Raw genomic sequence first — 72,089 nt, 5'->3', positions numbered from 1 at the left:
ATATTTGAATCCTCGACATCGTTCCATCTGGATATAATCCATCTGGAGGACTTCAAAAGGGTAATCGGGAGGATTGAATCCACCTTGCTCTACGGGGATGCTTTTACCTGGAATGCACTGACAACAGATCATGCAAGTACGCACTTTCTGTTTTGCTGCTGCTCGTAAATGTTTATTGTACCAGAGATTCTGTAAACTGTCTAACATGGCTTTTTCTCCAAGGTGTGCTGGACTGTGTGCAGTGTTGATCATAACTTGAACCATAGAGTCGGGGAGAAACCATGTGGCTTTTCCCTTCGTCATCCATCCCTGATCTGTCTGGATCCCTCCTAGTTCAGTCCATTTCTTTATTTCGTCTGGAGTAGCATGTGTCTGTATGCCAAGTACATCTAGTGCGGGATCCTTAACTGTCATGCTATGTGTCGGTGTCGGAACTATTGTCTTTGTCATGTCAGCTGCATGTGTATGAGTCAGAGCTGTGTGTTTTGCTGTTCGATCTGCCAGGTCCTTACCCTGGGAAATGGTATCTGTAACTTTAGTATGTGCCTTGCACTTCATGATAGCTATGGCTGATGGCAAATGTATTGCTTCCAATAATTCCTGAATGAGGGGACCATGTTGGATTTTGGTTCCGTGAGAGGTCAAGAAACCTCTTTCCTGCCAGAGTACACCGAAGTCGTGTACGACTCCAAATGCATAACGTGAATCTGTGTATATGTTAACATTCCTGTTTTTGGCTATTATACAGCTCCGCAGCTTGTGCAGACAGTGTATCAATACGGTGTGTTTCTTTGACTTCAGTTTCAGTGGTCACTGCATATGCGGCCACTAATTCGCCTGTGCTTGTTCTCATACATGAACCATCCACATAAAGTGTCAGGTCTGGGTTAGTCAGTGCAACATCTGTCAAGTCTCGTCGGGGCTTTGTTACTGCATTAATGATCTCTATACAGTCATGTGGAGCTGGGTCTGTAATGTTCGAGGGTAACAATGTGGCAGGATTGAGTATGTTACAGCGTCTGATTTCTATGTGTGGCTGGAACAATGTCAATTCATAACCTGTCAGTCGTGCTATAGTCAAGTGTTGGGTCTGTGTTCTATTTAAAAGAACTTCCACAGAGTGTGGAACTTGTACTGTCAGAGGATGTCCTAACACTATGGAATCACTTTGTCGGATTGCTAAGGCTGTTGCTGCAACTGATTTTAAGCACGCAGGCAGAGCCTGGGCTACTGGGTCTAATGTACTCGAAAAATAAGCACACGGCTTATGTGAACCTGCTTGGTCTTGTGTGAGGACAGATAATGCTGTGCCATCACGTTCGGTAACAAAGAGTGTAAAAGGTTTGCTGTAACATGGTGTTGCTAAAACTGGCGCTTGACATAATGCTTTCTTTAATTCATCAAAAGCCTGTGTGTGTTCCTGAGTCCAAGGGAGGACAGTCGAAGTCGCTGCCTCCTGTGTTGTCAACTGTATAAGTGGCTTGGCTAGAAATGCATACTGGGGAATCCATTGCCTGCAGTAAGAGGTGAGGCCAATGAAGGCCCGCACTTCCTTTTGTGTCGTGGGTTGCGGTAAGTGTGCAATTAACTCGATGCGGTCAGGTGTTAACTGTCTCCCCCCTCTTGGACAGCAAGTACCCAAGGTACACCACTTGCTGAACACAGAATTGTAACTTTGAAGGGGACACCTTGTGTCCCTTGTCAGCTAAGAAATGCAAAACCGTCAGTGATGCATGTTCACATTCAGGTTCGCTACGAGCGGTGATCAACAGATCATCGACGTACTGCAGCAGGGCAGTATTAACTGGCATTTGAATACTGTCAAGTTGTCTTTTTAATGCTTGGCTGTAGATGCTGGGGCTTTCTGTGAATCCTTGAGGTGCGCGTGCAAATTTGAAGCTTCGGCCATTTAAACAGAATCCGAAAAGGTATTGGCTCTCTGGATCAATGGGGACACTGAAGAAGGCGTTCCTGAGGTCAATTACAGTAAATAACGTCGCCTCTGAATCAATAGCAGTCAATAAGGATGAGATGTCGGGGACCACAGGGTACTGTGGCACAATACATTTATTTAATTCTCGCAGATCAATCACAAACCGATAAACAGGTGGTGCATTTGGGTCAGTACGTTTAAGAATCGGAATGATAGGGGAATTACATAGATTGGAGTCGGTTTCTACAACCACTCCCTGTACAATGAGCTCTTCAATGATTTCCAGTAAAGCCACTACAGCATTGGGTGGTAACTTGTATTGTCGGATTCGGGGCAGTACAACTCCTGGCTTGAGTGTCACTCGGTATGGTGTAATGTGCATACAACCTACATCAGTTGGGCCTTTCGCCCACAAATGTTCTGGTACATTTTTCAATCTGTCATCAAAATCTCGTAACACATAGTGACCTTTGAAGTCACGTAAAAACAGTCTAACTCCTTCCGGAGAACAACATATTACAGCTCCTAGAGCTTTCAGTGTCTTGATATCTAACAAGTTTTCTGGACATGACTTCGTGAGTAGTAAGTCTGTAGTGAATGACAATGGACCAACTGCTAGGGGAACAGGTTTCGATACTTCATTAACAATAGGCTGTCCTGAAAAACCAAGGGAAACATTCTGTGAGCCTGAGAGGGGTGCCCCTGGAACCTCATCGTGACTTATTGTTGTTCGACTTGCCCCTGTGTCAATCAGAATCTTTCTATCCTTTCCTAATACTTGACTATGTACATAAGGACCCTCTTGATCTACAGGGATTTCAATAAGAGGCAAGCCAACCTCCCTCTCTAGGCTGTTTCATGTGTATCGCTGATAATCGGGATAATCAGATTGTGCATACTGGTACATCTGTTGTGAAACTTGCTGTGTCGCGGCAATGGGCTGTGGACGTGGTACCGCTACTGTCTGTCCTGTCTGTTGTGGAGCAGGCATTGGCTGGGTGTTCTGTGTCTGCTAAACTTGGTGTTGGACCTGGTCCTGTCTAGGCTGACGGGGTCTCTCTTTAGTTTTACCTGTGGCTATGTTGTGTTTCAGGACTGTACATTCATTTACATAGTGACCTGGCTGTTTACAATAGTTGCATGTCCCTCTTACGGGAGCTGCCGAATTATTAGACTGTGTCATACCCCTTTTCTGACCGTCAGCTGGGACTGACTGAGCGACTAACATTTTCATTTTCGTATCTTTCATACGCCTTTGTTCGTGATCTTGTTCTTCTCTAATTCTATTCTGATGGTACTGTAACATTTGTAACATTTGGGATGGCGTATTTGCTTGCCATGTGCTTTCGACTTTGTATACACGGTTCTTAACCTGTGGCAGGGAATTCTCGACTAATTTGGTTACAAAAAGGTGCGGGTATGACTCGCTACTTGGTTTCAGGCCACTATTAATAATAAAACATTTCTCGAATCTAGAGTAAAAATCACTAGTGTCTTCATCGTGTTTCTGTTTACAGGCTGAGATTGCGTCCCAGTCTTCCTTTTTCGTTGTCAATAATCTTGGCAAAACCTGTACAATTAATCCTGGTAATGCTTTAGCTTTTTCCCCAAGGCCTAACCCTGGAGTACGCCCATTTTCCTCGTCTTCTATTTCGGTCCAATTAATCTTTTTATCTCCCACCTCCCATTCTTTCTCTTTGAGTTTCTCGTAAATGCCAGCAGGCAACAGTACTTTTAACATTTTCATAATATCTGAGTACGTGTAGTCACCCATGAGTAACATATCTTTAATTTCTCTGTGAAAACCTGCAGGGTCTTTATCGTGACAGGGTACTAGTTTCTTCATTTCTAGCAATTCTATTTTAGTGAGGGGTGTATATACATATACACGTTCTAGTGTGTCATCATCTTTTCTTACTGGATGTACTTCTCGTAAGGGATTCTGTCTGTCGAAGTAAAACATTTTTCTTTCTGGGGGTGGTGGAGCTGACATAAACTGTGGTTTCAGAAAAGTACTATACTTGTGTCTATGTTCTAGAATTTCTTTAATTAAATTGGTACCTAGGCCTCTCCATCTATTAGAGAGCAGTTCTACCAATATGTCCGGTAAGGGACCTGGATCAGAATGTTGGCTTTTAAACAACGTAATGAGATGCTGAATCATGTATACACTAGCTAATTTTTGTTCATCAGGGGAAAGGCTCAAAAACGTCTGAGCTACTACATCATCATTATACGTACTAGAATTGTCAGCCCATTGTACGGCGGACCGGGCTAGTTCTTGTTCATCCATGGAATCGAGTACATGGTACCCCATTCGTTCTTGAAGTATTTTATCGGTAGCCTGAAACAAATGTTCAGGAGTCCTCGGATTTGACATGGCAGCGTGAAAAAGTCTCTTACTTTCTTGACATATCGGACACATTGTATTATTAAAGGGTCTTCCCTTACCTACATATGCTATCATTTCTCTAGCTGGTAATTGCAATGTTTCTGCTGTGGTTTCTGGTTGTTCGTCCTCCTCCGAGGATTCATTCTTGTCTGTATCTATTTCTATTTCAGGCTTTCTTCTTTCATGTATTTGTACTACTGCTTTTCGGATCCTTCGGTACATGTTGTCTATACAACTCTGTTTATCATGCTTTCCGTCTGCTATATTCTGACCCCATTTGTTAAGTGCATTCATTTCTTCCTTGTCTACACCAGGCCTATCTTGATCTCTTATCAAGCAGTTTATGAAGAAGCGTAATATCATACCTTGAGTGTCAACTTTCTGGTATGCCATGGCCTCGCCAATACTTTCAGGACCTTCCCCCGTTTGGACAAAATGATATATTCTGTCTAGATGATCAATCATTCCTGGTAGTAACATTAAATAGTTTGCAACTCGTCGTAGACGTACTGATGCTAGCATCATTCTGTCGTCTTTACCGGGTACTGGATCATATCTACAGTCTGTGAGAGGCTCTTTAAGTATGTCGTAACTCGCTGTTTGAGGTGTACGTTGCTTTGCTAAATCCCTATAAGTCAGTCGGTGTGTTGGTGGCGGTGTTCGAAAACCTCCTGTCGCACCTCCTGAGGTGCCAGGTCCAAAAGGATTTAGTGGATGAATGCCAGGAATACCGAGAGGGGAGCTGATAATAGGTGCGGGAAGTGCTGGGGGAACAGGCGCAGGAGCGGGAGGAGGTGGAGTTTGTTGTTGCGGAAGTGGGTGTAGATTATCTTGGGGTGGGATGCCGTCAGCCGGTGGTGCATGGACACGTGCATTTGTATATGCGGGTGCTACGTCGTCTAAATAGGAAGAAAGGAATATGTCCTTTGCGGTCTTGTGGCGTAATTTAGTCGGAACTAATGGAGGGGGCAGATCTTTTGGTACTTCCGGGGTGGCCTTAGGTAAACCCTCGGCCAAAAGAGGATACATACCATTCGCAAGAGTATTTTGCTGTCGGTCTACTTGTTCTGCTTTGACTCGTATACCTTCCTCAACTAATTCATTTTCTCGGGCTTTTTCTGAATCTTCCCTATGTTTTTCTGCTTTTCTGAATTCTTTTTCTGTTCGTTTATGCGATTCTTTACGCCACAATTCTATGGCATCTTTCTGAGATTGTCTGGCTTTCTTTTTCCATAGTGCTTCTTCTACTCTCATGATGCAATCTGCATCCCATGTCCCTGTAACGGGCCATCTGTATTTCTCTTCTAGGTTCTTAGTATAATCGGCCCATAAATCTAGGTACAGTATGGCCTCAAAGCCATGCTTATGGTACATAAAATTTCCGGGAGTGTCCCTGGGTGGGACAGGAATTGCTTCCTCTAGTATCCCTTTCCTAGTTCCTATCTGTTTTAATTTGCTGAATAATGGCATCTTGGTACTTGACAATTGATACTTTCTCGAACTCGAACACAGCTGATATACAAAAACACAGTAAAACAGTCACTCATACCACGACATTAATCACATAAAAACATTTTGAACACCTTTTGACTAAGCTTGAATTCTATAACGAAAACAAAAATCGAACTGTTGCAAACACTAATTACTAAGCCTGGGCGTAGTTCGCGTAGCCGCACTCCGCGAGCTACGCGAAGATGCACTTGCACTCCGCGAACTACGCATAGCTCCGCGAGCATGCGTAGTAGCTTGCTTGACCTGTTCGCGATCCATTTTTCATCTTCGAGAGCGCCGTGGAACTCTGGAACCTGCTCAACACCACATCTCCAGACGTCGCCTTCCTCACGGAAACATGGATGAACGCCTCCTCAGCGCCCGACATCGCCGTTGCCATCCCGGACGGATACAAGAAGATCACCCGGAGAGACCGCATCAACGAGACAGGAGGAGGCATCACCATCATCCACAAGAACACCATCCGCATCACGACCAACTCAGACGACACCCTCACAGCCGCTTAACATCTTCACTTCCAGATACACACCGACCCCAAGACCACACTCTGAGGCACCCTCATCTACAGACCCCCAGGACCTCGCACACAATTCAGCGAAGACATCGCAGACTTCATCAGCCCGCACGCTCTCGCCTCCGCTGACTACATCCTCCTAGGGGACCTCAACTTCCACCTGGAGAACAACAACGACAACACCACCACCACCCTGCTGGACAACCTCGCCAACCTCGGACTCATGCAACTGGTGAACACCCCAACACACTACGCCGGACACACGCTTGACCCAGTCTTCTCCTCCAGCAAGTACATCTCCTTCAGCCACTCCACCGGACTCCACTGGACAGACCACAGCTGTGTCCACTTCAGCTTCAGAAAGACCACGACTCACCACCACCCGCAACAGGTTCCCCGCAGGAACTGGAACAAGATCACCACCGACCAGCTCACCACTTCACTGAGCCAGAACCCTCCCGCCAGCTCAACGGACCCCAACCAAGCAGCCAACAACCTCACACAGTGGATCACCAATTGCGCTCGCCCAACCAGCCTCGACCACTCGCAGTCCGGCTTCCGCGCCAACCACAGCACCGAGACCGCCCTCATCGCAGCCACTGACGACATCCGAGCCCTGCTCAACAACTGGGAAACAGCGGCCCTCATCCTCCTGGACCTCTCCGCAGCATTTGATATGGTCTGCCACTGCACCCTAGTGCAGCGCCTCAGCAACATCGGAATCCAAGAGAAGGCACTGGAGTGGATCTTCTCGTTCCTCACCGGAAGAACCCAGAGAGTCCGCCTCCCCCCGTTCAGATCAAAGGCCACCGAAGTCATATGCGGCGTACCACAAGGATCATCACTCAGCCCCACCCTCTTCAACGTCTACATGAGCCCCCTCACTGCCATCGTACGCCAACACAACCTCAACATCATCTCCTACGCCGACAACACCCAGCTGATCCTCTGCCTCACCAACGACCCAGGAACCGCCAGAACCAACCTGATTGAAGGGATGAAAGACGTAGTCGAGTGGATGAGGAACAGCCGCCTGAAACTGAACTCAGACAAGACGGAAGTCCTCATCCTTGGATCATCACCCTCCGCCTGGGACGACTCCTGGTGGCCCCCTGCCCTGGGCAGCGCACCCAAACCACGGACCACGCACGCAACCTGGGCTTCATCCTGGACTCCTCCCTCTCGATGACCAGACAAGTCAACGCCATCTCATCATCATGCTTCAACATCCTACGCATGCTCCGAAAGATCTTCCGATGGCTCGCCACCGAAACCAGGAAGGCGGTCACACAGGCACTCGTCACCAGCCGACTGGACTACGGAAACACCCTCTATACCGGAACCACAGCCAAACTCCAGTAAAGACTCTAACACATCCAGAATGCCTCCGCATGACTCATCTTGGACATCCCCTGACACAGCCACATCTCCGGACACCTGAGAGACCTTCACTGGCTCCCCGTCAGGAAGAGAATCACGTTCCAACTCCTCACCCACGCACACAAGGCCCTCCACGAACTGGGCCCCAGGTACCTCAACAACCGCCTGACCTTCTACACTCCCACCCACCAGCTACGATCGACCAGCCACTCCCTCGCCGACGTGCCACGCATTCGAAGATCCACCATGAGAGGAAGATCCTTCTCCTACCTGGCAGCCAAGACTTGGAACTCCCTCCCCATCCACCTCCGCCTGACCCAAGACCACCTCTGCTTCAGGAAGCAACTCAAGACATGGCTGTTCGAGCAGTAGAGGACCCCCCTCCCCCAAGCGCCTTGAGACCCTCTGAGTGAGTAGCGTGCTATACAAATATCCTGATTGATTGATTGCCTGCATGCTCAGGATGTGTAGCGCGCGAAGTTACCCATGAGGTTTGTCCCGCCCGCTCGCGTCCCCTTATTTCCGGTCACTAGTAACATGTTCGCGAGTTATTCTGTGCCAGATTGCAGTTTCTGCGTGTTCGGCAACTCGATCTTACCGACAAGCATCCTCGCGGACGCGAAAATGCTATTGAGAGCGCGAGAACTACGCTACGCAGCAGTTTGCGGAGTATTTGACAACTTCGCGTTCTCCGCGGAGCGCGGAGTTGCCGAAACTCCGCAAACTCCGCGAACGGAGCGTAGTTCTTCGCCCAGGGTTACTAATTACTTGATTACTTGATATACTGCTAAACAGTACAGATACACCGCTAGAACAGTGCAGACCGGGTCTGTGTACCCAAACCCGTCTTTACCGGATACATAGTAATGCACCCGTCTAGATGCGTCCCCAGCAACGGTACTCACCGGGAAGCACGGAACGGAAGGCCTCGGAAACTCGACTGGACTGGACCGGACTGGACTGAACTCGACTCGTGCCGTAGATACTTCGGAACTGGTGGGCCTCTAGATACCTCGGACCTTGTTCTCTTTGGCTGGGCTCTGGTCGGGATCCTCCGCACTCCTCACCGCCTCGTCTGGGTGCTGATCGCAGTCTCCGTCACCTCCGTAGGCCTGAGGGAGATACAGGAAATCCTGCGGGTACGCGTAATTGTCCGTCTTGGCTGGGGCAGGGGGCAAAGCCTGCAACGCACCTACCGGCGCGTGGGGTGGGGGAGGGGTTCCTATTCGGGCGCCAAATTAATGTGGTAAATAAATATTTACCGTCTGAATTTCTATGCAGTAAAGTTCAATAAAATAACTCAATCGAAAATAAAGAGACAAAGTCCGTGGCAGCTGAGTTATAAGGGGTTTTATTCCATAAAATGGAATGGTTCGAACCAGGGTATCATGTTCCTTTCACCATAAAGGATCAGGAAGGGATAGAGCATACTTTATTGACAGAGTACAACTTTTATAGTTAATGCATATAATGGTGATTAATACAGAAGGCGTAACAGCTGAGAGAAACGAGATAAGAACACATGTGCGTAGCAATACGTAATCAGAAGGCGTGTACTGGGGCGTACACAGAGGTGTGTGCTAGAAACGTCACATGAAAGTGTCACAAGTGGGTGGATACATAGTGGAATCTTGCAGTGTCAGCAGAAATCTGTAGCAAGGATGCGCGCGCAGCAGCATGACGTGTGACTGACGTGAGGCTGGAGGGTGCAGGGGACTTGACATTTAGCACTAGAGGAAAGAGACAGAAGTCTGACATGTCAGATCAACTTGTTCCTAAATCATATCTAATATCTTGTGTTTGGGGAACTATATTATCTAGAAGGAAAAGGTCTCTTGGGCAGAGGCTACTCTATACTAACTATTAATGCGTGTATAGGTGACTACGTGTCTGCGTGTAATGCGAGGGGCCATGGGCCTACCATGGTAACAGGAGCAATGAATTACTTGCATGGAGACAGAGAGGCCGGGCCCTTTGCTCTGCAGCCGGGGAAATGTTTATCTATTCTGCTAGACTGGAATGTGTTTTCGAGGAGCTGAACTCGGCTATACTGATAACTTGAAGGCAAAATACTGTCTTTGGCAGGCAAGCAGGACGAGCCGGGCACCGCTCGCCACGCAGGGAGTAGGACAGAGGTCAGGGAGACATCGCACGTTGCAGCTGTTCAGGAGGCAGAGAACAGAAAGGGCTCGATGGCAGAAATCAGGGCCTAGCTCTGCAGGACTAGGAAAAACGTGAAAGTGCACCATGAAAAGACGTTGGCAAGGCATACTTAGGAACTGAATTATCGATCCATTCATGGTGGATCTGAAAGGGGACATGTTAACATTGGACGCAAATGTATTTGCGTCTTCATGGCAGGTCGAGGAGGGAAGTTACATGCACTTTAAGCTCGTACATGGAGACGGTGGGGTTCACGTTAGGGGACACAATTGACTATAAAAATTTATATTACCTCATTAATTTGGCGCCCGAACAGGGACCCCTCCCCCACCCCACGCGCCGGTAGGTGCGTTGCAGGCTTTGCCCCCTGCCCCAGCCAAGACGGACAATTACGCGTACCCGCAGGATTTCCTGTATCTCCCTCAGGCCTACGGAGGTGACGGAGACTGCGATCAGCACCCAGACGAGGCGGTGAGGAGTGCGGAGGATCCCGACCAGAGCCCAGCCAAAGAGAACAAGGTCCGAGGTATCTAGAGGCCCACCAGTTCCGAAGTATCTACGGCACGAGTCGAGTCCAGTCCAGTCCGGTCCAGTCCAGTCGAGTTTCCGAGGCCTTCCGTTCCGTGCTTCCCGGTGAGTACCGTTGCTGGGGACGCATCTAGACGGGTGCGATACTATGTATCCGGTAAAGACGGGTTTGGGTACACAGACCCGGTCTGCACTGTTCTAGCGGTGTATCTGTACTGTTTAGCAGTATATCAAGTAATCAAGTAATTAGTGTTTACAACAGTTCGATTTTTGTTTTCGTTATAGAATTCAAGCTTAGTCAAAAGGTGTTCAAAATGTTTTTATGTGATTAATGTCGTGGTATGAGTGACTGTTTTACTGTGTTTTTGTATATCAGCTGTGTTCGAGTTCGAGTTCGAGAAAGTATCAATTGTCAAGTACCAAGATGCCATTATTCAGCAAATTAAAACAGATAGGAACTAGGAAAGGGATACTAGAGGAAGCAATTCCTGTCCCACCCAGGGACACTCGCGGAAATTTTATGTACCATAAGCATGGCTTCGAGGCCATACTGTACCTAGATTTATGGGCCGATTATACTAAGAACCTAGAAGAGAAATACAGATGGCCCGTTACAGGGACATGGGATGCAGATTGCATCATGAGAGTAGAAGAAGCACTATGGAAAAAGAAAGCCAGACAATCTCAGAAAGATGCCATAGAATTGTGGCGTAAAGAATCGCATAAACGAACAGAAAAAGAATTCAGAAAAGCAGAAAAACATAGGGAAGATTCAGAAAAAGCCCGAGAAAATGAATTAGTTGAGGAAGGTATACGAGTCAAAGCAGACACGCTTTGACTCGCCGCGACACAGCAAGTTTCACAACAGATGTACCAGTATGCACAATCTGATTATCGCGATTATCAGCGATACACATGAAAGAGCCTAGAGAGGGAGGTTGGCTTGCCTCTTATTGAAATCCCTGTAGATCAAGAGGGTCCTTATGTACATAGTCAAGTATTAGGAAAGGATAGAAAGTTTCTGATTGACACAGGGGCAAGTTGAACAACAATAAGTCACGATGAGGTTCCAGGGGCACCCCTCTCAGGCTCACAGAATGTTTCCCTTGGTTTTTCAGGACAGCCTATTGTTAATGAAGTATCGAAACCTGTTCCCCTAGCAGTTGGTCCATTGTCACGCACTACAGACTTACTACTCACGAAGTCATGTCCAGAAAACTTGTTAGGTATCAAGACACTGAAAGCTCTAGGAGCTGTAATATGTTGTTCTCCGGAAGGAGTTAGACTGTTTTTACGTGACTTCAAAGGTCACTCTGTGTGTCGAGATTTTGATGACAGATTGAAAAATGTACCAGAACATTTGTGGGCGAAAGGCCCAACTGATGTAGGTTGTATGCACATTACACCATACCGAGTGACAGATTCTGAACTTACCGGCTCCAGGAGGGGTCGCTTGCTTCTACACCACCGCACAGCGCCGCTGGGTACCTGCTACACAGTCTTTAAGGGTTTCGACTATGTCACTCGAGATCTTGATGAGTGTGGATTCAATGGTGTCTGTTAATACCCTTTCTATCATGTCTTTAATTGAGCCTTCGAGCTTAGCTGAAGATTGTCGTGATTTAATATTGGCTCTGTATTGAAAGGGTAGAGTTTTATGAGATCTTACTCTTTTCCTGCTTTTACATGTTTTGGCATCCCCCACCAGTGTTTGGGCACTCACAGGGGAGTCAGGTGCCACTGTAGGGTGCTCGTGATGCACTGGGTGTTGATCGTTGGGTAGAATATCACAGGCACTAGTAATAACAATATTGGGTTCTAGAGGTACCCTTGGCTCATTGTGCTCAATCGTAACACCCTCTAAGCCGAGTTCACGTTCTTTCTCGGCGATTTCTTTATTGAGCTTCCCCACGGCAGATAAGTTAGTTAGTTAGTTAGGTAAGTCAGGATGCTCTCGGGAGCACTAGTTTTGCGTGCAATTTTTACTTTGCTAGTTCCCCCTGTAAGCGATGTCTGGAGTTTTCTCTTACCCATTTCTGGACTGTGGATGTTAGAGGACCAGCCTGTCCTGTCCTCTGTCGTCCCCTGACGGCCACAGACGGCCCGCCCTCTGCCCGGGCTCCGCCCGGCGCCGCCCGCGCGCGTCCGCGATGCGGAGGGGGCTGTCGCCTTTTGTAGCGCCTCCTGGCGCTTGTACAGGAAGTGGGCGGTGGGTTCAGCTAGGCACGCTGGGAGTTGTGGTCCGCTCCGCTCCACGGCCGTGCGATGGCGCTGCACAGCGGCGGGGGCGGCCACAACGTCAGGGACCCAGCGGCGCTGTGCGGTGGTGTAGAAGCAAGCGACCCCTCCTGGAGCCGGTAAGTTCAGAATCTGTCCCCCGCTCCTCTCCGGGAGCTGACACCTTTTGTAGCACCTCCTGGCGCTTGTACAGGAAGTGGGCGGTGGGTTCAGCTAGGCACGCTGGGAGTTGTGGTCCGCTCCGCGGCCGTGCGATGGCACTGCACAGCGGCGGGGGCGGCCACAACGTCAGGGACCCAGCGGCGCTGTGCGGTGGTGTAGAAGCAAGCGACCCCTCCTGGAGCCGGTAAGTTCAGAATCTGTCCCCCGCTCCTCTCCGGGAGCTGACGCCTTTTGTAGCGCCTCCTGGCGCTTGTACAGGAAGTGGGCGGTGGGTTCAGCTAGGCACGCTGGGAGTTGTGGTCCGCTCCGCTCCGCGGCCGTGCGATGGCGCTGCACAGCGGCGGGGGCGGCCAAAATGTCAGGGACCCAGCGGCGCTGTGCGTGGTGTAGAAGCAAGCGACCCCTCCTGGAGCCGGTAAGTTCAGAATCTGTCCCCCGCTCCTCTCCGGGAGCTGATGCCTTTTGTAGCGCCTCCTGGCGCTTGTACAGGAAGTGGGCAGTGGGTTCAGCTAGGCACGCTGGGAGTTGTGGTCCGCTCCGCTCCGCGGCCGTGCGATGGCGCTGCACAGCGGCGGGGGCGGCCACAACGTCAGGGACCCAGCACTAGCAGAAAAAGAACAGCACAAAAATATTTATGTGAAAGCGCTGGAGAGGAAAAATAAAGAAATGAAGGAAATAAAAGAGAAAGAGGATAGGGAGCGTCTTCTACAGGTAAATGGCCAATATCCTGTCCGGCGCCCCTTTATCCTCTCCTTAATCAACCCCAGGATGATTCAATTCTATTAGATTGATCTCCACCTCCATATACTTTACCCCCTGCCCCCGAGAATGATTCTGATGATGACAAACTTCCCTCAGGTCAGAAAGGGGCACAATTAGATGCTAAACAACAGACTCACTCCTTTTTGACTGCTGATCGTGGGGCCACTCTCAGATCTGCTGCTCGTAAAGCAGCTCGTGGTGACACTTCTGCTCTGGACATTATAGTAAATGTTCAGCAATGGCCAGAGTCAGAGCAGTTATATTTTGTATTCTCTGCCTCAACTGCTTCAATATAAAATTTCTCGAGAAGGCGAACAGGCACTAATACGTATCGTTCAAGATCTGAGTACAGTAGGAGTTGTGGAAGAAGTCCCTTATAGCATTTGTAATAGTCCTATCCTTCACATTTTGAAGAAAGATACTGATACTAAAATATGCAGGTTTATCTTTGATTTGCGAGAGGTTAATAAGATTGTAGTGCTCTGAAATCCAGTAGTCTCTGACATCACAACACGTCTTACTATGGTTCCTCCGACTACAATTACATTCAGTGTGATTGATTTGAAGAATGCTTTCTTCTCAATACCTATTCATCCTGACAGCCGTTATTTGTTCGGTTTCATTTATAGCCAGGCATTGAAAAGACAGCTTGATTCTTTCCCTGTGCCAAAGGGAGTGGCTCTCATCCAATATGTCGATGACATTTTGTTGGCAGCAGATAACCCTGAACACTGTGAAGAAGGAACACTGTCCTTGCTCTCCTTTCTTACATCTTACCATCACAAGGTTTCCCGGAAGAAATTGCAATATTGTAGGCAGCAGGTTACCTATTTAGGTCACCTCCTGTATAAGGAGGGACGTGCACTCACACCAGACTGTATTCAAGCCATTTTAGACACACCTGTGCCCCGTACTCAGAAGGATGTTCGTGCACTGATTGGCCTTACTTCTTTCAGTAGGCAGTGGATCCCTAGGTTTTCACATATTGTTAAACCCTTGTTGGCCCTTTTGACTAAAGACATTCCAATGCCCCTCCCATGGACTACTGAATGCAAGAATGCTTTTCAACAATTGCGTCAAGCTCTATGGGCCATATTATCAAGAAAGGGCAATACATTATTGCCGCTTTTATTGGCAGGAAACTGCCGCTAAAGCGGTGATAATGGGCATGATAATATGCCCTTGTTAATTCCCATAGAAGCCCAGGTTCTGGTGTTAACCTGGGCTTCTATGGAAATTCACAAGGGCATATTATCAAGCCCATTATCGCCACTTTAGCAGATGTTTCCTGCCGATAAAAGCGGTGAAAATGTAGCGCCTTTTCTTGATAATATGGCCCACTGTTCTGCACCAGTCTTTGGCACCCCAGACTACACTAAGGCCTTCACACTATGTACACAAGAGGGATGGTTGTGCTCTCTCGGTTTTTAGTAAAGATGCACGGTGATAAGCAGCAGCATTGTGCATATTTTTCAGCTGTCCTCGATCCAGTAGCTCGTGCGTTGCCTGGGTGTTTTCACTCTGTGGCAGCAGCAGCTGTATACATACGCCAGAGTGAGGGGATAGTCTTGTCACATAGATTGCTTGTGTTAGTACACCATGCAGTTGATGCCCTTTTTAACCAAAACGCAGCATTTAACTAGTGCTCTCTTGACAGGGTATTAATTGACACATTTGGCACCTCATATCACCTTGAAAAGATGTTCGACTCTTAAACCGGCTACTCTATTGCCATTTCCAGCTACTCAGTCCCAGTCACAAGAGTCCCATAACTGTATATTCCTTACTAAGGAACAGACAAACGGTCGCATTGACCTGAAAGATACGCCCCTTTCAAATGTTGATGGGGAATTATGGGTTGATGGGTCCTGTTTGAAACTACATGACATGACATCAGCTGCATATGCAATCATGCTTCAGACGGTAGTTGAGACAGCTCACATTCCACAGAAGTCAGCTCAGGCAGCTGAGTTGATAGCATTGACGAGGGAGTGTGAACTTAGTACTGACTTGTCTGTAAACATCGACACCAATAGCCATATGCCTTTGGAGTGGGTCACGATTTTGGGCTACTCTTGAAGGAAAGAGATTTTCTTACATCACATGGGACACAAATAGTGCATGGAGAATTAGTGCATAATCTCCTTACTGCTTTGACATATCCTAAGAAAATAGCGAATGCTAAATGCAGTGCACACAAGAAAGTGATTGATACAATAGGACAGGGCAATGCCTTTGCAGATCCCACAACCTGTGAAACTGCAATGCAACGAAGCACTACATCTATGTATGTGGTGAAGTCACAGGCTGAACGTTGGCATGATAGCAAGAAGTGCTGGCCATGCAGCGATCTGCCTCTGCAGATGAACTAGAGCAATGGGCTATGGAGGGAACATTGGTTGATGAGGGCTGTTGGAGAAATAAAGACATGACCAAATGTAGATTGCCCACAGCCTATTTACACCCTATGATTCACATGGCACATGGACCGGCACATGTTGGAGCACCCTCATTAGCGAAGTTGCTTATCCAAGTTAGGGATCATGCTGAAATTGCAGCAGAGCTATAAAGATAGTCCAGACTTGTCTGATTTGTCTCCAGTATAATCCTGGAAAGGGAACACAAACTCCAACAGGAGGGTTTGCCACACCAACTGCACCTTTTGAGGTTCTACAAATGGATTACATCCAGCTTGAACACTGTAATAACCTGAAGTATGTTCTAGTAGTGGTACATGACTTTAGTAAGCGGATCGAGGCGTACACTTTGAAATATAATACAGCTCTCACTACAGCAAAGGTGCTTCTAAAGGAGTTTTCCCCAAATTTGGCGATTGACGACTTTTGGGGAGTGACAACGGACCCCATTTCATTGGGCAAGTTCTTGAGTATTTCTTGAAAGGATTGGGAATCAAGCAGAAGTTTCATGCTGCCTTCCACTAGGCCTGTGTGGTAAATTCCGTTCCGCTCGCAGAATTTACGGAATTTGGGTAATTTGGCGTTCCGATCTTAACAGATTTTTTTGCTTGATTGTGCTTTCAAAATGTGTGTTCACAAGATATTTCTCCCCGAGCACGGAAACAGCGTTCGCAAAGAGGAAAAAAGCACCGCGAACAGCCGCAACAAGCAATTCCGCGTTGTCGCACAACTTTAGTATGCTCGCAGAGATTTTCTACAGTTTCGCTGAGCTTTGCGCAGCATGACTACGCAAATTCCACCCACCCCTAACTTTCACCCACAATCAGCGGGGCTAGTGGAATGATATAATTCCACCCTCAAACTTAAGTTGACAAAAATCCAGGCTTCTACATCTCTGAAATGGCCTGAAGCACTACCCTTGGCACTACTGTCCATTAGATCGATGCCACAAACACGATCTGGCTTCATACCGTATGAGGCGGTATTTGGAAGGCCCATGAATATCTGTGGGATTGCTAAGTCACGCTCTATACATAATGTAATGTGTCTTGATGAGTGACTACCTGTCACAGTTCACTGACAGCTTTCTTTCTGTTCATCAACAGGTTTGAGAAGCTCTTTCTGACAGGTCACAAGGTGATGGCCATTATCTCCGGCCCGGTGACCAGTGATGGTCAAAGTCTTCCAGAGGTCGAATAGCCTGGAACCGAGGTGGCGCAGCCCAGAGCAGGTACTCTTGGCGACCAGAACTGCAGTCCGAGTGACCAATAGAAAACATTAGGTTTACTCCACCCATTGTAAGAGAGATATCCGCCTGCCCTGGTGGGACCTGCTGCACTCATGGACACAGAGAGATGCCAAGCCATATCACCTGAAGAACCTGAGGAAGTCTTAATGGACCACACGATCCCTGGTGCATCTCGATATCAGCTGCAACCCCAGAGAGAAACTGCATTGCTGAAAGAGACTGGTTGAACATCCGTCCTGGGTTAGTAAAAGATTGAGCTGAAGAGGGGAGATCTTTTTCTTAGTGACACCTGTCTTAACTCTCAGTGAAGAAACCAATGGCTGCCCAGGACTTTAGAGCTCTATCTGATTTGTTATTTCAACGTCAAGATAAACACTCCTCTGTAAAAGACATTGAATGCTGTGAGAACCTGCGACAAGAAGACTATGTTCATTGCTGGGATTACTTTCATTGTGATTATTATGGCAGTAATAACTTGGGTTGTAGAGGAAGTGGCTCCTGCTCGACAAATGCTGACTACCACTACTCCTGTCCCCATTGAGCATCATTACTTCTCCTTTCCCTATCATGAGCAGCAGCACAGAATGTCCTACCTCAATAATACGTTCATTCAGACGTTGCACCACACCCATAATGCTACGAACATCACCAACTGTTGAGTATGTGGAATGATGCCAGCTCAGCAGAAAAAGGGAGGAACACCTTTCATTCCTCTGGCGTTTTCACACAATGGTTCTGTCAAGCCTGGTTTGCATTGCTGTGAGCTTCTGTAGTTTCTAATATTACTGATGCTGATGTAGGGAGACTAAATTTACATCTTAATAAAGTATGCTATCCTCATGAGGAAGGAGATCCACAGGCTAAATGAACTATATGGGAAATGGAGGAGACTGCAGAGAAAACTCCTCCATGTGCTACATTTTTCCAAACACTCGAAAAACCAAGGGAAATGTTATAGCTGTTACGAGAGCTCGATCAGACTTGTGTGTGAAAAGTGTTGGAAGAATTCCCGTGGGGAAAACCAACTGTACTTTGGTGTTGAATATTACTGGAGTAAATAACAGCTGTTTTATGTCATCACAGAATACCTACTTCATGTGTGGGAATAAAGGATACTGCCATCTACCCATTGGTTGGTCAGGATCTTGCTATGTGTCCTTTTAGTTACCACCTGTGTTTTTGGCTTCTGCATCCTACCATAAAGACTATAAACTATATTATGACATTTCCAAGAACCGATATAAGAGGACAATATATCATGATGAGGTGGATCAGACTGACACTGGACTGCAGCAATATGTTGACTTTAATTTGGGATTGTTCTTCTTTGTTGGTGCTGCCTTAAACATTAGGAAAATCAGACGCTTAACACATGTTATAGAGGCTGTGACCAACCAGACAGTTATGGCACTTGGAAACATCACAGAAGAACTGCAAATTAAGTGGATTTTGGAACTCCAAAGGTCCTCGACATTGTGTTGGCTGATCGAGGTGGTGCATGTCTCATCATCGGGAGCAGTTGTTGTGTTTACATCCCTGATCATGCCCCTTCAGTTTTTGATGCAATGTCTAAATTGCATATCATTGCTGCTAAGATTTACCCCGATACCGGGACATTGACTTTACCAGTTGGCTGTGGACACTATTTGTTACCTGGGGCTGGAAACTGTTGACAGTTCTATGTATATTCTTTGCAATTCTACAGTCATGCTGTTTAGGTCTACAATGTGGTCCAATGCTTTGTTCCCTTTGTGTCACTGCTTGCATACCTTCCAAACGCAACGTTAAGAATGTAAACGCCCAAAATGTATTAGACCAAGAAGTTAATCAGATGATGCAAATTGATATACAAGATGATTTCTTTGTTCTTTCTAAATCATAAATGTATTCAGCTAATACCAAAAGGGTCGTCTCTGGAACAAGCAGAGATCGCTGTTAGTATGAGCTGAAGCCATTTTGTTTGTGGCATCTATTTTAGTTAGCCATGTGTTTGCCATGTGCTTCCCCGTCTTCGCTGTTGCCTGCTTCTCTATTACTGCTGAGTCATCATCTATAGTTAATTCCTTCAGCACTGAGCCTGAGCACTGTGCATGCTGAGAAAGGCATGTAGCTGCTAGAATGCACCTGTTACAGACTTATCTGTCAGGCTATTTTAACTGTTGTCAGCAATTATTTAGCTCCTCCCACTCTGTTGACTAAGTGAATTTCATATATCCTTATATGTGAATAGCTATTTATGTGTACACTTGTACTGCCTCTTTTTGAAAATCCATGCTTACACTGCAACTATCACAGTATATAGGCACAATGGTTTATGTACGCCATGTGCTGCCTCATACATTGCCTGAGGGTGTTGTATCACTGCAGTTCCACTCATGAGGTTTAAAAAACTATTTCTTTAATATTACAGCTTCCGTGCCAATCTCTACTTTGTCAGTCTATAGGACTAGTACGCAAAGAAGGGCGAACCCCTGCACCGGGGAGCCTCTGAAAGGCTCACCCCACACCAGGGGGCCAAATGGCAATAATAAATAACAGGGGCAAAAGAGGGAAGCCCTGTCTGGTGCCCTGTGATAGCATGTATTGTTCGTTCAAGGCACTGCTCACTTTTAGTCGGGCCAATGGAGTGGTGATGTGCAGTCGGGCTAGGTCCCGGAAGCCTTTAGGTTTACTGAGCTTCTGCAGTGTGGCATGCAAAAAAGACCCTTTGTGTGAATCGAACGCCTTTTCGGCGTCCAGTAAGACAGCAGCAGCAGGAAGATCGATAGTTATCAGGTTATTGACATCGAATATTGTGCAGAGATTTACCAAAGTGGAGCAGTCTGGGACGAACCCAGACTGTAGCGGGGATATTATTCTGTGCATGAGAAGGGAGAGACGTGTAGCGTGGACATTATCTAATATTTTATTGAGAATGGGGATGGGAGCACACTGCTTCACCTCCCAGCACAGTTTGCCCCTTAGCATCTGGTTAATGCTGTTCAGTTTAAATGCTTACTTCAATTTTTGTAGAAGTGTTTTAACAAAGTTGGTGCAGGTTAGTGCTGTTAATCTCTAGACACATGTGTTTCTGGATACTATCCTTCCTCAGCATGCAAGCGAATAATGGGTTTATTGACTGGGGAGCTTTATACATTGCGATTTAGCCTTGAGGAAGCCTGCAAGGGGCGAAACGCGCATCAGCTGTGAAGCACTGTGTTTTAAAAAAAAAAAAAACAGCATTTTCTATACAAGGTGACTCTCTTGGATTGGATAAGAAGTGTTTCTACGAGCACATGAATTGGAGAATATGTTCTGACTGCACAAGGATAAAGGTGACTTTTTGTGATGTGCGCTGGTGCTCTATCTATGTCCAGGGAAGGGCATAGGGTTAAGTTGAAGTCACCACCCATTAATATACAGTCAGCATGCAAGCGAGTAATGGGTGTGGAAATATCCCCCAAAAAGTCAGGTGCGTCTACATTAGGGCATGGACATTTATCAGTAGCAGAGGTTTAAAGGCTAAAGTGCCAGAGACTAATAGGTAGCAGCCCTCTGGACATACCATTACTTTCATCATCAAGAAAGGGATGTTTGTATGGATCAGAATGCACACACCTCTGGAATACGTGCTATAATTAGCAAAGTAGCGGTTATCACCCCAGCTAGATGTATAGTGGTTGGGGGTGTTCGGTGCGCAGTGGGTCGCCTGTAGAAAGGCCAGTTGGATACCGCCTCTGGACAGGTAGGACAATACCTATTTCCCCTTTCGAGGGTTAGTCAATCCCCTACCATTCCAGGTCATGCTTCCTAAGGCCAACACTCCTGCTCCACTATCAGATGGACACATGTGAGTCTAGGTGCAGAAATGGCAATGCAAAGATGTGAATGATAAAACAGTGCATGGCATGCAGCTTAGTAGTTCTTTTGTGAGAGAGAAGAAAAAACAAAACAAAAGTAGAACCAGAAGAGCCCGTGCCCCACACCCACACCGGACAACAAACAAATAGCATCCGGTGAAACCATTAGCCATCTCAAGAACAAGGGAAAAGCAATCAAGTGAAGTACTCCTAAGGAGGTGGAAACACTCGAGAGAGAGTGCCAGTTGGCCATAACACTGGCATAATGAAGAACAGCCTAATTGGATACATCCGCAATAGAAACAAGTGGGGGCAGCTTCACTAAGTGAGGCGGTCAGCTCCATAATTGGCCCTTGATCGATTATGAGCGTGTCCCGATAGTGTTGCAGTGTTAGTGCGCCGGCAAGGAGAAGGTCAAGGATCTGCAGAAACCCGGGTAGGCAAAGAGGTGGACGTTCCACTACTGGGGACCCCAGTCCCAACCCCATGCTGTTTGCAAAAGATAGCAGGATCCACATTAGAGTCAAATATGTGTTGTTTGCCATTCACTTGGATGTGCAGATGAGTAGGGTACAACATAGTATAGCGCCAATCAGCTTTCTGGAGTGTATGTTTAACGTCGGTGAATTCGCAACGTGTCTCCTGCACTATTGGTGTGAAGTCAGGGAAAAGGGATACAGTCATATCCTGGTATTGCAGCTCCTCCCCCTCACGAGCAAGGCAGAGTGCAGTGTCTTGATCGCGGTTGTTGAGGAATCTAGCAATGATTTATTTATTTATTTATTTACGTAATTTTTATAGCGCAACAAATACCCTGGGGTGTCTCGGCGCTGTGGAGCTACTGGGGTCAGTCATCCTCTCACTGGTTAAATAACCACGTTTTTAAGAGCCTGCGGAAGCTCATCAGGTTCGGGGCAGTTTTGATGGAATGTGGCAGAAGATTGCAGAGTTTTGGGGTGGCCACCAAGAAACGTCTATCTCCCCAGGTGGCCGTTCTTGTGCGTGGCACAGTGAGGAGGTTGGTATTGGCCGATCTTAATTGCCGTCTAGGAGTGTATGGCTGAAAGGCTTCCGTCAGGAACCTGGGTCCTATGCCGTGTACTGCCTGATATGCAATGCAGAGGGCCTTGAATTTAATGCGGCTCTCTACTCTCAGCCAGTGGAGTTGACGAATGCCAAGAGTGGTGGAGTTGCGGCGAGGAATGCTCAGGAGAATCCTGGCTGCCGCATTCTGGATGGATTGCAGCTTTGTTATGACACGCTTCTGGGTATGGAGAAAGAGAGCGTTTCCATAATCCATTTTGGAGAAGACTAAGGTAGAGACCAGAGTCTTCCCAGCTGAGGGAGGGAGATAAGGCAGCAGCTTCTTAATCTTTTTCAGAATAAAGAAAGAAGACGACACAACCTTGTTTGTATGAAGGTCAAAAACCAACTTGCTGTCAAAAATGATTCCCAGGTTTCTGGCTTTTTCCACTGGGACAGGTGGATAACCAAGTTTTTCCGGCCACCAGTTAGAAGACCATTCTGGAGAGAGTTTTCCAAAGGTCATAACCTCGGTCTTGTCCGAGTTGAGCCTAAGACAATTAGAGGCCATCCAGGTACTGACCTCAAGCATAGCTCTCTGGAAGTTGGCTGCCACAGCGCAGCCGTCCTTATGGATGCCCAGGACCAGCTGGTTATCATCTGCATAAGATGTTAGCCGTACTCCATATGCCTTTATTACCCTCGCTAAGTCTGCTACATAAATGTTAAATAGCATGGGACTTAGCGAGGAACCTTGTGGGACTCCACAGGGGAGTACAGAGGTGGGTGAGTAGAAGTCTCCCAGCCTTACAGTCTGGGTACGGTCTGCCAGGAAAGATGAAATGAGATCCTTGGCCAGACCGCTTATGCCCAGAGCTGTGACACGGTCGACTAGGGTGACATGGTCGACAGTGTCAAAGGCCGCTGACAAATCCAAAAGGATGAGGACAGCCGCCCCCCCCCTGATCCATGATCGCCCTGATCTCGTCAGAGGCCTTAATCAGGGCGGTCTCTGTCCCATGCCCTTTCCTAAAGCCAAACTGCGATTCATCGAGAAGTTGGTGGGTCTCAACGAACTCTGAAAGCTGTCTATTCATCATGGATTCGCATACTTTGGCGGCAAAGGGTAGACACGCAATGGGTCTATAGCTGGCGACGGCTGTAGGGTCTAGGGAGGGTTTTTTCAGAAGGGGTTTTATAACAGCCTTCTTCCATATACTAGGAAATTGGCCTGTCTGAAATGCAGTGCTGCAGATCTCCATAAGGGGGCGTGCGATCACCTCTGTGAGTTTTTGCATCACAGAAGGAGGGCAAGGGTCCAAAGGGGAACCCAATTTAGTAGATGAAATGAGAGTGATAACGTCATCAAGTGAGGCAGGTGAAAAACATAAGAGAGGGTCATAATTATGATGAGAAGATACCTCTTTCCCACTACCGCCTCTGTGTTCAGTTTTAATATCCCCTTCAAATGAAGCATATATATCTGCCACCTTTGTGGTGAAGAAGGTGGATAGATCATTACAGAAGGTCTGTGAGGGCTCTACCCCAGGGCCAGAGGGGGGGGTGGACAGAGTCGTAACAACGGAGAACAGCTCTCTGGCAGAGTTGGCGGCGGTTTCAATTTGTGCCGAAAAAAAGACTGTTTTTCGGGCCACAATTGCCTTTTTGTAAGTCATAAGGGCATCTTTATAAATTTGTCTGGCTATGGGGCAGTAAGCTTTTCTCCATCGCCTTTCTAGGTTCCTACAGTGTTGGCGATGGAGTCTTAAATCTTCATTATACCAGGCAGCCGAAGGAGATGCTCTGTTAGGTCTCGTAAGTTTTTCTGGGGCCACTAGATCGGCGGCACTTCGGATCCAATCTTGGAAATCTGTAGCTGATAATGCTGAATAATTTTCTCCCTGAGGATGGGAGGAGGCAAGGGACTCTAGCATCTGAGGAATGTCAGCGTTTTTCCAAGCACGTGTCCCCACCCTAATTCGGGGTCTCGGAAGTGAAGGATGTAATGCCCGTATATTTTGCTGAAATATAATAGCCCTGTGGTCTGACCACGTGATGGGAATAATGTCCAGCACAGAGATGTCAGGATGATTAGTGAACAGGCCATCAAGGGTATGTCGAGGTTGAGTGTCAGGTACTCTCCCAGACCCCGGGTCCTATGGGCCCTCTCTACCGCGAATGTAAATGAAAATGCCTCCCTGAAGAATAGTTCCTGGAGCAGGTGGTCACCAAAAGTGTCTATGTGCCCAGCATTTAGGGATTCTACTATACCAGTAATTTGGCTATTATTTTGACGTGATTACACCTCTAAATCTTTCACCTCATCAGCCACCATCTTGAGGAGACTTTCCACCTTCTTGAGATGCTTATTTGTTGTGAACATTGTTTCTTCATTGTCAGAGATAGGTTGCTCCGCCATGTTCAGCTGTGTTTCATGCTGGTTAATACATTCATGCTTTTTAAAGGAACAGTGGTTCAAGGGTGACCTAATAAGGTCCTTAAAGGAGTCAAGCGAATAATTAATTAACGCTGGGGAGCTAAAGATGTAGGTTCTTGTAGAATCTTTTATTTATTTTCTTTTTTATTTACAATTATTATCGTATTTTTCAGGTGCTCAAGTGAGTGACAAGGGGCAGAACGTGACATAAGTGAACAAAGTGAAAAACGAAATGTCACACAACAACAAGGCTTAAAACCACAGAGATATATACAATGAAGTGGGTGTATTTCCTTGGGTAGGTCGACGACGTTTCGATCTATGTGAGTTTAGATCATCATCAGGACTGAAGAGCCTCCTGAAACTACAAGATTTAATTGGGATTAAAATGAGGATCTACAAATGCATTTTAAGCTTAATTGATACTAGTGCTCCCAATGTCATGATTAACTTCCATGCACATTACGAATGAGCTTCATGCATATTTCGATCAATTTGGACAGGGGGGCGCTTAGAAATCTCACCAGTTATGTGCTGCGCGTATTTCTTTATCTAGCAATGAGGGTAAGCATGTGGGTGCATGCAATGGCTTAATTGACATACAAATGAATTGGTTCAGTACCTAAGGGTAGTTGTATCCGACAGAAAATTATTGTGAAACAGGCTTACTGGTCTTTCGGTAATTTACCAGAGGGAGGTTTCTGTGGAGACAAAAAGCGGGGTCATTTCGAGCAGTGGGCATCTATAAAATTTAAAATTTGTAATCATGAATTAACATAGTGATTCTAAATTGTAATCATGATTTAACATGGTGGTTCAATCTAACCTTAAAGTATCAAACACTTGTTGTGGTATAATCACTATTGCATCTGGAGGGTCAATGACCTGGCTCAGTAATACTGATTTTCACAATGCTGCATTAATTATTGCATGAACTGGCCTCATTTGCTTGCCACTAGGCAGGCACAGTTAGTTATAGCCAGTTGAAGTACCAAGGGTGGGGCTCGAATTGCCAGTAAATCGAGGGTATTTCTAAAAACAAAGACTAGATATGACCTTAGGTATAGGCCGTGATTAATTCGGTATTTTGGATATCACCGATGCAACATTTGTTTGGTAAGCCTTGGCAGGTTTTAGAGCCAATGAAAAGGGAACTTACTCGTTGCATTAAATCATAATTTTTTCAAGGGGTCCAGGTTGTGCTCGATAAAAACGGCTTCGAAAAAAGGTCCTATTTGAGCCTATGGGAGAACAATGCAGTTACTTACAGTAGGATTCATCGTTTACACAGCCTTGGTTCTGTGTAATGTGGGCCGGATAAACTTACTGAGGGTATTTTTAACCGTAGTAGTCAAAGGGATCCGAGTAGCGCTCAATTACTTTCAATTAGATGAGGGTCCTACCGGAACCTGTAGGATGACATTTCAATTATTTACACGATGATGTGGTTTTCCGGGAACTCGGCAAAGTGAAAAGGCGGAAAAAGAAAGAAACATACTCAAATTTAGTTAAAGCCGGGGCGTTTCTAGGGGGTCCGAGTAGCGCTTTTGTCGCTATGGAGACGAATAAATTGTTGGTGTACGCCTGGAACTGTAGGGCAAGAATGGAGAGGGGTGATTTATTTTAACTATGCCACCAAGTTACCTCGTTAAACATAGTCCAGGCGAAGGAATGACTTACTTAATCGCGGCGTCACCGCGTCTGTAAGAGGGAGCCTGGGTGCCTCTCTGGGCAGCAGCTCTCACATTGAGTGACTGCTTAGGACTCTATTATCATCGCTTCCTGGTTGCGCACGCACCCGCAGTAGTATCTTAAAATTGCGCATGCGCATTAGGGGATTAGTGCGCCCGTGTTGTATCCGTTACGTTAGTGTATTTAGGGGGCATTTTTGGTTTCAGGGTTAGGATTAGAGTTCCCTTGTTCTAGCATATTCTTTCTACATTCCCTGGTCTTTTTCAGAGGCAGGGGGCTTCCAGGGATAGTCAAGGTGGGGGTCGAAGATAATCGGGTACCATCCCCATTAATACCTCCAGCATTATTGGCATCGGGGCCTGTCTCCTCAACTATCAATGAGTGATTCATGGATTTGTCAAATATATTCTCACTAGAAGGGCTGGTAGGGGCCCTAGCCTCGTTCCCTGTTCTCACCCAATATAGCTAGAAACCATGGACAGATGCCTCTCGGTATGGTCTATTTCTTCTGAGAGAACTTTAACAGCTTTAACCAAATATGTGTCAATCGTGGTACAAGATTTGTCAATGTACGGTTTGACAAGCTTCCTCCTTGCCGTGGTATTACAAACAAATGACGCTAACAAAAATAAAAATAAAAATAAGGAGTTAGATAATTGGCCCTATAATGGCACTGACAGGGGCATACATAACAGTTGTCCAGAGATAATATAACTGCTACTAATTGGGGAGGCTGATGCAGGACAACTAATGTGAATCCCGTAGTATCCTTGTACCTAGAGTCCTTGCTAGCCCAAAATTTCCCTCTCGACCGGGTCTCCTGCTGTGGAGCGTCACCGATGAAAATAAAGTGCAATGTGAGTTGGCCTTAATTAAAGTGACGTGTGCTGTACAATGCAGATTAGTCTGCCGTGGAAACAGACTTGCTAAGCTGAAGCTTAGTGTTTTAGGCAGCCCACTAGGGGTAAGGTGCAAGACAGATAGACCTTAAATAAAGTGGCATGTGCTGGACAGTGCAAATATGTCACCAAATAAGTCGCAATCCCACAGTAGCAAACACAATATGAAAAGGTAAGACAATTAAAACCAGTAAAGTTGGCATGTACAAAATATAATCAGTCCGAAAGTATTAGCAGCAAATATGCCGTTAACGTGCAAATTACAAATAAGGGTAATAGTCACCAGGGTCTGAAATATTCAGGATCTCGGATCACTCACGATTCAAGGTGAGGGCAAAACAGTCCCCAGTGCAATGTAGGTTGGCCTTAATTAAATTGACGTGTGCTGTACAATGCAGATTAGTTTGCCGCGGAAAGAGACTTGCTAAGCTGAAGCTTAGTGTTTTAGGCAGCCCAGGGTAATAGTCACCAGGGTCTGAGATGAGTCAAATAAATTATATTCAGGATCTCGGATCACTCACGATTCAAGGTGAGGGCAAAACAGTCCCAAGTTCCGATCGGGGTCCTAGTTGTTAGAGGGGGGCCCTGCCCTGCCTCTTCCTGGTGATGAAGGGCTAGGACAGGCCCGCCCTTAGCCAGGGCTTCGCCCGGGCGCCGACAGCGCACGTCCTGCGTTGGGGTGGGGCTCCTGGATTTTGAATGGCGCAGCCGGTACCGCGTCACAGCTGCGGCACTGGGGGCTGCTGGGTGATGTAGTTTGCCCAGCAATGTCAGGAATCCGATGGAGCCGTTCCCCTCACAGCGTTGCCATGGAGTGCCCAGCCGTTTCCCTCACGGCAATCGACGACTAGAGGGCGGGCAGCAAGAAGGGTAAGGATGAGCCATTCCGCTCACGGCGTTTCGTGGAACCCGCACTGTGGTGGGGCGCCTGGATTTTGAATGGCGCAGCTGGTACTGCGTCACAGCTGCGGCACTGGGGGCTGCTGGGTGATGTAGTTTGCCTGGCAATGTCAGGAATCCGATGGAGCTGTTCCCCCCACAGCGTTGCCCTGGAGCGCCCAGCCGTTTCCCTCCCAGCAACCGGTGACTAGAGGGCAGGCAGCAAGAAGAGTCAGGATGAGCCGTTCCCCTCACGGCGTTTCGTGGAACCCGCGCTGCGGTGGGGCACCTGGATTGTGAATGGTGCAGCCAGTAACGTGTCACAGCTGCAGCACTGGGGGCTGCTGGGTGATGTAGTTTGCCCGGCAATGTCAGGAATCTGATGGAGCCGTTCCCCTCATGGCGTTGCCCTGGAGCGCCCAGCCGTTTCCCTCACGGCAACCGGTGACTAGAGGGCGGGCAGCAAGAAGGGTAAGGATGAGCCGTTCCCCTCACAGCGTTTACATTCATTTTCACTATTCGGAGGCCTACTCCTCTCATAGGCTAGCATTAGGAATTTGTTAAAACACTATTAAGATGTAATTCCTGATTAGAAAGTAGTAGCTGCAGTGTGACTTGTAGTGTGAAGGATCTTAGTAAAAAGCAGTTTGTAGTGGGCTGATCCCACGTGTGCAGGAGGTACAAGTAGACACTGTAGACGTGGCCAGGTAAAAGTAGATAATGTTTATTGAGTTCTGAGGAACTAGTTACATCTAGCCCCACCAGGAGCAGCATTATAGGTGTGCCTGTCACTGCGATGATAGACAGGCGTGACGTGAAAATTTCTTGAAGAAAGGAAAAAAAACGTTCCAAGAACACAAACACTGCAGAGTCAATGTAGCTCTACAGATCTTGCAACCGAAATAAAGTTCTGTGCAGCAACAGAACTCGAAAAGAACAAAGTACTTGGTAGCTGAAGTAGTTCCCAGTTAGCGGATAAAGTGCTCACTGAAGACAGCACCTTGACTCTGAAGAACAGAGAGCTCACCGCAAAACTATAAGGCAGGTCCGGTGTCCTAAAGAAGAACTCACTGCTCAAACATCGAGATAGAAGAGGCAGACACTTTATGGGCAGTTTGTGAAGTTCATGTTGTGAGAGGAGATGCATACATGGCGAGGCTACTGAAGTCTATCAATAGCCATTGACTTTATTTAAATGATGACAAAGTGGATGGCAGAAACGAAGTAAACTCACATGGTGTTGTTAATAGTGGTCCCGCTGCAATACTCTTCTAGACGAAAGGCTTGTCTCCACACACACTGTGATGCTGAAGACGATGCGACTCAACCCAGAGATAAACTTTATTGAAAGTGTACAATGGTTGGCAGGTTGCATAAGAACATTGTTGTGGTTACTATCCCTTTAATAGAACTTCACCAACTCTACCTTCCTTACATCACTATCAGAATGTTATGTTTTCTCCTGTAGAGCAGTTGCTGTGATCTCCTGTTGATGGTTGTACCAATAAAGCTCCTTCTACAACTTTACCTACTTCAGAGCTTTTATCACTGGCGACGAGGGTCAAGGCTTGATTGGGGACAAGCACCTACAACCATCAACTCCCCTACCTTTGGAATTTCGTTTTGAACTTGGATTTTTTCAAATTTTCGTTTTTCTGCCTTTTGGATTACATTGGACACAATATACTTGTTTTGGACTTGGTTTCTATCGTCTGGATCATTAATCTACAGACTTTATTGCCTTTCTTGGATTGGATTTTTCATTTTCTGAGACCCTGTATTGGCTGACTATCTATCTCTTCGTTTTTTTTTGGACTACACTTGAAACCATACTGCTTTTATTCTACATTGGCAGGCTTTGCAGTGCCTTCTTGCTGATTTTGGTCTCAACGGAAAACTTACAGAATTTCTCAAAACAGGTACAGTCACTGGTAATGCCTTTTTCTTGAGGCTTACCGTTACCTGTTGTTGTTTGAATTGCCATCGCATGTGCCAGCTTCGCGTCTGTCATTGCGCGAGTGCCTCGTTCTCTTCCCCGCTCCAGCAGCCTCAGGTGAGCATGTGCCTCGTTCTCTTCCTCGCTCCGGCACCTTGAAGTGAGCGTGTGCCATTGCGCAAGTGCCGCCTCTCTTCTACGCTTCGGCAGCTTCATTTGGACTTTGACTTCCTGACGTCTGACGACTGACGTCCTACGCGTGACGTCATCACGCAGCGGCCATTTTGGATTTCCTTGGCAACCACGCCGATGCGCACGGCAGCGCATTTTATTTACCTTGATTACCTGTTAGCAACTACGCCGATGTGCACGGCAGCATATTTGTGATTTTCAGATTACCACGCTGATGCGCACAGCAACTCCAACGCAATATTTAAAAAAGAAGAACAAAACTCCGTTTTTCTTTTCTCTTCGTTGATGTGCACAACAACTTCTAATATTTGGTCATTTTTATGTGCACAACTATACCATCTTTTTCTTCAAGGTCTTGACTGTTTTTACCCAAGGTTTGGACTGTTATTACCCATTTTTATACATTAGTTTATTGATATATATATCAAACATCAGCATTTCATTTTTATACATTAGTTTATTGATATATATCAATCATCAGTATTTTACTGGAAACGTTGTAAACTTGTATATTTTCCTCACCTATTGTCATACTTTGTTTTACTTACATTTTTCCATTGTTTGGTTTGTTTTCATAATGGCTACTACATCTAGCATGTCACAGCCACCTCCATTTCTTTCAGATGAAGGTGAACCCATTCTCCCTTGGAAGAGATGGAGGAACTTGTTTGATTCTTATTTGGTTGCTATTGGGGGAGAGAAATTTTCAGCGGTCAGAAAACAAGCTATTTTGTTACACAATTTGGGAGTTGAGGGTAGACATACGTATGATAGTATGGACAGTATACCTGTGGGTGGAGCTGATGGTGAACCTGCAGATGTTTTTGAAATGTCTATGACTATGTTAGAACAGAATTTTGGTCCAAGGATAAATGTTGTTTTGGAACGACATGGATTTTTTACTCGTGTTCAAGGTTCTCGTGAACGTGTTGGAACATATGTTGCTGCTTTGAAGACTCTTTCACGCACTTGTGATTTTGGTGATCTATCTGAGTCTCTTGTTAGAGATCAACTTGTCCGATGCACGAACAGTTCTAGGGTGCAAGAGAAACTTTTGTCAAAAAATCCTTCATTGAAAGAAGCAGTAGCTATTGTAGAGGGTATGGAGAACACCTCTACATGGGTCAAAGAAATTAGAAAGAATAAAGAGGATGAGAGTCAAACGGTTAGTGATAATAAGAAGAAAACTCCTGACTCAGTACACATGTTAGGAGAAGATGAATACAGTGAATGTCAAGAAGAAGTGGCTAAAGTCAGTGTAGCTTCTAAAAGTAAACCTTCTCAAAGGAACTTGTTTTCCCAAAAAAATTCTTTTGAAAATCGCCCTTCTTCCTCCAAGGAATTCATTATTCCTAAGGAACATGATTCTCGTCAACAACGTTCTTTCACCAACCAAAAAATGCGTTGTTTTAGGTGTGGGAGTTTCTTCCACTCTTCAAATTTTCCTCAATGTTTTTCTAAAGACAGTATTTGTAATAAATGTGGTATTAAAGGGCACTATGCACATGTGTGCAGGTCTGGTAAAAATAGAGAAACCAATGAACCTGTTTCTGATATTATACGTACAGTTGTAGTTTCTAGTGTTACTGAAGGTATGGTTGACGCAGAGCACATTTTCATGCCATTTTGTGATATAGGGATTGACAAGTTTGTATTCAAACTTATGGCTGACTCTGGATCCCCTTTTACCTTGATTGGAAACAAAATTTGGGATGAAGTGGTTGGTTTAGAGAATGTTAAACTCTTACCTTCTGATATCTCTCCTTTGAGTTATACCAAGTCAAAGATAGAGATACTAGGTTATACTGTAGCTAACATTTCTTTCAGAGGTAGATGTATTTCTGGTAAGGTTTATGTTAAAGGAAGATTTTCTTGCTGCCTCCTTTCCTGTTTCTATTTTTTCTCAAGTAGATTTTGTGTCTGGGTCTCAGAAATATTTTGCTGATTACCCGAAAGTGTTCGCAGATACCTTGGGGTATCTGCCAAACCGTGTGTGCACAAGGTGAGAAAGGTACCTAACATGATGCTTGAGCCACTTAAGTGTGAAATTGAAAGATTGTTGAATATAGGGGTGATCAAAGAGATCGAATCATCTGAATGGTTGAGTCCAGTGGTTCTAGCACCCAAGGATGGTGGAAAGTCAATCAGGATGAGTGTGGACTTGCGCGGATTGAATGAATGGATCTGGGTAGATCGACAGCCATTGCCCAACATAGCTGAGAGCATTAGTACCTTGAAAGGTGCAAAGGTGTTTAGTGTACTCGATCTCTCTTCAGCTTACCATCAAATTGTATTACATAAAGATTGCAGACATTTAACATATTTTGTCACGCCATTGGGTGCTTATCAGTTTTTACGAATGCCATTTGGCTTAGCTTCGGCTGCTGCGTGTTTTCAAAGAGTAATGAAGATGGTCTTGGGTTGTCTTTCAAATGTCATGTTCTTTCAGGACGATATTTTGATATATGGAGTGGATGAGGGTGAACATGACAAGGTATTAAGATCTGTTTTGAGCAAGTTAGACGAGAGTGGACTTACTGTAAAGAAGGAAAAGTGTCGCATTGGTTTAAAATCTGTTACATATTTGGGACATGTTATTTCTGGGAATGGAATCCAGCCCAAATTGGAGTTAGCTGAGAGCATTGTAGGAGCACCAACTCCTGTGGATAAAGATCAGGTCAAGTCATTTTTAGGCATGGCGGAATTTTATTCCAAGTTTGTCAAAGGTTTTGCCAGTCTTGTCGAACCTATTAGGTCTCTCTTAAAGAAGGGTGTACATTTTTCTTGGTCTGCTGATTGTGAAAGGGCTTTTGAGTTGGTAACAAAGGAGATTGGTAAGATGCCAACTCTGGGCCATTTTGACTCGAAACTCAAAACTATTCTCACAACTGATGCCAGCCTTAAGGGTTTAGGTGCTGTACTTTCACAAGTTGTGAATGGTGAAGAGGTTGTTGTTGCCTTCGCTTCAAGGGCCTTAAGAGAAGCTGAAATTAATTATTCCTGTATTGAGAGAGAAGCGTTGGCAGTATTTTGGTCAGTGCTTCACTTTAAATTTTATTTGTGGGGGATTCCCTTTGTTGTAAAATCAGATCATCGTCCCCTGGTCCAAATCTTTTCATGTCATCAAAGTGATCATATGACGCCTAGGTTGAAAAGATGGAGTGAAGGGCTGCAAGAATTCAACTTTAAAGTACAGTACATTCCTGGGTCGAACAATAAACCTGCTGATTGTCTTTCTCGTCTTCCTATTGTAAGGGATTGTGTCACAGAAGGTGTTTGTGTAAATTGGGTTTTGGAGTCTAGCATTTCCAAGGAGGAATGGTCACGGAGTGTTGCTGATGATGCAATTTTTCTATTGCTTAAAAATGTTATCAAAGATGGTTGGCCAAATTATGATTCCCTTGAGAGTATTTTGAAGCCGTTTTGGACCGTAAGGGATGATTTAACCTTTATTCAAGACAATTTGATGAGAGGTGACAGAGTTGTACCTCCAGGTGATTTGAGGGAGAGAGTCATTAACCTAGCTCATGAAGGGCATTTTGGTAGAAATCTCACAAAGGCTCGTATTAGAGAGAGGTATTGGTGGCCCGGTATGGATCGCATAGTGGAGACTGTTGTCAAAAATTGTCATTTGTGTGCTGTCAATGACAAATCTCGCATCACTACTCAATCTCCTCTGTCACCTGTTGAGGTTCCTGTTGCTGTGTGGACTAAATTGGGCCTGGACATTGCAGGTCCGTTTGAGCTTATGCCCTCACATGAAAGATTTGTTGTACTATTAGTTGATTACACTTCTAAATGGGTTGTTTCCAAATGCATGGGTGTGGTTAATTCTAGGACTGTAATTGAATTTTTGAAGGAGGTATTTGTGTCAGAAGGTGTTCCGAAATTTCTCCTCACTGACAATGGTGTGCAATTCACCTCCAGAGAGATGGATGATTTTCTAAGAAGCCTGGGCATTATTCATCAGAAAACAGCTCTTTACTCTCCACAAGCTAATGGTCTCACGGAGAGGATGAATAGAGTTGTGAAAAGTTGTGCGCAGAGAGCTTTGGAATCCAAAGTTTCTTTTAGCAGTGTCTTGAGGGAAACGTGGTGGGCACACCGCACGACTCCAAATGCTGTCATGCAAAGATCTCCTTTTGAGGCTTTGAGGGGTAGGTTAGCTTGTTCTAAACTCAATCCTATTTGGCTTCCTGAGAAGAGTTGTGATGACAGTGTTGAGAGTGAAGTGAGAAGGAGGGAAATGTTGACAAACTATCAGCAGAAGTATAAACAACATTATGATGCTAAGATGGTTGTCAAACTTAGGAAATGGAATGTTGGTGACTATGTTATGGTGAAAAAACCCAAGTGTGGTCAAAAAGGTGTTTCGAATTTCACCGGTCTTTTCACCATTGTTTCCATCAGGAAAAATGTTGTCACATTGGACAATGGTTGCACTTGGAATATGTCAAAATTAGCCAGGTGCGATGGTGTTAGGAATTATCCCAATAGCAGTTCCAGTTCCTCTTGTAATCCTCGTGTTACTCCTTCTTTTTGTCATCAGAGAATTGTTCCTAGGAGGTCTATTCACCTCCCTCGGAAGTTCAATGATTATGTAATGTCTTAAACTCTGGCGTATTCCTTGTCCTTGATTTTATAGAGTGTCCTTGATTTTACGATGTGTTTTTCATTTACTTTTCTGTTCTTTCTTTTATATTGGTAAGGGGATGTGTTGTGGTTACTATCCCTTTAATAGAACTTCACCAACTCTACCTTCCTTACATCACTATCAGAATGTCATGTTTTCTCCTGTAGAGCAGTTGCTGTGATCTCCTGTAGATGGTTGTACCAATAAAGCTCCTTCTACAACTTTACCTGCTTCAGAGCTTTTATCAAACACCTACACACTGACGGTAGTAGGCAACATAAACTGAAAGCATACGGCAACTTCAAGAATGCGTGATGCACAAGAGACGTACGCCGTGTGGCTTGCGGCGGGCTGCGGTTGCAAAACTTCCATAAGCAGTATTGTGAACTTAGAGATAAAGAAGACATCATGAGGGTTCTGAAGAGTCTCTGCGCCTCAGCACAACCAGGTAATGTGCACAAGCTTTATTTTAAATTTGAACTATGGCGTAACTGTTTTCTCTTGAGGCCGGACAGCCAGAAAACAGGATAAACATGTTATGTAATGTAAATTAAAAAATCTCTCACCCAGTAATTTTGCAAGTGTGCCAGGAAGTAATCACAAATTTTCTCTGAACACACTTCACTGATATTTTTTTTAAAACGGTCAGTCACAAATTGTGAAAACCGGAAAATGTTTAATTCCTCAAGTCCTGGGCTTACTCTTTGGAAAAGCTACAAAAATAAATCTTGGAACTCCGCAATTGAGACAGAAACTCACTTTCTCAGGTGGTCCATCCACTGCTCGAGGCACATACGACAATTGTTGCCACTGTAGACATTGGCAGCAACTTAGACAGGTTACCTCGTTTCTTATTACACTAAATAGGTATCCTGTGGCACAGTCTACGTTAGTTTCCACTGTAGAAGTTGGTTCTGTACCAGGGTTTTCTGAAAGATGTAGGCAACCTTTCTTAACGTATTAAAAGAAGTGTAAGATGCTAAGATGAAGACACAGCACGCCTTGGCTGGGCTGTCCGATGTAGTGGACAATGGTGGGGCTGCGAGGCATGCTTGACTGGTTGCTTTTCCTTTAGTTACTTTAATCTTGTTTCTCTTCATCTGTAAACGCAGTAGGTTCTTAGCTCCAGATTGTCACCATAAATGTGGTAGTTTGGTCCCATGTGTGTAGGAGGTACAAGTAGATACTGTAGACATGGCCAGGTAAAAGTAGATGATGTTTATTGAGTTCTTAGGAAGTAGTTACATTCAGCCTCACCAGGAGCAGCCTCCTAGCTGCTCAGCCCATCTCTCAACTGACAACACTCACACACAGGCACCCAAGCATTCCACTCACACTAACATTCTGACCAGAACACTAACATTGGCTGAGCAGCTAGGTACAGAATAAAAGGGAACATATTAACAAGAAACTGAGGATATTACACAGTTGTCATTCTTCCATGGCAGAGGACTAAATGATGAAGGAGGAACTTGGTTCACATGCCTCAATATTACACAAATGTCTGACACTCAAACGATCTACATGACAATAAATCCTGGTGCAAGATCATTCTTAAGAATATTTATTCAAGCACTAGCAGTTTGCTCTGTTTTTAGATTTCAACTGGTGCCAGTATTGAACACACCACAATTGAAAATATGTCTCTGCAAAAACTTTAAATAACAACTCACTATTTATGCACAGAAAGTCGAATATTATCACAAACAACATAGAAATACTCAAACTAGTTTAGTACTCACAGTGGAGGACTTTTTTAAGCCTATACTCAATTAACTCTCCTCTTGGAATGAGGATTTAAATTATATTGCTAACTAGCAGCCCGTCCCGACGTTGTCCGGGTATGAATTGCTGCCGGCCAGTAGTATATTGTTTTGTAGGATTTCGTTTTGATAGCATTTCTTATCTGTGACAGGCCTGTGAAATGCTCCGATTCACAGTGCACTGCTGATGCACTTAAGAGTGCCCGTTCAGTAGTGTGTGAACTCGAGTTTCCCTGCTTTATTAGCGCGAACTCGACAACATGGCATGAGCACAATTTACATTACAGAAGAACACATTCATTTGTGGTAGGCACGGGGAGACAACGCGATTTGCCTGGAATCACAGGATGTTGAGCTGATGCCGAGATTCAAACGTAGCTCCCCAGCTCTAAAGTTCGCAATTCTAGAACTTGTTTCGGGAGGTGTGTCTAAAAGTGTATGTCGGTGCTGGCCATCAATGAGAGAGACCTGTGCATTTTTCAAATGGGTGGTGAAAAAATATGAGTATGTTGCTGGAGATGTGGGCCGCCGTGCCACCAATGTACTTACCATGGGAGGGTAAACACCCATTATTCCGCCACTTTCTTTCCGCATACCATTACTCCGCATACTTTCATTACGAAAGTACCATGACTCCGCAATGCCATTATAATGCATGGCATTACATTTTATATGCTTTTACCACGCATACATTTACAACGAAATTTGTTGTAAATGCATGAATGGTAAAAGCTTTTTTTTTTAATGTTTGGATAAGGTAAGTATGGGTATAGGGGTATATGTTTTGGGGTATTGAGGTATATGTTCTGGGGTGTTTGGGTATTTTAAGGGTTCAGATATAGTTTTGGGTTATGGGGTACAGGGGTAGTTTTAGGGTTTAGGGATAGGTATGGGTTTTGGGGTACAGGGGTATTTTTAGGGTTCAGGGCTAGGTTTGGGGTATATGGGTATTTTTAGGTTTATGGGGTAGGTTTGGGTTTTGGGGTACAGGGGTATTTTAAGGGTTCAGGGCTAGGTTTGGGTTTTGGGGTACAGGGGTATTTTTAGGGTTCAGGGCTAGGTTTGGGTTTTGGGGTACAGAAGTATTTTTAGGGTTATGGGGTAGGTTTGAGTTTTGGGGTATTTTAAGGGTTCAGGGCTAGGTTTGGGTTTTAGGGTACAGGGGTAATTTAGCGTTCAGGGGTTTAGGTTTGGGTTTGGTGGTACAGTGGTATTTCTAGGGTTCATGGCTAGGTTTGGGTTTTGGGGTACAGGGGTATTTATAGGGTTCAGGGATAGCTTTGGGTTTTGGGGTACAGGGGTATTTTTAGGGTTTAGGGATAGGTTTGGGTTTTGGGGTACAGGGTATATTTATAGGGTTAAGATGGGTTAGTGTTTAAGGGTGTTGGGGTATTTTAAGGAGTAAGGGTGGGTTATGATTATGGGGTGCAGGGGGATTTAAAGGGAGCAGGGTTGGGATTAGCACACAATATGAGACATGGCATGAAGGGCGGAACGTACCACACGCCCCCAGCATTTGTCACGCCCCCAGCACACGCCCACAGCACAACGTAGACACGCCCACAAGGGACTACTTTGCTGGCACAGTTCTTTAACCTTTTAAATGTATATGGTGGGCGTCTGCATAGCCTATGTCCTTCTTCTGTAACTGCCCTTTCCAACGCTGTATTGGGTGTTGTGATTGGTGCTGTGGTTCCTGAGATTACCCGCCTCAAAGGTTTGGGCTCTCTCTTTATTATATTAGTGTAGATTAGGAAACTTTTTGGGAAAGTATGCTGGAACAATGTTTATATACTTACAAAGATTGAATTGATCAGACAGTCAGGCTCAGATAATGCTGAACTGGCCAAGCTCAATTGAAGATAACATTCATTAAACTTTAGTTGAAGTACATCATTTGAATTGCATTTAAAAATCTCTACCAGTGCACTTAGAGACTCAGTTTGCCAGGAGTTGAAGAATAGTTCAATGCTCTTGGTTGGGTGCTCCTAATTTTGCGGTAGGCATTTAAATAATACACCTGCATCCTTTCTCATGGGTATAGTTCTAGTTATGCTCTTATCCAATTCTCCTTTTTATTTTGCATTTCTGAAATTGCGCATCTAAGGAAAAAAATCATGTAACACTACTTGGCATTATGCTAGCAAACCTGATGCGAATTTGTAAAAAAAATCATGCAAGCGGGATTCTAGGACACATTGTAGATTATTCGGGAAGATGTTTTACTACATAACTTTTATTAACATTCAAAGCTATGGGTCCACCTATCATTCATACCTGTTTCAACATTTTGGAGATTAGTTCAATCTATTCAATAAACACAAAATGAAATGGATACATCCACAATTCACACTGCTTTCATGTATTTACTTCAATCAGTGTTTGCTTGCATTGTTAATGCCGGGATACATATTAAGCTACAGTTTTAATGTTTAAAGCTTTCATAGGTCCAGGTTTTGAAATCTAGATCAGGACAAATCATAGATCCTTTTTACCTTAATTCCTCCCATTATATAGGGGGTGGTCAGCACACTTCCACTACATTTACAAACAAACCACTTACAATATTGTGAACCCCATAGGTTCTTGTGTGCACGTCTGCAGAGTAAGCCTTGCTTCCTTCTGTCTCAATGTCAACTCTAAATTTGTGCTACTGACAGGGACTGGGACAAGAATAGCACTTATGTAAAGTAAACACTTTCTGTCCCCCATTATGAATGTTCTAAAGGTTTTGCAGTAGCCTGCTCTTACTTCCAGAACGAATGCTGCTAAATACTCTTGTATCTTCCTCTGCCAGCATCCAAAACCACATCCTTGGGCTATCTACCATTACATTAGGTACCAGGCAGATAGTGTATGAAGATGTGTCCCCTGCCGCTGTTACTGATTCATTTTGACATCACTCAGTTTAGAGGGTCGCTCTCAGATTGGTACTAACACGTTATTCTATGTGCTATATACCAGTCCAAAAGACACATTCATGCCTCTTGCATCTATAGCTGGCAATTGCTCCTCTGTTTCTTTCTCCTTCATTGTTATCCGATTCTTGATCATGTTTCGTAGGAAAATATTAAAGTTTAATTGATCTATTGTATGACAGGGGGTATGGAAACTGTGCATTATTTGTGAGTTCTAGTTATTGTTTTTCATAAAGGACTTTAGTTCACCTCTTTTTTACTTGCCAAATAGTCTGTTCTGCTATGTAGTTTTTGCCTCACAGAAATTTGATACTATAAATGACAACCCTATTGAAACAAGTGAAGTCAATTCTGATCACTTTCCATGAATAGGTGTAATGTATAGAGTCTCCTTTGATTATCTTGTGAAAATATTTTCATGGTAAACAACGAAATGTGTCATTGTTCTTGGGGATTTTAGTACTCTTTCTATGGGTACTTTATTAGGCCAAACATTAATAAATATATCTTTGAGTTTACATTCCCATTTGAATCCTGTTATTTGGAGTCCACAAAAGTCAAGAGAACAGCATAAGCATAGAGTCATTATATTTTTTACTGATTTGAATAATTTACCAATGATTAGAAAACAATATTTTCAAGCACATAGAATCCCTTGTGTAAGCATTAAGGGATCTTTTTCATCTGTCGCAAAGATTTTTGTTTGGTTTTCAACAATTCTGATAGGTTTGCTTTATCTAGCAGTGTCTGCCTCATGCCTTGTTCTTCCATTTTATACTGTTCTTACTTAAAAAAATGTTTGCTTATAACTATTTAGCTCAATGGAAGACTTGATAATACCATGTGTAAGAAATTGGGCTACTGGTTGAGAAGGTTGAAATCCTTCTAAAGCAGCAACTGCAATACTTCTCAGGGTGAAATCACAAGCAAACCCTAAACTTACGCATGCTCAACCCTCAGGTAGTTTGGCACAAAGCAGTCAGGCTTAACTCAGGGGCAATCTCTAAAGTTCAGGATGACCGTGATGGAGTGTGGCGGCTACAGGGACCCAGTTAGGCCCACTGAACAAAGCATATTCAATTCTGGTTCACAGAGTGTTGCGAGGATCCTTGCCGAAGATATGTCACACAGGAGAACTGATGCGTCAGTTCCTAGATGTGGCAAGGCTGCAGTGTGAGGTTTTGTTGTGTCATTGTCAAAGATACTGTTGACAAGAGTTTGGATGCAAAGCCCACAGTTGGCGAAGCGTCACACAGTCAGGGCAATGTGTCAGTTCTGAGGAGCAGTGATGCGGAGTCTGTTATCGAGGCTGCAGTCGTTAAGGGATGTGAGGGCCTGCACCAAGGAGAGATCGCACAGCAGCAGTTCCAAAGTGGCAGTGGGCTACGATGTGGGTCTTTGCTGTGGTACCGATCCATGCAGTTGTGGCGATGTGTAGGTTCTGCTCGGGGTAATGCCACACACCAAGAGGTGCATCAGTTCCACTGGGTCTGCAGAGTCTGACAGAGCACCTTAGGCTCACTTCCAAGGTTTCAGGAGTGAGGTGCCACCACTTGGCAGGGTAGACTCACAGACAGCAGAGTCCAGGTGCAGGGGTAGGTTGTTGGAGATTTTTGTTCCTGAGGCTCAAATCAGGAGGCAAGTGAACTAGCCCCTGGAGTCACTTTGGCTTCTGGGTTCAAGTGATGTAGCTCCAATCCTTCTCACTTAGTCAGGAGGGCAGCAAGCAGAAGGTCAGCACAGAAAAGCAGCAGCACAGCAAGGCAGTTGTCCAGAAGAGTGAGGTTCACTACAGTGGCATTCCTTCAGCATCACAGCAGTCCTTCTTCCGAGCAGAGTATCCACAGTTCTGGAAGAGTACTGAAGCAGTGGTGTCTGAGGTCCCGTAGTTTTTCTTAGTTGAGCATTAGAAGTGGGGGAGAAGCTTCTAGAGGTTTACCCTTGAAATCCTCAGGTATCCTTCCTCCCCTGGATCGAACCTAACTACAGGGGATATGCAGTCCTGTGTGTGGAGGAAGGACATAGTCTATTCAAGAGTAAGTGGGGCTGTGCCCATCTCCACCCACCCATCCTCCCAATGATTACCCATTCAGGAACACTTAAGCGTCCTATTGTGTGTGGCTGTCTAGGAGGAATACACAAACCTCAACAGTCAACTCTAGCCAGTCATGTGAGCCACGTACGGGCCACAGGCACCAAAACACTATGGGAAGAAAATGCCAAAATTTTTATAGTTGCATTTTCAAAATTGGAATTTAAAATCTGACTTCACCATAAGTTAGGATTTAAAACTCCAATTCCAGCGACACCAAACATGAACTGGGTACTTGTTCCCATCTAGAAATTACACTTCTAAAATGTAATAAGGTGACTCCAGTGTTATCCTACAGGAGAGTTAGGCCTTGAAGTTTATAGTTTTTCACAAACAGGACATGCAAAACATAAAAGTACATTTCCCGCTTGTTAAATACATTGCACCCCGCATTCTAGGTTGTCCAGGGCCTACCCTATGGGTGACTAATATATTAAAAAAGAACATTTGGGCCTGGCAAAAAGGTTTCCTTTGCCAGGTCGTAATGTCAATTTATAACTGCACATGAAGGCTGCCATGGCAGGCCTGAGACATGTTTAAAGTTCTATTTGAGTGGGTGGCACAATCAGTGATGCAGGCCCACTTGTAGAATTTTCTTTGCTGGCTGTGGGAACATGTACTAACACTTTATTAGTGACTTATAAGTAGAGTAAATATGCTGATTAGGTATAAGCTAATATAACAATGTTTAGGAGCGAGAGCATTAGCACTTCAGCACTGTTTAGCACTGCGAAAGTGAGCAGATTCCTAAGGCCAGAAAAAAGGAGAACAGCAAAAATGGAGGAGGAAGGCAAAATGTTTAGGGGAAGACCACCCTAAGCTGACAGATCTAACACCATGCATATGTAAACATTTAAGCTCTAGCAAACTATTGTGTTGTCTTGTTTTATATTATATGTTTGATAACATTTCTTTAGCGGATACAAAGACTGGTCATTTATTGAAGGGTTTCTTATGTTAACAGTATACTTGATTCTATTATGAATTGAATTCAGTTCACTAATGATCATATCAAGATCTTCCTGTAATTCTTTTCATATCCTAAAAATAACATTTAGATCAGAGGTCAAGAATAGGGAGAGTGGGATGGTTAGGGGTGAGCTCTAGGGTGGCACGTAGCAGACCATTTCATGGACATTTTTCTGAAACCCATATTCCACAATATTTGTGAGATTTATGAAATTAAAAATACATCACACCAAAACAGCCATTGACCAAAAACCCTAGGCTCCATAATTGGGGTGCTGAGAACCTGGGTCCAATGCAACTACACCTGCTGTACTAAAAAGCTCCTAAAGAAAAAGAGCCCCAGGAACTCCCTACCTCCCTTAATTCTGTCTGAGGAAACTGTTTCTGTCATTTGGAATCTAAAAACTGACCACCTTTCCCCATGTAGCACAACTTCCTCTGGGATATCTCTTTGATGCTATCCAGGGACCTCACTACTTTCCTCTTTCTCCTGGACTGTTACTCGAAGGCCTGAGGGTTCTGGATGATCAAAGCACTTTGTCTAAACGTGACCCTGCTGGCCTCCTCCTTGTCACCCACTCGATTCACCTTGAAGGACATGTGCATGTAAATAGAGGTCAAAGTGGACAGTATCTATGGGAACCCCCATGATGTTTTATTTTTACAATAACAGTTCCCAGTTTTCGTTAAAAAAGACCCTGCCCTGAACAGTTATTGTGGCATTTGAACTGCCTCTGCATAAAGTGAAGGATGGTCAGGGTTGGGGATGGGAGAATGTTTCCTGTGCTGTGAAGCTCAGGAAAGGACACAGAGCTAAGGATGAAACAAGCTTTCTCACCAGGTTGCCTGCTACCTGAAAATCTGTAAATGTGTGCAATTGGTTAATCACCAAATGTAAAGGCTGTTTGGCAGGCAGATTAGGCTTTAATTGATGGAGTCACCTGAGGTTTAATTGGGAGAATGAGTTATTCTTTTGATACTAAGGGCATCATTAGGATGGCGGGCGGACTTTGTCCTCCCACCATCCTCACAGTAAATGGGACCGCCCACCATAAGGGTGGGGGTCCTGTGGGAGCAATTAGGATGCGTCCGCCACAGTGGCGGGTGCATCCCGTATTTTTAACATTGCTGCAGGCGGTGCTTTTAGCACCGCCCGCCGCAATGCTAAAAATGCATGTTGTGCGTTTCAAAGCACAATGTGACAGGCACCGCGCAGTGCCTGCCATGTTGTACTTTTAAAGTCAGGGGACTACCATAGGTACCCCCCCATGCGCACCCCCCAGCCCTCACAGCCTATGGGGGCCAGCAACGGGCCCCCCAAGCAGAGTTTGCATGCCTTTCTGTGGCGGCAATGCCGCCACGAAAGGCATTCACGAATGCACATTCTAATATGGCTGTCGGTGTCTTTCAGACACCGCCACCATATAGAACCATTTTCCGCCCGGTCGACCGGGCGGAAAAGCAGCGGACGGTCTTTTCGTCCGCCGCGGACCCCCCAGTCATTCTAATAGGGCGAGGGGTCTTTTCTAAGGGTATGCCGGGCGGATTGCCCCTGCCGGGCCGGCGGTGACTACCGCCAGCCGGCGGGGGCAATCTGGCCGCCATCCTAATGGGGCCCTTAATGTCAGGGTGTTATAAGCTGGGTTCTAGAACGTGTACTTTTAATAGACAAATGTTTCCACTAGGTATAGTTCAGTATTACTGAAATAAATATGTTTAAAGCACTTGTTTTATCTTAAAACACCAAAACATTGTGCAGGTGTCTACCTTATACTGGGCAAAATGCAATTATAAAATAATGATTTGCATATTCACAGTGCTTATTGCTCCTGGCTGGTACCTTGTAGCACCATAAATACTCAAGTCACTATTCCTCACTTCTGCACTGGTCATATTACGCAAATAACATTTCATAACATAAAATAATGTATTTTTCTATCTGATTTGCTTAACTTGGATTTATTTTTCGTTCAAGGTGCTTGCAATTAACTGAAAGTGAAAAACAAAGCACTTGAAGGATATTTTGTTCTTCTTAGCCATTTTTTTACCCTGCCACCGCATGGCTAATAGGAGCAAAATATTCTGTGAGGGTCTTGTTTTTCCGCTGTCAGTTATCTGCATATAAATTAATACAAAAACCTTAAATGAAAAATACATGTAAATTAAGCTAAGTGGATGGAAATACATGATTTTACTATATGAGATTCCCCATGTATGTTTTTAACCACTTCAAGGACTGAATGTAAATGAAGACAGCCTGGAACGTAGTTGCGTTTCCAGGCCATCATTTACAAGTACTTTTACTTTTTGAGCCATTTGCGCTCGCCTGGGAATGCAGCCCCAGGCCCTTAGGGGGGCGTGCAAGCAGTTTGAAGACCTCTGATTTAAAGACATCCCTTAAATATAAAAGAGGCATGGAGATGTAGTATTCCATTATGGCTAAAAAAAAATTAAAATGTCGATGATTGTTTAATCACTAAGAAACAGTAGGTGTGCACAACTAATGTTGAAAAACAATCCACCCTTTGCCGATGATAGGTTCTTCCCACAGTTTGCCTTAGTCCCTTGATTCCCTGCAGGTCTCATGGCATGTCTACTTTGGCTAAGAGCCTCGCTGGGACTGTCATTGCTTTTATTCTGCCATCTGGGACATCCCTTTGTTTCATTGACACTGGTGGCTTCTTGCATTCACTCTCAAGCAATGTGCATTACCTTCTCTCCCCCTACAATCCATTGGCTACATCTGGCCCTATCACACCTAGTAGGCCCCTAAACCTTCAGCTCACACTGTGGTCCCCTACCTAACATCAGGACCTTCAACATCCCAGGAGAATCGAAACCCCTCCACAACGTGGAATGCCAAATGCATGCATTCTCTCAGATACAACCCATCCTCCCCGAACGATGAGGCTTTACAATGACAGTAGAGGGAAAGCACAACAGGAACTTAGCATTATCTGGCAAGCATCTGGCATGGTGGCAAACAGAGTTGGAGTAGAGTTGCAAACTGCTGATCCAGTGGGTGAAGCAGAGATTGGAATCCTTGTGGAAGGTCAGCCAGGACAATAGGGTATGTTTGATGAATAGCATGATCAGCCTTCCCACAATGCAGCAAAAGAGGCGAGCAAGTGTCCTCATGATAGTCACACATCATTTCTGTAACCTAGACTAATGAAGCTGATAGACCTGAAGCGTCTGAGAGATATATAAGACAAGGTGTAGTGCACAGGTTGTTCCTCTAAGCATGGTAACGTCTGCCATTGATACAGTGAGCAGAACTGTGAACGACTAAGAGCAATACCAAAAAAGGATATCCATTGATGAAGAAAAATAGTAAATATGTTGAAAGAATCCGCCTACAAACTTCTTACCACTGAATTACTGTACTGCATCTTGCTGGTGGCGCGCAGTGAAGCCAACCCCTGACTAGTCTTTCGTGTTGCAAAAATGAAATGCCATACCCCTTTACATATATATAGACTCCCAATTCAGAGGCTGATTTACATGCCAGGGGGAAGGATAATCTATATCTGTAATTATGTTATGATTTGCCATTTAATGCATTTGGTAAGAAACTGTCTGGATAGTTGATTATCAATGTATTGATGTATATATATATGTGCATACTGTCCTTCATCATAATCCCTCCCATGCACTTATCACCTCACCTTTCTGTGCACCTTTTTGCTCTAAAAATACCCACTTATGAATTGTATTCTACTGTATATAAACTGATTAACTTCAATGTCGTGATGAAATAAAATCCCATTCATTTGGTTGTTATACTGTATAGTTGTGATTGTCTTTGTTCAGATACAACTGGTTAACTCTTGTACACATCCATCTTTCTTAAATTGCTTTCCACTGGGACATTATCTTATTGTACCATTATCTACCCAGGCCCAGTGGCTCTTTGGGTTGCCCCATTGTTACATAACAATAGTTGTATAGCAGCTTCTATGTTATTTATGTGTAGTACTTTATCAATCCAATCCATTTAGCTGCCTGTTGCTGTTCTAAACCGAACATAACTAAACATTACTGGATCAGGTGCTGGCTCAGCATATTGTTTTTGCAACTGCATTCATTGTTTGCTCTGGATTTGCTCCTGATTGTTTCTGGTAGCAGTGGTGACTCGCAGTGGGAGTGCTGCGAGGCGGTGAGTCGGGGCGGGGGAGGGGTCGGTTGGGGGTAGTGGAGTGGGACATAGGACGTCCACGAGTAAAGCATGTAAATAAATACACTATTTACCTAGTGCTCGCTACATCGCTGAGTTGGCGATGCAGCGATAGCAAAGTTAATAGTTTTATTTATTTATTTACATGCTTTTTTCGTGGACGTCCTATGTCCGACTCCACTACCCCCCCCACCCTACCCCTCCCCTGCCCCGCCTCACCTCCCTCAACACTCCCACTGTGAGCCGCCACTGCCTGGTAGTAAATATGCTTTCCTGGCTCGGCTGTTTTCGTTGTGTGCCCTGTAAGCTGCCCCTTGTTGGTGTCTGAGGGAGTAAAGTCATATCTTGAGGTCTCTTATGGTCCTTTTCCTTGCACCTAATATCTGTTTTGAAAAACTTCGATAATCCAAGTTCAGGCTGTAGCTGGATAAGGAGTGCTATAAGAGGTGTGCAAAAGTGAAAAAGGGTGGCAACACTTCAACCAGGGAGTCAGGAACTTGGGACTCAAGGGGTCCAGGAGTCTAGGATCAAGGATCAGTGTGAGCACTCCATAGGCAACGTGTGTTTTGTCCGACCTCCAAACATTTACAGATGCTAGTCATGGTAACTTTACTGTTTAAGACAAACTACATTGGAATAACTGGAGGATAACAACCAGATCAGCATAAACATCAGTACAACGTACATATAACCTGAGTTCTAAAACCCATTGAAAAACAAGGAGACTTAAAGACGACCCAGCAAAAAAGGTTAGACTCAAGCCCAGTCTACACAGCAGGAGTATCAAGCACAAAAGCTCCTGAACGAGGCAACTCAGTTAGAATAAGTAGAAAAATAGCTGAGGGAGTTTCAGCACTTGATGCAATGCTAAAAGATACACCAAGAGAATTACCATATGACTCAACAGAGCCATTGTACACAAAGCAGAAGACAATTAAAGACTATTTCAGGAGAAAAGAGATCTCAACTAGTTTAAGCTCTGATGAAAGTGACACATTAAAGAGTGGAATAATCCTAGGCTTACCTCCAGTACAAACTGTGCCACCTCAAGTCATGCAAGCTCTACAGGTCACCCGAGATATCAATGCTAGATCGGAGGATGCTCTGATTTCATCTAGAGAAGAGAGTTCTCCCTTGTCATCTATACTTAGAGCAGTTGAAAAAGAAAACGGTAATCAAGTATATCATGTAAATACAGCCACAGAAAACAATGAAGCAATGGACCTCATTTCGGAAACAGACGCAAAGAATTAACTACATTAAGGGACGGGGGCATTGACATTTACCAGAATCTGAGCAATTAGAAATCTCATGAGTCTTTTAATGTCTCAATAACATCCGGCTAGTTGCTGGAACTGGTTCATTTAGTTAATTTACCCAACTCCTCTCAATATGAATCAAAATTACCGCACAACACCTCAGAAAACAACTCAGGTCCAATACTGCATACTAGAGTGGGTCAAGACAATAAGAGGCACATGCATCATTGTTTTTTGCAATTGAAATGGGCCAGATTCGCAGAATCTGCCCCTTTGCAACCGCAATTTATGCATTTGGGATGCATCATTCCAAATGCAAAAATCCCTATTCAATTAATCTCAAAGTTACGATTTGTTAAATTGCAATTGCATTTAGGGAATCACAAATTGCGATTCCATAAATACAATGCAACAAAAAAAATAGCGATTTTGCTTTTAAGAAACGCAAATTACCATCAACTGAACGTTGATGGTAATTTGCGAAAAATGCACAAAAGTGTAATTTTCAAAGTTCTATGTTGCACACATACATGCCCTTGGGGCATGTATGTGTGCAACATGTTTTTTTTGTTTCAGTTTAAAAAAAACGTTATTGAGGGTAAAGAAGTATGAATCACAGCATACAACTTACATCCCGGGGTGGGCCGGCATTGCGTTGCGTCAATTGTAGAGGTAATATATCACAAGTGTAGGGGAATACACAGCAAGCCGCCTACAACCACACCGGGCTGGCCGCGTTATGGAGCAGTGAGCTTTAAGGGCTGTGGCATCTCTGTAATCATGTAATACTGAACATTAACAGTAACGGATAAAGAAATGGACGTTTCCTCTAATGCACTGTAATCGAATTATGTATGTCTGAGGTGATGGCGCACTCTGATCCATGGGGTATAGGGTTGTGTCCCGTGGTGTCCCGTGTTATCCAGTGGATAATATGTGTGGGCAAGGGTGGGGGTTCCCTTTGCATTATGTTCTTTATCCATTAGGGTGTCGTAGGTTCTGTATCGGTAGTGTGTTCCAATAGATAGGTTTGTAAGGGGGCCCAAATGTCCTTTGGGCGGGATGAAGGGAGTTGGAGATCCGCGTATGTATATATTTGCTCCTGGCAGTAGATAAGGTCTTGGAGCCAGTCCTTACATTTTTGTGCTCTCCCTCTTCCCCACCTACAGGCAATTCTCCTCTTAGCGAGAAGGAGCGCAAGAGAAGTGTATTTCTGCACTTTGTCAGTGAGGGGTTCAGTGTATTCTAACAGTGTGGTCAGAGGGTCTTCAGGAATGTGTAATCCTGTCATGTGGTCTAGTGCTATTAGGATCTCTGACCAGTAGCGTTGGATGGGCAGGCAGTCCCAGGCTATGTGTTTAAAATCAGCACCCTCTCTCCCGCAGTGGTCACATTTGTCATTATCTCAAAGTCGCAGGCGGTACAACTGCGCTGGCGTGTAGTAGAGGCGATGTACCTATTTATAGTGTATTATTCTAAATCTGCTGCTGGCGGATCTATCTCCCATTTGCTTACAGCAAAATATCCACTGCTCCTCAGTAAGAGGGTGTCCTTATTCCTCTTCCCATCTGCATCGGGCCAACGGGGGGTCATATTCTCTGTTAGATTGTTCCATGTGGTACAAACGTGAGAGCTCATGTGCAGGGTTAGCTGGTTGCAGGAGTGCGTGTAGTGGGGGCATAACAAGGGGTGCTTGTGGGAAAACAGATGTAATAGCTTTCACATCCTGGTGTAGTCTAATATAATAAAACCGCTCTAGGGGGTTGGGGTTTGTATCGCTAAAAGAAATCATTATTTGTGCAGAATTTCCCTCCTGTGTAGAGTTGTCCCCAGGTTTTAATGGATAGATTACGGAAGAGCCAACGGCATCCGCCTTCCTGTGTAACCAGGATATCTTGTTGCCCGACAGGGGGCTTGAGCGGGGAGTACATAAGTGTGCATTGTGTGGCCTTAGCTAGATCATGCCAGGCGCTGGTGGTGCATTGGACAGTGATAGAGGCGAGACGTCGCTGGACTGCAGGGATGCTGAGGTAGGCGGTGCAGGGGGTACGGGCCTTATAGCCTTCTTCAATCGCAAGGTGGGCCATGTAAGGGGGGCTTCATCCAGTATGCAGCATAGTGGGCTTGTGCACAGCTAAAGTACAACTCCACCTCTGGTATAGCGAACCCACCTGCACAGAAGGGGCGTGTGGGGGGGTCCCATCACAACCTGGCCTGCTTCCCTCCCCAAGTGAGTCGTATGAGCTGAGTCCTAATGGCCGAGAAGAAATGGCGACTGGGGGCATAGGGAATATTTACAAACAGATTTAAAAGCTTGGTCAAAATGATCATCTTTATGATGGCAGCTCTGCTGGCCATTGACAGGGGCATCGCAATCCATCTCGTGATTTTGTCAGTTATTGAATCTAGCGCCCATCCATAGTTGGCTCTCATCAGCTCTTCGCGGTTGCGAGAGATGATTATACCAAGATAGGTGAGTGTGTCGTCTCACCATTTGAGGGGATAGTCTGGTTTTAATTTTAGAGTGGATTTGGTAAGGGGGTATATCTGGGACTTACCCCAGTTAATGTTGACTCCAGATAGCTGCCCAAAGGGAGTGAATAGTCAGAGGATGGGGTTCAGACTTACTTCCGGGTGATGTAAATAAAGGGTGAGGTTGTCAGCATATAAAGAGATGAGTATTTGTCTTTCTGGATAAATAATGGCGTGGTCCTGATAGTGTTGTTGAATCTTGGCAGTGAGGGGCTCGATAGTCAGGGCAAAAAGGAAGGGGAAAAGGGGGCACCCCGGCCTGGTGCATCTGGCCAGTGGAAAAGAGGATGATCGCATGCCATTAACCATCACTGTGGCTCGGAGCCATGTCTACAATAAATTTATCCAAGCCAACAATGGGGGAGGGAAACCCATGCACCCTAACCTCTTAGGTGCTGCGCCTATTCCAACGGCCGACGGCACCACTACCTCAGGAGTGCTGCCGTCGGCCGTTGGACGTTCGAACCTCACCTGCGCAATGGAACGTTCAGCACTGGAGCTGGACGTTCCATAGCTGCTAAGAGGCTAATATTAACGATAAGTAGTCTCACTCCAGGGAATTAAATGCCTTAGTGGCATCAAGGAAGATAGCAGCAGCATCCTCGTCGGGGTCAATATCATGGAATAATGCGAACAGAGTGCGTAGATTATGGGATGTGCTTCTAGTTGGGACAAACCCTGATTGATCCGGGAGGACCAGCACTGGCATAAGGGGGCTAATACGGTTTGCGATTAGTTTAGCTAGGATCTTGGCCTCTACATTTATGAGGGACAGGGGCCTGTATGAGTCTATTTGCGTGGTCGGTTTACCTGGCTTGGGTAGGGAAATAATAAGCGCCTCACACATTGTTTTAGGCAAAAACGCCGGATTCTCAGGCTTCGTCAAAAACGTGCTGCAATATCGAGATGAGTGGATGACGAAATATTTTATAAAATTCGGCTGGGTTGTCAGTGGGTTGCTTACAGTTTTTTGTAGAACCTTTGAAAAGTGGCGAGTATATCCAAAGTGTTTCTGTGCGTTAGGCCGTCCTCATCCTCAATCTCAAGGACAGTGTTGGTAAGCGAGGGGGTCGCATAGAGGAAGCCAATGCCCATCCCGGCCTCTCCCATTTTCTGTAGTGGCGAGCCTGGTGGTATTTCCCCCTAAATTTACATTCTCGTTCCGCCGTTTCCTGGTACTCTGTGAGCAAGGTGCGTTTGCAATGTTGTGGAAGGTGTGGACTCTATAGATGACTCAGTTTGTTTAATGTCTAGTTCTAACTTTCGGAGTGTATTGCAGATATCTTTTAATACTCCCCCGCTTTTGGCAATGCAGACGCCCCGTATGGTGACTTTAAAGGCCTCCCATATCGTGGAATATTGTGAGACTGAGCCATTGTTGCGAGAAAGAAGTCTGATACTTCCTACTCAAGTTTGTCTTTGAAAACGGGGTCTAACAGTGACTGTGGGTTGAGGCGCCATGAGAGGAAGGGGGGTTCTTCATGTGGTGGCGTGAGAGTGAGGAGCACAGGCGAGCAATCCGAATACGTACGAGGGAGGTGAGACGCATGTGATTTCCAGGTTGCCAGTCCTTTGTTGACCATCCAATTATCTATACGCGACCAGGAGAAGTGGACAGAAGAGTGCAAAAGCCCTGTTGAGTCAGCGGGTGGAGAGTTCTCCAAGGGTCTATAAGGTTGTGAACTTCAACTATGTTTTGAAGGGTAAGTTGCGCATTAGTGTAGTGGTGAGGCTGCGGGTGCGTCCTGTCCAAACTTGGGTTGATGGTAACATTAAAATCTCCTCCCCATATTAGGTGCATGGACCCTATGTCCTGTATTTTTCCCCATAATATCCGGAAAAATTCCGGGTTATCAGTGTTGGGCCTACAGCAGGATACTAGTGTTACGGATTATGTGGAGAGCCTGCCCACAGACTACTATATCGGCCTTGTGGGTGACCATAAGAGCCGATGGGGGTGTAATGGAGCGTGTGTTTCACCAGAATTAAAGTGTCTCTGGTGTATGAGGAATAGCATGAGAAGCATCTGTTGCTTGCCCATCGGGTTGCAAAAGTGGGGGATGAGCTGGGAGCCAGGTGTGTTTCCTGGAGCATAGCACAGTGGATGTTGTGGCGAACTAGATAAGCTAGTATATGTCGACACTTGCTAGGGTTTTCCAGGCCTCGTACATTTTGTGTCAAAAAGTTATACTGGAGAGTTTTAGGTCGGACTCCATAGTGCATGTGGAAAATGGTTTTGCTGTAGAGTGTGATTAGTGTGGTTATAGAGGACTACATCAACAAATGTGGACAAGGTGGCACAGTGAAAAAATAGTATGTTATGAACAGTCCCCAATCCCTCCCCCTTCCCACTACAGCATCCCCAACTTGCCGTGCCTTGTACCTCCCCATCCCTGCCAATCCCATATACCCCATTCCCAACTGGGGATGTGGGTTAAACAGTCAGTCATTTTACTAAATTCAAGGTTTAAGGTTCACCTGGTGGGCGGCAGATACAGGGCGGCCAGATTCACCTCGCAAGGGTAAGGGTGCTTGGGTGAAATGGTATAAGTCCATCTTGGCATATTGTCTGGTGTGGTTCCTAGTCCATTTTGGTTTCTTCCGATGGTGTGAAGTGGAGCATGTGCTTCGGTGCAGGCAAGCAAGGCCCGCCACAGGGCAGCAAGTGTTGGATCCGAAACGTAGATTCTCTACTTAAGCTATGTGCATTACCCTGCACCAGGAGGAGTTCAGGAAGTTGCAATTTAGGGCGGTGGGCATGGTATATATATCTGGGAGCGTGTCATTGTCTGCTATGGTCAGAGCCAAGATACACGACGACTGGAGCTTTTCTGTAGATTGCATGGCATGGGCTCCGTTTCCCGTTAAGTCCCAGTTATGTGAGTGGGGGCCATATAGCTCTAGTCACAGTCCGCATTAGTCATATGGGTTCCTGAGAGTTGCTGGAGAGGCGTGATATTGTTTTCATTAGTGACAGTATTGCTTTGGAAGGTGCGTTCGACTTCAGGACAGCTAGTCTCAGAGCTATAGCACAGGTCAGGTCTCGATTGTCTATTAGTACCGGGCACCTCGTAAGAAGGGCATAGGTGTCTCATAGGATGATAGTTGATTACCTGGTGAGAGTGCGTGGTTTGCTTCATTCATGTTGATCATTAGTTCTCAGTCTTCTTTGCGAAGTGTGTGTTCCGGACTCCGCTTGTTGTCCAGCCTGTGTAGTATGGGCGGGGTTATGTGGGCCAGTGCGATGTCTGCCTTTTCCTGGGAATATGAGCATGTCTGCGGGAGTTTAGTGCATAATCCTGCAGTGTCGGGGTTAGTCCTGCTATGGCTTACTCCTCACCCAAAGTGTTACCATTACCTTCGAGGTGAGGGGTATGGGATGTCTGGCTGGTAGGTGTTTTAGGCAGGGTTTTAAGAAAGTCTTGCACATGTTGCCGATTTGTAGAAAAATGTTGGTTTCCTTGGTGCGTGACCTTGAGGAGGGCCGGGAACAGCATAACGTAGGGGATGTTTAGTTGTTGTAGTTTTTTCTTTACTTGGAGGAAGTTCCGTCTTTGGTCTTGGACCGTCATGGTGAATTCGGGGTACATTGATATTTCCGTTCCCTCGTGTTTAGGTGGACTTTTCTCTCTAGAGAGGCAGAGGGCAGTGTCCCTGTCCCGATAATTAAGCAGCTTGGTTATTATTGGACTCAGAGGGGTCCCATGCACAGGCCAGTTTGCCAGTGAACGATGTGCTTGCTCAACAGCAAAGACCGATGAGAAAGCCTCTCTGTCGAAAAGTGTTATGAGGAGACGTTCAACATAGTCTTCCATCTTGCCAGTGACTGTCGATTCCGGTACCCCAATAATTTGCAGGTTATTTCTCCGGGAACGAGATTCTAAATCTTTGTTTTTGGCAGCTATCACCTTCAGGACCCTCTCCATCTCAAGCGCGCGACATGAGGCTGCGCTGGACGTGTCTTCGAGGTCCGAGATTCGTAGTTTCGCTTCAGTCAGTGCTTCTCCGCCCTGTGTGTTAGGCCATCCGGTCTGGCTTTCATGTAGTCCATTTTTGATTCAATGGATGTCAGGCTTGACTGCATCACCAGCAGTAGTTCCTTTAGGTCAGTGGTAGAGGTGGTTGGCGCGTCGGACTGGTCTTCATCCGGCTTCATTTGGGATGGGGGAACCTTTGGGGTATAGAAATTGATTTTTGGTTGTCGCCTGTCTGGTTTCCCCATGGTCATTGAGCAGGGAGGGTGGCAGCGCGGCTGCAGCCGAGGACTTCCCTCTATTTATCCTAATGATTTTGCAGCCCATGCCGCAGGGCAGTGCTCACAAGCTTGGCATGGGAAGAGCCGGGAGTCAAGAGGGCTAACTATATTCAGTGTAGAGAACCGTTAGTTGACGTCAATGGTTGTGGTTTGCTGGGGTGGCAACAGAGACCCCCCGATGCACGTGGGTTCTAGCTCCAGCCCTGTCCCTACTGGCTCTGGGGGTGTCAAGATGGAGCCCGTATTGTGGGAATGAGGCGATAGACACAGGGTCAGAGTAGAGCACAGCCCACAGTAAAAGCATCCATCCATATGCCAGTTCCAAGATCCAAAAGGGGCAGCACTTTTGTGTTCCTTTTTTAAAATATGGCCAGTGTGCAGAGCTGTTGGCCACCCAGTGTGGTGTGTGCCTGGTTTTAATGTAATTTGTGCGGCAACGGACGTGGCTCATGATGGAGTCCGGAAGATGTGGTATGGTCCAAGGGCACTTTTGTTATGTTATGTTATGTTAAAATTATTTGTATAGCGCACGGCCACCAAATGGTTTCATAGCGCTAGGAGCGGGAAGGCAATGGCAGGATGAGTAATGTGGCTTATGCATAGGTTTGCATGAACAGATGGGTTTTAAGAAGGGTTCTAAATAGGGTGTAGCTAGGTGTTAATCTGAGCTCATTAGGAAGGGAGTTCCATAGTGCCAGAATGAGAACCTAAGCCCCCCATGCTTTTTCCGTTTGAAGGCGGGGATAGTGAGGATATTGTGATGGGAAGAGCGAAGACTATCGACATGAGGAAGACTATCCATTTCTAGGATGGTGAACTTATATTTTTAGTGGATAATAGCTGCTACTCCGCCCCCTAGTTTACCCTGCACCCTATTAGTTTGAAGTATGAAGTATCCAGCGAGAATTGCAGCTAGGATATCGGGGGTAGAGTCATCCGTAAGCCAGGTTTCTGACAGGAGAAGAACATCAATATTATTCGCGTCAAGCAATTGGAAGATCTCAAGTAGATGCTTCACCATCGAGCACGTGTTCAGGTAGGTGATAGCAAGGGGACCAGTAATTTGAGGGGGTTGGGGACAGAGGGTGTCTGGGAGAGCTGATCAGTCAAGATAGGAGCCCATAGGGTGTAAGAGTCGGGGGGGACTAGTTCTAGGGAACAAAATGCTTGATTTTATTGCAGCTATCCTGGCGCTGGTATTGATAGTCAGCAAAACAAGAATCCCTGTTTCAACAATAGTAGGCTGGAGTGGCCAGACAAAATAGTGCTAGAAGGGGTAGGAGATATATAAATAGTTCTCCCTATATTATTTCACTCATGGCAACTTATTAAAGCAGGCAAAGAAAAAACATTCACACAAAAGTATCTGAAAGTATACTCAAAGGATCAATTTTTGTTGGTTGCAAAAAAATTAAAACAATTTATTACCTCCCGACACGGGTTACAATCTAAAACATGATAAAAACATTAGGTTTAAGAACCACCAACGGTGGTAAGACAATACTATATGATAGAATCAAAAGTGAACAAAAACAGTTGACGCGGCGTTTCGGTGTTTTCCAAGTCTTCACACCTTCTTCAGGACTTTTGCACAATATTGACTCAATATCTATAAAATTAGAAAATACATTTTACTATGTGATTTCATATATATAAAAAACCAACAACCTTACATTGCCACTGCCTTGCTTAAAAGGTACATACCTAATATTCTTAAATGCATTTCTTATTTAAAAACTCCTAGACAAACAATTCTTCATCGAAGAAACACAGACTTTATATGGTGCTTGGTGATAGAATTTCATTGGATTATTTTATGTGCATTCTATTACATGTAAAGCACTTTCTTCGTACATGATTCTGCATTTGGTAATTATTAAATGTTACCTGGTATGATGCGAAAAAGGCTTACAATTCCTTTCCCTCTAAGTTTGGATTGCTTGCAATAATAATCTTTCCCAGGCTGTTTGAAGATAAGCATAGAGTACCATTTAGTGGTTTTGCCCTATTATAACATTATCAAAAAAACAATTTTATTATGCATTTGTGGCCGGAGTTTACCTTCGTAATTGATTGAGTGAAGCCTACGTGTGCAACGGAGGAGCCACCGTAAATGTCAGGGATGGGTCATCTTATTCTTAGAATCTAAAATGGTCATATAGTTCCAAAATGTATTTATTATGTATACGTGAGGGCTACATATTCATCCTAGTAAAGACAATGACCCAGGCTACTAACCTGTTTATATTTTTACAGAAGATCTTGAGAATATGGATCAAAATGCGACAATCTCTTTATGACAGTCTTCACCTTCTTGCTTTAATGAAGTGGTCTAATATCAATAAAAATGATTATATTTAGGATCCTGCCACTACTATATAGTTATGGTATCAATGGATTTTCTAGTTCTATAAAATGGTGTCTCATTGTTGATGATTATCCCACTTTATGAAATTAATCTAAGGGCTACATGCTTGTTCTATTTATCGTGATTAATATACATTTACTAACATGACTCTGGGCTAGCGTGTCATGTAGTCTATATTTTACCTTCATTGAAAAGATATTAAAATAGAAAAACCGGCAGTATTTTGGTATCAGAAATTTTGATACTGCAGCTTTCAAAACGACCCTTGTTGGCTATTCTGAGAGGAATATTACAACTACATTTAACCCAGTTACCCAAATGGGTGGAAATGGTCTGATCCTCATTCCTAGGTCTACTCAAATCTTAAAAAAGGAAAAAACGGTCTCCTCATCTCGGCGAGTATTTTGCCTACCTTGGATTTAAAATTCGGCCTCCCTGCTCCTCCGTGCATCAGAACTTCATGGCGATTCGAAGTAGAATGAGCCTCTCTCAGGCTCCTCTTTTTATGCTGCCGCCGCCTATGCCACCCCGGAAGTGGTAAATGTTACGGGTTACACCAAAGGATGGTATAATAGAGTTGTGACGCTACTATCTTAAACTTTGTGAATATACTCTGCCTACCGGAATTGTATATATAACAACATCTTTTTTGGCGGGGGAACCCGAGTTTCGTTAATATTACGAGTATCTGACCCGGAAGTGCATCTGTGTGATCTACAATCCGGTCGATAATAAACTACTCGATTTTGCAAAAGGAAGACGATGTGCCCAGATACCAAAATGACAATAGCAATTTTATAAAGACCCGTGTGTCTAAGATAATGGATATAAAATCCACATAATGATGTATGTTATGTTGAAGACAACCTGGTATTGTATCGGCCATTTTATGTTGGGACATGTCGAGTAGGGCGTGTCGGCCATATTGAATTGGGACGCGCCTAAAGGAAAAGTATCGGCCATTTTAACTAGAACTAGGTTCGGAAAATCTCCCGATTTCTTCCTGTTAACCCTGATGTCAACATATTATCGAGCATATCACAATACATTACGTGGTGAACTCAAATAACACTCTGTTACATTTTTGACAATTGTGCATTGTATACAGTATATTTTACTGAATGAAACATCTTCATTATCCTGGATCAGAAATTACATAAAAAGTAAACAAACCAATATTATATTTATTGTCTGAAACCTCTATAATTAGACAGTTCTAGCAAAACAATCAATGTCTAGCTGGAGTTTACAAATGCTCATTGATACTTTGACAGTACTGTTTATATAAAGATCCCTAATTAGTCTATAAGGTTCTTAGTGAATAAACATGCTTAAAGCCTATCTAAACTATGCAGATATACATGCCGTCTTACTTGAAGAAAAATAACAAGCTATAGTTCTTTGTACAGATTTTAGACTGACACACAATCTTTAGCATATCTATTATATTCATATCTAACCTATTTTGATAAGGAGGGGACTATCAAATAGTGTTCTACTCTAATTATAGGATTATTCTTTCCCACTCCTCTCTATTGTTGAGACCAGTCCGGAATGTGTCGAATAAGGACATAAAGAATTGTTCTCTTTTTTTCCTTTTATTATTGAAATTACCGCTTCTTGAACTGTGCATTATGACCTCAACCACACACCACTTCAGATCTTCTAATTTGTGGTTGTGTGTTATCCAATGTTCCACGAGTGGAGCAGATTTCTTTTTTGTCCTAATGGCGGACCTGTGTTCAGTAATTCTTGTTTTAATTTCTCTGGCTGTTTCACCTATATAGGCCTTATTGCAAGGGCATGTTATCATGTAAATTAGATCTTTAGTTTTGCAATTAGCAAAAATTTTTACATTGTATGTTATGCCATTGTAGGATATCAAGTTTCCTTTGATCATAGATGCACAATTCGAGCATGTATTGCACGTAAAATTTCCAGTAGGGAGGGGAGTTCTATTAATAGTATTGGAGATGTTGCGAGTCTTATCTTTGTATGTATGAACCAAACAATTCCTGATTGTTCTGTTTCGACGGAAACTGAACATTGGTTTCGGGATTTTTTCACCAGGTCTATTATTTAATAAAGGCCAATTGCGATTTATAATATTTTTTATTTTATTACTCGCTACACTATAGTTAGTCACAAAGATAAGTCTGTCATTGGTTTTATCTACTTATTCCGTGTCTTTCTTGAATAGTGTCTCTCTGTTGTAGTATTTTGCACGTTTGTATGCGCGTTTAATCAGTTTCTCAGGATATCCCCGGTTCCTAAGTTTTAAAGAATGGGACTGATGACCTAAGTGGGCATGCAACATTCATTATTGAATGTGCAGAAATCATCTTGAAAAACAAATTTTCCTGTTCAAAAACAACTTTTTTAAGCAGATAAAGGGGACCAGTATGGGGGCGACCTGCGGCCCAAGTCTAGCCTGCTTATATGTAGCGGCTTTTGAAGACAAGCACATTTTTATCAATATAGCACCTTTCAGTGAGAACATTACATGTTGGTCACGATATATTGATGACATTTTTTTCATTTGGTCAGGCACCGTAGAGTTACTCAATGATTTTTTACTTTGGTTGAACTTGGGAGATAAAAATCTCAAATTCACTTCCAATTTTAATAAACAGGCAATCGAATTTTTGGATATCAAAATCAGAGTGGAAAATGCGACATTAGGGGTTGATCTTTATACTAAACCAAGTGACCGTAACACATTGTTACATTATAAAAGTAATCACCCTAATAGTCAAAAGGACAACATACCTTTTGGACAATATCTGCGCATCAGACGAAATTGCACTAATCTACATGATTTTAATAAACATGCAGATGCCCTTTCAATGAAACTTAGGAACCGGGGATATCCTGACAAACTGATTAAACGTGCATACAAACGTGCGAAATACTACAACAGAGAGACACTATTCAAGAAAGACACGGAAAAAGTAGATAAAACCAATGACAGACTTATCTTTGTGACTAACTATAGTGTAGCGAGTAATAAAATAAAAAATATTATAAATCGCAATTGGCCTTTATTAAATAATAGACCTGGTGAAAAAATCCCGAAACAAATGTTCAGTTTCCGTCGAAACAGAACAATCAGGAATTGTTTGGTTCATACATACAAAGATAAGACTCGCAACATCTCCAATACTATTAATAGAACTCCCCTCCCTACTGGAAATTTTACGTGCAATACATGCTCGAATTGTGCATCTATGATCAAAAGAAACTTGATATCCTACAATGGCATAACATACAATGTAAAAAATTTTGTTAATTGCAAAACTAAAGATCTAATTTACATGATAACATGCCCTTGCAATAAGGCCTATATAGGTGAAACAGCCAGAGAAATTAAAACAAGAATTACTGAACACAGGTCCGCCATTAGGACAAAAAAGAAATCTGCTCCACTCGTGGAACATTGGATAACACACAACCACAAATTAGAAGATCTGAAGTGGTGTGTGGTTGAGGTCATAATGCACAGTTCAAGAGGCGGTAATTTCAATAATAAAAGGAAAAAAAGAGAACAATTCTTTATGTCCTTATTCGACACATTCCGGACTGGTCTCAACAATAGAGAGGAGTGGGAAAGAATAATCCTATAATTAGAGTAGAACACTATTTGATAGTCCCCTCCTTATCAAAATAGGTTAGATATGAATATAATAGATATGCTAAAGATTGTGTGTCAGTCTAAAATCTGTACAAAGAACTATAGCTTGTTATTTTTCTTCAAGTAAGACGGCATGTATATCTGCATAGTTTAGGTAGGCTTTAAGCATGTTTATTCACTAAGAACCTTATAGACTAATTAGGGATCTTTATATAAACAGTACTGTCAAAGTATCAATGAGCATTTGTAAACTCCAGCTAGACATTGATTGTTTTGCTAGAACTGTCTAATTATAGAGGTTTCAGACAATAAATATAATATTGGTTTGTTTACTTTTTTATGTAATTTCTGATCCAGGATAATGAAGATGTTTCATTCAGTAAAATATACTGTATACAATGCACAATTGTCAAAAATGCAACAGAGTGTTATTTGAGTTCACCACGTAATGTATTGTGATATGCTCGATAATATGTTGACATCAGGGTTAACAGGAAGAAATCGGGAGATTTTCCGAACCTAGTTCTAGTTAAAATGGCCGATACTTTTCCTTTAGGCGCGTCCCAATTCAATATGGCCGACACGCCCTACTCGACATGTCCCAACATAAAATGGCCGATACAAAACCAGGTTGTCTTCAACATAACATACATCATTATGTGGATTTTATATCCATTATCTTAGACACACGGGTCTTTATAAAATTGCTATTGTCATTTTGGTATCTGGGCACATCGTCTTCCTTTTGCAAAATCGAGTAGTTTATTATCGGCCGGATTGTAGATCACACAGATGCACTTCCGGGTCAGATACTCGTAATATTAACGAAACTCGGGTTCCCCCGCCAAAAAAGATGTTGTTATATATACAATTCCGGTAGGCAGAGTATATTCACAAAGTTTAAGATAGTAGCGTCACAACTCTATTATACCATCCTTTGGTGTAACCCGTAACATTTACCACTTCCGGGGTGGCATAGGCAGCGGCAGCATAAAAAGAGGAGCCTTAGAGAGGCTCATTCTACTTCGAATCGCCATGAAGTTCTGATGCACGGAGGAGCAGGGAGGCCGAATTTTAAATCCAAGGTAGGCAAAATACTTGCCGAGATGAGGAGACCGTTTTTTCCTTTTTTAAGATTTGAGTAGACCTAGGAATGAGGATCAGACCATTTCCACCCGTTTGGGTAACTGGGTTAAATGTAGTTGTAATATTCCTCTCAGAATAGCCAACAAGGGTCGTTTTGAAAGCTGCAGTATCAAAATTTCTGATACCAAAATACTGCCGGTTTTTCTATTTTAATATCTTTTGAATGAAGGTAAAATATAGACTACATGACACGCTAGCCCAGAGTCATGTTAGTAAATGTATATTAATCACGATAAATAGAACAAGCATGTAGCCCTTAGATTAATTTCATAAAGTGGGATAATCATCAACAATGAGACACCATTTTATAGAACTAGAAAATCCATTGATACCATAACTATATAGTAGTGGCAGGATCCTAAATATAATCATTTGTATTGATATTAGACCACTTCATTAAAGCAAGAAGGTGAAGACTGGCATAAAGAGATTGTCGCATTTTGATCCATATTCTCAAGATCTTCTGTAAAAATATAAACAGATTAGTAGCCTTGGTCATTGTCTTTACTAGGATGAATATGTAGCCCTCACGTATACATAATAAATACATTTTGGAACTATATGACCATTTTAGATTCTAAGAATAAGATGACCCATCCCTGACATTTACGGTGGTTCCTCCGTTGCACACGTAGGCTTCACTCAATCAATTACGAAGGTAAACTCCGGCCACAAATGCATAATAAAATTGTTTTTTTGATAATGTTATAATAGGGCAAAACCACTAAATGGTACTCTATGCTTATCTTCAAACAGCCTGGGAAAGATTATTATTGCAAGCAATCCAAACTTAGAGGGAAAGGAATTTTAAGCCTTTTTCGCATCATACCAGGTAACATTTAATAATTACCAAATGCAGAATCATGTACAAAGAAAGTGCTTTACATGTAATAGAATGCACATAAAATAATCCAATGAAATTCTATCACCAAGCACCATATAAAGTCTGTGTTTCTTCGATGAAGAATTGTTTGTCTAGGGGTTTTTAAATAAGAAATGCATTTAAGAATATTAGGTATGTACCTTTTAAGCAAGGCAGTGGCAATGTAAGGTTGTTGGTTTTTTCTATATATGAAATCACATAGTAAAATGTATTTTCTAATTTTATAGATATTGAGTCAATATTGTGCAAAAGTCCTGAAGAAGGTGTGAAGACTTAGAAAACACCGAAACGCTGCGTCGACTGTTTTTGTTCACTTTTGATTCTATCATATAGTATTGTCTTACCACCGTTGGTGGTTCTTAAACCTAATGTTTTTATCATGTTTTAGATTGTAACCTGTGTCGGGAGGTAATAAATTGTTTTAATTTTTTTACAACCAACAAAAATTGATCCTTTGAGTATACTTTCAGATACTTTTGTGTGAATGTTTTTTCTTTGCCTGCTTTAATAAGTTGCCATGAGTGAAATAATATAGGGAGAACTATTTATATATCTCCTACCCCTTCTAGCACTATTTTGTCTGGCCACTCTAGCCTACTATTGTTGAAACAGGGATTCTTGTTTTGCTGATACAAATACCCCCTTCCCTGCTATATATACCAGGGGTACCTCCTTTTTTGAATTCTATCTGCTGGTATTAATAGGCCCGTTATGCTGAAGGTTGTGGAGTTCAAAGGAGGTAAAGGTGATCAATTGGGCATTATAACTGGCCCCCGGCCCGACTGGGCGCGGACGGGCGCAGACAGGCTTGCCTTCGGCGCACCGCCGCCGTGCCCGCTGCGCACGTCCGCTGTGCCTCCGTCTGATCTCCATTTAAGTAATCCCAGTGAGGGTGACGACTAGCCCACTAACCACTGGAAGTGAGGGAGCAGGCCGGAAGTTGTGTTGCTCACTGTGAGACCCTCCGATCAATCGCCACTTGCCATGTCGGAACGGGGTCAGGAGCAATCAAGGACAAGAGTATGCCAGGTACGTTTAAAAGTAGAAATACACAGTACAAATGGCAATTTTACTTAGGCAATCCAATTACACGAGACATCAGCAGAAGCACTATGCATACGTCATGCAGCCAAATTCTCCTGAACACTAGTGCCAGAGTCAAGCATTAATGAAAGGCCAACTGGGACTGCTCTTGTTGCTTTATGTATTAATATTTTTTGTATAGTTAGAAGTGGGGGTTACCCGTGTCTCGCTCGGTGATTAACGGTTGCTCCTTTACTCCCAGGCTCAGCAGGAGGGGACTGCAGAGGTCAGGAACAGCTGATCCAGAGTGGTGTGGGCGCGACTAGCAGCAGACAACAGATTTGGCGATCCCCGTCTCCTCCTCACCTAATACCGGGCCCCGGGCCACAGTGGGTGCCGCACGTATCCATATAGGCTGTCTGTGCATCCTACCAGGTCACAGCCAAGTGCTCTCGGGCGGAGGATGCGGCTCCACCCCCTCAAGGCCAAAGCAATCAATCTTGGCCGTGCGGTGTTGTGGGACCCTTGGCAGCCACGGGGCAGCGGCAGGCAGCGCAGTTCACCTAGTGCCCACTCTCAATTTTGCTCCCCTCCCCCACCTCCACGCCCCGTCGCTCCCTCCGGCTCCACCACCGTAGTCAGGCATGGGGGGCCGCGACATCTCCTCGGGTATTAACAGGTCCAGGTTTCAGCGGCAGCAAGATTCCAGCAGGGGTCTAGCGGCCCAGGACCAGCAATGCGGTCTGCGTTAGTTTAGCTTCAAAGTCGGTGAGTCCGCTCCGTGTGGCCCAGGGACAGCTCGGCTCGATCAGCGGGACCTGGCAGCTGCCATATTGGCAATGACTCAGGGTGGAAGAGAAGTTCACTTTTCTCTGGCTCTGTGCATAAATGCAATCAGCGAAGCAGTGTATCCTATGCTCCGATGAGGTAACGGTAAGAGGGAACCATTTATCTGCTTGTTTTTCAGGAGATGACAAGGATTTTCAGTGGATAGGTCCCCGAGCCATCTTGCTTGACCCCCTCTAGCGCCCGCGTGCAACATGTTGTTTAATTGCACTTTCAGGAGTGCATCAGGGTGTCCTTATAGGCACTGCATAAATTGCATGCGCTATATGCGAGTACCTATTTGGTGCTTGCAAATTGCGCATGCAATTCTCATTGATTCCTATGGGCCACTAGGCCTATAGGAATGAATGGGAAGCCATTCCTTATTTGCGATTAGCAATTTGCAAGTCTCAAATAAGGAATGTCTAGGAATCTCACTTTTTGTGTAATTCCTCCATGCATAAGGATCTGCGATTCCCAAATTGCAATTCCTTAAAAATTGCTATTTCGGAATCGCAAATCCAAATGTTGATGCATGTGGCCCCATATTTCCGAATATGGATAAAAAAGTCACCAAAACTTCAGACGATGAGGATACTCCCCCACCGTTTCCAGTGTTGACTGCGATGAGGACAGTTAGCAACACACTGGGCCCGATTCACAGAATGAATTTAAGACTTAATCCTAAACTTACTACTATTTTGGTATTCACAGAATGCACTTACTACTTTTGTCATTCACAGAATGCACTTACTACTTGTGGTATTCACAGAATGAACTTACTACTTTTGGTATTCACAGAAGTTTGGATTTTGTCTTAAGTTTGTCTTAAAACAAACTTAAGACAGACTTAAGACAAACTTAAGAGAGACTTAAGACAAACTTAAGTTAGGATTTTGTCTTAAGTCTGTCTTAAGTCTGTCTTAAATTTGTCTTTAGTCTGTCTTAAGTCTGTCTGAAGTTTGTATTAAGAAAAACTTAATACAAAATCCTAACTTCTGTGAATACCAAAAGTAGTAAGTTCATTCTGTGAATGCCAAAAGTAGTAACTGCATTCTGTGAGTACCAAAAAAGTAGTACGTTTAGGATTGAGTCTTAAGTTCACTCTGTGAATCGGGCCCACTGTCACAGATGTCAGTTATTCTAACAAAGCAATCATCACTAGTGACAGAGCAGGTCAACTATCTCAAACAAATTGCAGAACTCGAAAAATATTGCTTTCGATTGATCAGAACATGAGTGAATTAATAACAGCCACAAAAAATCTCGAGTGCCTGGATGATATTGTTGACTCTTTAAAACTTCTCCCCCCCAAAACATAGAAAACCATATAATGGATCACACAACAAATTACGCATTATCACCAACTTTGGTGAAGATCAATGAAACTACAGAGAGAAATAAACAGACAAGCAGCATAACCCCTGACAGTTCTAAACAGAGAGAGTGTTTTTCGAGCATGACAGTATCAAGAATAAGTTCAATAGACAACCTCAATGAAGCTCAAGCTGACAAGGCTCCATCAGAACATCAAGATGGCTTTTTGCCCCTTATCTAACTAAAAGATGACTTAAAAAATTGGAAAAACCCAAGAGGAATATAGGCACCAAGCAAATAAACCTAAGCGCTTCTATTGCAAAAGTAAGCGAAACTTTTTCCATGTTCAATAAAGTGACAAAAAAATCAAATGCATGCAACACTAACGACCAAGATTGCATTACAATCATTGATGAGAAAGCAAAGACTAACATATTATTTCAATTTCAAATAGAAGAGCATTTTAAAGAAGAATGAGATAAAGACACAACAGCGGAAGGGAAGCAACCAAATCCAGGGCATTAAACCTCATCAGACCAAGATAGGAAGTCAATTTGCATGTTTTCGGATCCGACCAATATCACGGTGCCATCCGACTTCAGTGCTGCAATAACAATAACACAACCAATGTATACTGATGTACTACAGACTAGGAATCACAATGCATGGCCTTCCATTATTAGTGTGAATAACCAAAGCAAGAATAAAGTAATTGAACCCGGACAAAACTGAATTGATATTGTTCTCTCTGAAAAATAACCACCTACCAATACAAGATTGGCTCAAGAACCTGGATGCCCAAATCTGCTCCCTCATCCTCTTAGTTTTGGTAAAGTCACTAGCCATTACCCTGGACAAGAACTTATCAATGAAAGACCACGTCAAACAATCTGTCAAAGGTGCACAGTACTCCTTAAAACACCTCAAGAAAATTAAACCTTTCATCCCTCAGGATGATTTCAAGACATTAGTTCGATCCCTAGTCCTTTCTAGACAGGACTATGGGAACGCCACCATAACAGGGACACCAAAAATCCCACCTAGCCCCACTAAGGTCAGTCTTCAACATGGCAGCCCGACTCGTCACAGGCATTAAACGGTTTGCACACATCACACCAACCCTTAAATCACTCAACTGGCTTCCCATTGAGGGTAGATGTATCTAAAAGTCTGCATGTATCACACACCAAACCCTTCACACTCATCCCCACAGCTACCTAAGCAGCAAACTTGTGAAAGCAGGAAGAGCCAGTACTCTGAGAAGCTGTAACTCACGTCTTCTCATCCCGCCAAAACTGAGAAAGAAAACTACCTGGTCCCGATCCTTTTCGGGTAGTGTACCCAGGTTGTGGAAAGCACTCCCCATTGAACTCAGATTCAACCCCTCCTTCTCCTGCATCAAAAGGGACCTGAAACTCCATCTCCTCAACAAATACTTTACCGACAAAGCCAACTGAACATGACTCGGACAACCCAGTAGACTCTCCTTACTACCTAAACCATCAAGGATTGGTGGTATTCCGACGGTTTCACCTACCTAAGCTACCTCTTGACTCAACCCTCTATATATTGTCTCAAAATGTTTATTGTTATGCATATCTCCTCATGCATCCTCATACCATGTTTTTTGCTACTCTATTCATTCATGTTGTAAAGTGCTCTGACACTCACGGGTCTAGCTAGTGCTATATAAAACTTATAAAATAAATGAATACGATAAATAAATAATACCTCTTCAAGTGATTATTCTGAACTATTGCAACAGATTATGGAATGTATAACAGGAGTGACTAAAAAAGTAGAGGATAAACACCATAATTCTCCCTTGCTGGTAAAGTCAAGTTGCATTTGTGCTGGCGAGCAAGCTGAAAACTGCTCAGAATTGGAAACCGATCAAATTGGAGTCTATGTGTACTTACAACAAACAAGCAGACAAGCGCTACAAAATGTGGTATATGGATCCTTTAGTCAGGATAGCAAGTTAGCATCATATAATGATTCATCTCTCAGTCAAGAGAAGTATACAATTGACTTTTCATCTCTATATAAATCTGAAGGCTCACATGACATACTAAATCGTAAAAATATTTGAAGCTAATAAATTCCTTTGAGGAGTTAAAAGATCTAGACTCTCAATTGTTCTTAACTGTTCTATTCTTTGCCTGCCATAAAACAAATGGGCACTACAAGACCTCTAGAGCAATATGGGCATCACAAAATATGGCACTAAGAATACTGGCATTAAAAGAGACTTTAGCAGACTAGGGAATAATAGTCACGCAACAAGAAAAACATAAATATCCGCATATTTTAAGAACTTTTTACAGGCTACCAGCGTACTATAAATCAACATCAACAATCAAACTTTCTTGTAAAGTCTTTATTATAACAATAAGCGATGTTTAAAGAGATGGAGAGCCCTCATGCAAAATTTACACTTCATTATTATAGTTCACACCAACAAAATACAGCCGTGCTAACAAAAAGGGAGAGTAAACACCCAATCCCTCCTAAAGCTCAACAATAAGTTGAAAACACTGTTTACAGTTTTCTGTTGTACAGGCTAAAGAATATTCATGGAGAGTACATTCAAAATAGTAAAAGAACACATAAGATGTATATATGTTTCTTTGTCTTTAGTCTTTCAAACTTAAAGAACGTGATCAGGAAAGTTTGCTGAACTGCAAATATAGGATGTACGCATTTACAGATATAGAAGCCCTGAGGAAGTCGTTTGGGTTACACCCGCATACGACGAAACGCGTTGGCACAAGGGAGTGGAAGAAAAGGATTTAAAGGACTAAAGTCAAAAAAACATATATACATCTTATGTGTTCTTTTACTTTCTTGTAAAGTCCCTGGGGCACTAATACAATTTGGAAAATTACATAGGGAAACAGATCCTAATATGTGATCAGTCACAGTGCCAGTACACTTACGAACAACATACCATTCGCATCTGGCAACACAGCACTCCTAATGAGAAGAAAATTAGGGAAGTATGGTATAATTAATTTTCCATTCTATCATGGAACATTGCAGGTTACGAGCGACAATTAAAAAAAGCAGGGATAAAAATGTCTAGTTTCATCCAAGAATAATGTGTAGTCTGTCTTCAGGAGACCAGGCCATCCTCAAATTTAACAATCTCTAATTATACTTCACATTATATTAAAGCTAATAGGATGCATTTTGGAAGGCCAAGTGGAGGACTGATAATATCAATTTGTAATAAACTCTGTATGATAAGTTATAAATTAAAAACATCCTCAGAGTATATATTGGCAGTCCTTCTCACAAATCAATTCGCTGCAAAGCTGCTGATTATAAATATTTACTTACCCCCTCAGCTTGTGAAAAATATCTACAGATACCAAACAAAACTAAGGGAACTTGAGAAAATAATGGATGCATATGGTCACCTATTTGTTATTGTAACGGGTACTTCATTCAAATGCTATATCCACTCTCAAACCAGCTCTTAACTATTGAGGAGTCAGACTTGTGCTTTAATATCCCTCAATCAAAAATCATATTACAAAATAAACAAAAGGGCTCCAATTGTCAAACCAGGTTCACGTATGACCTTTTGATAGACTCAGGATATAGAGCACTAAATGGACGCTTGACGGAAGACCAACCAGCCGTACCAACTTACAAAGGGCATATGGCTTCCACCATCATACACTATACATTTGTGCATTATTCTTATTTCCACCTATGTAAAAGATATGCTATCATTCAAAGGCCTGAATGTGATCATGAGCCTCAAAGGCTAGTCGTCAACACCAAACATGATCAGTGGAAGGCCCAAGTAATGTCCAGCAGTGATAGCATGATTGGATCAATGGTAAAAAGCGCCTCTGGAACAATATGCTAAAGAACAAGGTGTCTAACATATGTGGAGCCTTGTCACCACTTATTTGAAAAGATTTTGTTCAATTGGAAGTAGGTGAAGATTGGATAATCTCCTGGCAAAATAGATTAAAGTGCCTATTATCTGTCCTGATGACTGAGCTACAAAAAACACAACCACATACTTTTACTTTAACTAATACTCAGCAACTGATCGAATTGAAGAGAGCATATGGCAAGATGGTGCGACACACGCTAAAACTACCTGCATCTAAGCATCGTGATCAGAGGTTGAAAAAGTGAAAGAGAGAATTGAAGAACAGAAACATGCAAATAAAGCAGGATGGTTTATATGCAAAGTTATTCCATGCTATTTCATCTCGAAATGAATGAGCCTATTGGTCTCTCGTGGGATATGGCACAACTGCATTTAAGCAGCTAGACGATCTGTTTATCCCAAGTGATAAATGGGAAAATCATATTAGGTTCCTGTTTAAATCAGTAATCATCTGCCACTACACACCATCAAAAGATGTTGGAACATAGCCTGATATCACAAAGGAAGAAATACCTAAGCTAATAAAAAGTTCTCATTTGTCCAAAGCAGCTGGACCAAATGGTATTCCTATAGGTATGGCCAAGTTAAACATAATCTTCTGGAGCTCATTGTTAGAAAAGTTGTTCTCACATGTAATCAAGTCAGGGAAAAGTTCCATCTTCCCTGAAAGGGGCGATTGCATATCCGATATACAAGCGAGGACCAAAACAAGACCCAACCGGCTATAGATTAATAGCATTGCTAGATTTTGAAGGTAAACTGCTCAGGTTGTTCAACAGTTGATAACATTACAACTTTGGCTTTATTTGGAAAAAAATCACATATAAAGAAAACAACATTATACACCTGTTTCATGGATTATTTGACAGCATTCGATAAGGTTAATTTGCTAAGGCTGTGGAACAAACTTACAACATTTGAAATATACCTTAACCTTCTGAATTTTATTATTGAACTGCATTCCGAAACATGGCTACAGGTAAAGCTATCAACTGACAAAACTTTATCATCTATATTTTTTAAAGGAAGGAAAGAAGACTGTTTACTACTAGGCTGTGTCCTTCCGACACAGCCCTATACCAAACAGCAAAAATCATTGACAGGAACCGCCGTGACAGCGGTTTGTACCAAAGACTTTTTGAATGACCCCCAGGTAGGTGGTCATTTATAAATGTGGCGGGTGGAGTAGTCTTGACCTGGTGGATGTGAAGTCCTCTACCAGGTTACTGGAGAATACTCTTTTTTGCCCCCAAACAAATCAAGGCTCTAAGTCCCTGTTGAATATCGACTTTTTGTAAACAGTGCTTTTGACAATAGGGATACAGAAAGGTTAGAGTTCTAGAAGTCTCTTCTATACTGTTGTTATGTCGGTCAAACCAACAGATTCCAAGCATAGCTCAAAACTGAGCTGCAGTAATTAAATTAAATCGGATCTGGTTTTTATGATCTCTAAAAATTGACATGTTCAGTCTTAGAAACTATGGGGTCTGACAACAATTTTCTACTGTCAATTGTATGGATTGTTTCTATTTGGCCCTTCCAGTAATAAGAACTCCTACATTTTTAGTGAAAGAGGAATCCATAAAGTTTCCAGTCATTCCAGAATAGACTAACGTGTCCAATGAGATTTTTTTGTCAGGCAACCACTCTACGTCTACCACAGGATCGTGTAAATGATGCATTGATTTCGCAAAATTAGTGTTAGCAAGTTCTTTGAAGACTCTTAAAACCTGCTCACGCAGAGGTTGGGTCTCTGCGACTACCAGGCTCCGATATTCCCTAGGTAGCAGACAGGGATGCCTTAGGGTTCACTTTAGGTTAATTTAGCAGTTTTTTAGAAAGTTAATGGCTTTGCCACAATAAAAACTGGGATGCCTTAGGGTTCACTTTAGGTTTACTTAGCAGTTTTTTAGGAAGTTAATACCCTTGCCACAATAAAAACGGAGATGTTGATCTTGTTGCCTTTCCTCTTTAGTGATTTGTCCACAAACTCCCCCAATCTGCATGGGCATTCTTTTTTCTACTACCTTGGGCTCAGATTTCTTTCCTTAATTAATATACCCTTCTGGTCACTCACTCCTCCCAAGATCTGACTTCCATTCAAGCAAAAGATGATCCAATTCCACTAACAAATCTATTTCTCACAATCTTCAGGGGGAATGGCGATTTGATCCAATAAATCATTTAAACCATCACATAATACCAGATAGAAGAGTGAGGTTTTCTCTTCAGGCCATC

The sequence above is a fragment of the Lissotriton vulgaris genome, chromosome 1_1, assembly GCF_964263255.1.
Source record: "Lissotriton vulgaris chromosome 1_1, aLisVul1.2, whole genome shotgun sequence".
Lineage (NCBI taxonomy): Eukaryota > Metazoa > Chordata > Amphibia > Caudata > Salamandridae > Lissotriton > Lissotriton vulgaris.
Note: the sequence above shows the minus strand (reverse complement) of the source record.